This window comes from Amblyraja radiata, chromosome 11 (genome assembly GCF_010909765.2).
Source record: "Amblyraja radiata isolate CabotCenter1 chromosome 11, sAmbRad1.1.pri, whole genome shotgun sequence".
NCBI lineage: Eukaryota > Metazoa > Chordata > Chondrichthyes > Rajiformes > Rajidae > Amblyraja > Amblyraja radiata.
Window position 1 is genome coordinate 30,018,915 of NC_045966.1, and position 72,089 is coordinate 30,091,003.

General features: G+C 43.0%; 1 protein-coding gene and 1 pseudogene across 1 annotated transcript; one reads left to right on the forward strand and one right to left on the reverse strand.

The window, feature by feature from the left end:
* Positions 1-21,136: 21,136 nt before the first annotated feature.
* LOC116978381 lies at positions 21,137-23,099 on the reverse strand (annotated as a pseudogene).
* A 41,365-nt stretch (positions 23,100-64,464) lies between these two features.
* LOC116978469 (40S ribosomal protein S15-like) lies at positions 64,465-64,991 on the forward strand. Its single transcript, XM_033029625.1, is given in 2 exon segments — positions 64,465-64,608; positions 64,611-64,991. Coding segments are annotated over 2 exon segments (438 nt in total). The 5' UTR covers positions 64,465-64,490; the 3' UTR covers positions 64,931-64,991.
* Positions 64,992-72,089: the final 7,098 nt, after the last annotated feature.

The window sequence follows — 72,089 nt, forward strand, 5'->3', positions numbered from 1 at the left end:
TAATGTGGCGGGGGGATGGGTGCAAGAGCAGAGAGACAGAGGGGTGTAAAATGAGGGTAGAAGCAATAGGTAGCAAGGTGAAAAGTAAAAGTGGCAGGCAGACAAATCCAGGGCAAAAATCAAAAAGGGCTACTTTTCAACATAATCGTATAAGGGGTACGAGTGTTGTAAAAACAAGCCTGAAGGCTTTGTATCTTAATGCAATGAGCATTCGTAATAAGGTGGATGAGTTGAATGTGCAGATAGTTATTAATGAATATGATATAGTTGGGATCACGGAGACATGGCTCCAAGGTGACCAAGGCTGGGAGCTGAACATCCAGGGATATTCAATATTCAGGAGGGATAGACAGAAAGGAAAAGGAGGCGGGGTAGCGTTGCTGGTTAGAGAGGAGATTAACGCAATAGAAAGGAAGGACATTAGCTTGGAGGATGTGGAATCGATATGGGTAGAGCTGCGAAACACTAAGGGGCAGAAAACGCTAGTGGGAATTGTGTACAGGCCACCTAACAGTAGTAGTCGAGTTGGGGATGGCATCAAACAGGAAATTAGAAATGCATGCAACAAAGGTAAAACAGTTATAATGGGTGACTTCAATCTACATATAGATTGGGTGAATCAAATTGGCAGGGGTGCTGAGGAAGAGGATTTCTTGGAATGTTTGCGAGATAGTTTTCTAAACCAACATGTAGAGGAACCAACGAGAGAGCAGGCTATTCTAAACTGGGTATTGAGTCATGAGGAAGGATTAGTTAGCAGTCTTGTTGTGCGTGGCCCCTTGGGCAAGAGTGACCATAATATGGATGAGTTCTTCATTAGGATGGAGAGTGACATTGTTAATTCAGAAACAAGGGTCCTGAACTTAAAGAAAGGTGACTTTGAGGGTATGAGACGTGAATTGGCCAAGATAGACTAGCAATTGATTCTTAAAGGGTTGACGGTGGATATGCAATGGAAGGCATTTAAAGACTGCATGGATGAACTACAACAATTGTTCATCCCAGTTTGGCAAAAGAATAAATCAGGGAAGGTAGTGCATCCGTGGATAACAAGGGAAATCAGGGATAGTATCAAAACAAAAGATGAAGCGTACAAATTAGCCAGAAAAAGCAGCCTACCAGAGGACTGGGAGAAATTCCGGGTCCAGCAGAGGAGGACAAAAAGCTTAATTAGGAAAGGGAAAATAGATTATGAAAGAAAACTGTCAGGGAACATAAAAACTGACTGCAAAAGTTTTTATATATATGTGAAGAGGAAAAGATTAGTTAAAACAAATGTACGTCCCTTGCAGTCAGAAACAGGCGAATTGATCATGGGGAACAAGGACATGGCAGATTGAATAACTACTTTGGTTCTGTCTTCACTAAGGAAGACATAAATAATCTGCCGGAAATAGCAAGGGACTGGGGGTTAAATGAGATGGAGGAACTGAGTGAAATCCAGGTTATCCGGGAAGTGGTGTTAGGTAAATTGAATGGATTAAAGGCCGATAAATCCACAGGACCAGATAAGTTGCATCTCAGAGTACTTAAGGAAGTAGCCGCAGAAATAGTGGATGCATTAGTGATAATTTTTTTAAATTCTTTATATTCTAGAGTAGTTCCTGAGGACTGGAGGGTAGCTAATGTAACCGCACTTTTTAAAAAGGGAGGGAGAGAGAAAACGGGGAATTACAGACCAGCTAGTCTAACATCGGGGGTGGGGAAAATTCTGGAATCAGTTATTAAAGATGGGATAGCAGCACATTTGGAAAGTGGTGAATTCATTGTACAAATTCAGCATGGATTTATGAAAGGTAAATCATGTCTGACGAATCTTATAGAATTTTTCGAGGATGTAACTAGTAGAGTGGATAAGGGAGAACCAGTGGATGTGTTATATCTGGACTTTCAGAAGGCTTTCGACAAGGTCTCACAAAAGAGATTAGTATGCAAACTTAAAGCACACGGTATTGGGGGTTCAGTATTGATGTGGATAGAGAACTGGCTGGCAGACAGGAAGCAAAGAGTAGGAGTAAACGGGTCCTTTTCAGAATGGCAGGCAGTGACTAGTGGGGTACCGCAAGGCTCAGTGTTGGGACCCCAGCTATTTACAATATATATTAATGATCTGGATGAAGGAATTGAATGCAACATCTCCAAGTTTGCAGATGACACGAAGCTGGGGTGCAGTGTTAGCTGTGAGGAGGATGCTAGGAGGCTGCAAGGTGACTTGGATAGGTTGGGTGAGTGGGCAAATGCATGGCAGATGCAGTATAATGTGGATAAATGTGAGGTTATCTACTTTGCTGGCAAAAACAGGGAAGTAGACTATTATCGGAATGGTGGCCGATTAGGAAAAGAGGAGATGCAACGAGACCTGGGTGTCATGGAACACCAGTCATTGAAAGTAGGCATGCAGGTGCAGCAGGCAGTGAAGAAAGCAAATGTTATGCTAGCATTCATAGCAAAAGGATTTGAGTATAAGAGCAGGGAGGTTCTACTGCAGTTGTACAGGGTCTTGGTGAGACCACACCTGGATTATTGCGTACAGTTTTGGTCTCCTAATCTGAGGAAAGACATTCTTGCCATAGAGGGAGTACAGAGAAGGTTCACCAGACCAGAGAAGGTTCACCTGAGGGGAGATCTTATAGAAGGTACAGAAGGTTGTTGAGGCCAGTTCATTGGCTATATTTAAGAGGGAGTTAGATGTGGCCCTTGTGGCTAAAGGGATCAGGGGGTATGGAGAGAAGGCAGGGATGGGATACTGAGTTGGATGATCAGCCATGATCATATTGAATGATGGTGCAGGCTCGAAGGGCCGAATGGCCTACTCCTGCACCTATTTTCTATGTTTCTATGTTTCTAAAACGTAAATGAGCTGTTTGGCCTGCCCTGTGCTTGAAACTGCAATGGAAATGGAAACTAAATGAAAATGAAATGAGCTGTTTGGCCTGCCCTGTGCTTGAAACTGCATTGGAAATGGAAACTAAATTAGAATGGAATGAGCTGTTTGGCCTGCCCTGTGCTTAAAACTGCAATGGAAATGGAATTGAAATGAAAATACAATGAACTGTTTGGCCTGCCCCGTACTTGAAACTGCAATTGAAATGGACATGGAAGGAAAATGCAATGAGCTGTTTGGCCTGCCCTGTGTTTGAAACTACAATGGAAATGGAAATGAAATAAAAATGAAATTAGCTGTTTGGCCTGCCCTGTGCATGAAAATACAATGGAAATGGAAATGAAATGAAATGAAAATGAAATGAGATGTTTGGCCTGCCCTTTGCATGTAACTGCAATGGAATTGGAAATGGAAAATAAATCAAAATGAATTAGTTGCTTGGCCTGCCCTGTGCTCGAAAATGAAATGGAAATAGAAATGGAAATAGAAACGGAAATGAAATGAGTTGTTTGGCCTGTGCTTGAAATTGAAATGGAAATTAAATGAAATGGGTTGTTTGGCCTGCCTGAAACCACAAATTTTGGCCCACAAGGCCCCTGTTAGCCGAGAAATGTCCCTTTGGCCCAAAGTGTCCCTAATAGCCCCAGAGGAGTATTTTGCCCCAAAAAGCCCGTGCCAGGCCAGGAAAAGTCCCGAAAATTTTCCTTTCACTGAGATTTCACTCAGATTTTATTTTTAAAGAGCCCCTTCGGCCCATCAGACCTATACTAGCCCTGGGGGATTCCCTTTGGCCCATCAGCAAGTATTCTCCCTGCAAGTATTAAACCTCACCCCAGAATTGTTCTCCCTCCCTACATTGGCTCCCTGTGAGACCCAAGCCAGGATAAACTTTCCTCCTTCATTGCTGTGATCTGCAGAAAAAGATGAAAAATGTCTAAAATTGATTCACCACCCTCTCTCCCATCTCTATCACAGTCTCTTACCTTTTTTTGGGCATAATATCTGGCCGTTTCTGAGCTACCAGCCCACCAGCCCTGAGTGACAGATTTGCCAGCCCACCAGGCCTGAGTGACTAAGCTGCCAGCCCACCAGGCCTGAATGACTGAGCTGCCAGCCCACCGGGCCTGAGTGACTAAGCTGCCAGCCCACCAGGCCTGAGTGACTGAGCTGCCAGCCCACCAGGCCTGAGTGACTGAGCTGCCAGCCCACCATGCCCGAGTAACTGAGCTGCCAGCCCATCATGCCTGAGTGACTGAGCTGCCAGCCCACCAGGCCTGAGTGATTGAGCTGCCAGCCTACCAGGCTTGAGTGACTGAGCTGCCAGCCCAATAATCCATTCGGCCCACAATGCCAATACTAGCCCTCTGGAAACCAGTCCCTCAGGCCCACAACACCCATACTAGTGCTCCAGAACCCCCCCCCCCCTCCCCACTGGCCACCAATATTGGAATTGGTGGAGAGGTGGAATATTGCGTTGGGGGACCAGCCCTCCCGTTTGAACATGGGGCCCAACTGGTCCCACGTAGTCTAGTCAGATATATATATATCTGAACCATTTTGTTTGATTTAATGCTTTTCTTTAGAAAGAGTCATCCAGTTAAGCACACTGGGAATGAAACCTATTTAAAAAGTACATTCAATTCCTGAATTAATTAATAATTTATCAACAAATTCTGAGCAAGTTAAACTAAACGGAACTGAATCACATAGTGCCCATCGAGACATGAGGCATTCTGATTATGATTTGACCCAGACTAGATTGTGTTAGTAATTGTAGGTGTGGTAATCACAACATTTACCTGAGCACTTCCTGGTGCAGTCCATGTAAGTATGCTTGAACCTTTCTGGCATCAGGCAGGCACCAAATGATGTTATTGTAAATCCCGATTTCACCTGTAATGGAATAATGCTCCATTCTGACTTCAGCGGACAGGTTCAGAAGAACTAGGAACAAAGTGTGCTGGTTTGTCATTTTTCCTGCTAATTACAGGGTCACCCCTGATATCAGGAGACCTGACTGGGCAGCTTCAGAATTTGCTGCAAGTTGTCAAAACGTTATCTGAAGTCTGGAGACAATACTACGACTAACAATAAGTACAGATTTTCCAGCATTTACTGTACAATTCATCATTGGCGACAGGGCTAGCTGAACTCAATTATTTGAAGGATTGTCTGGTCAATTTGCAGAGGTTAGAAATCTTAGGTCTGAAGGACATATACCTGTGAATCAGTAACGACCTGTCAGATGAACTGTATTTGCCAGCTCAGCTTTCCTTAGACTGTTAATATTGAGGCATGTGCCGTTCTGCAAGAAAACGGACAGTCCTTATTTTTGAGAAAGGGTCAGTGATCTGAAATATTAACTGATTGCTTGATTGGCTGAGTTCTTCCAACATGTTTCAGATTCCAGCATCTGCAGTTTTATTTCTTTTCTGACATTAAGTCATGTTTTGTTTTCTGGATTGCTCTATCCCTGGATGTCAAAATCACGTTAACTCACAATTTTATCTCCCAATGATACTTCCAATCTGTCTTGTCTCCCAATTTGTTTTTCATAGCAAGGTCACTTAGCACTGATTTCATGATTTAAATGCCTTATCTAGTTTTACTTTCAAATTGGTAACCAGGTGGTATCACAAGTGTTAAGATCTGTCAGCACCACTGGCTTCCCAAGACTGCAGGTAATCATAACTCAACCTTTCCTAAAAATCTTGGCTATTTGTGTAGGAAGGAACTGCAGATGCTGGTTTAAACCGAAGATAGACAAAAAATGATAGGGAAACTCAGCAGGACAGGTAGCATCTCTGGAGAGAAGAAACGGATGACGTTTCTTCTGAAGAAGGGTCTCAACCCGAAACGTCACCCATTTCTTCTCCCCAAAGATAATGCCTGTCCCTCTGAGTTACTCCAGCTTTTTGTGTCTAACCTTGGCTGTTATATGCATTGCTGTTGTATGCATTCATCCACTCCCTTAATAAGCAGATAGTTTAGAGATACAGCATGGAAGCAGGCCCTTTGGCCTACTAAGTCCGCGCCAACTAGCATTCCCTGCACATTAATACTATCCTATACACTTGGGACAATTTACACCAAGCCTATTAACTTACAAACCTGTACACCTTTGGAGTGTGGGAGGAAACCGGAGCTCCTGGTGAAAACCCATGCAGGTCACGGTGAGAATATACAAACTCCGTACAGACAGGACCCGTAGTCGGGATCAAACCCATGTCTCTGGTGCTGTGAGGCAGCAACTCTACCACTGTGCCATCGTGCTGTCCCATAGTTATTGATCATTGGAAGAGTTTTCTCCTGCTGAGTGACATAAGCAACCTCCTGTTGGATGCAATGCGAGTCCCCAATGCTAGACATTTTCAGCGGCTGGCACTGCCCAGGAAGTTGGATCCTGAGGGAGGGTGAGCTTCGTTCCACTTCCCAGCCTCTCACACAAGTGCACACATCCAATACAGCAGCTGATTGAAGATAGAGTGAGCGCCACGATAGACGCGGTGGAAAATTCCATTGGTCCTGAAGGTGAGATTTTGTTGCCTAGCTCAGTCTGAGAGAGTCTTGCAGTACATGCCAAGCAAATGTATAGACTACATTATAATGCTGCTGCATGCTGCATGACCTTGCCAGTCAATAAGAATATCAACCAATTCAAAATACCTGTAGGGCTTTATAGTAAGACTCGTCAGCTCTCCGTTTCCTAAACATTCATTTCTGGGGATACTAATAATCCATCAGCAAAACATTCCATGCCAGTACAAGCATGAAAAGGAAAAACATCATTTGGTCCTTTGTTTCAATAGGCTTGGAAATTTTAAGTAATTTCTGCCTCAAGAAACTTACTATTATTGAAGTGCAGTCACTGTATGTGTTTAAAATAGAAAGAGCTGCACACCAGTTGATAATAACGGCGTACTGGCTTAACTAACTCAAGACTAAGTCAACCAGAGTCAACACTATGGATGCAATTTGTCCTCAAACATTTTTTCAACTGAGATTTGTTTTTCTTACGTTCCTCAAATGTGACATGAATTTTACACAAACACATGCACATATACTGTATTTAGGGAAAGGGTAGGTTAATTGCTTGGGGCAAAAACAAATACGGACAGATGAGTTGTGAATCTTTCATCCCAGGCTAGAATTACTCATCTATTCTACTTCAATGAAGATTTGATTTCACCACATTGTGACATAGTACACTGGGGTCACATCCTGTATGAGCTCTAGGATATATCTTCAGCTCTGACAGATGTAGCAAACTGTCTAAAATAAATTATTATTATATAGAGGATTTTTTTCCTCAACGCTAAAATGTGGATATTTGTTCCATTTGCCATAGAAATCTGTCATTTATAATATAAATCATCCTCTTGCATATATTTAGATTTGTAAAGTTGATAATTCCATACAAATAAAATAAACAAAACACAGGATAGCCTAAAAACAATAATGGGGAAACAAGTATTCTCCAATGCTAATCTAATTGTGGTGAATCTAATTCTATTATATTGAAATTATACATTATAAATACTTATTCACCAGTAGCTTGGTTTAGTTTAGTTTCTAGATACAGCATGGAAACAGGCCCTTCAGCCCACCAATTCCACGTCGACCAGCAATCACAGTACATTAACACGAGGGCCAATTTACAATTTTTACCAAAGCCAATTCACCTACAAACCTGTATGTCTTTGGAGTGTGGGAGGAATCCAAAGTGCCTGGAGAAAACCCACTCATTCATGGGGAGAATGTACAAACTTTGGTCAGGCAGCACCCGTAGTCATGATTGAACCCAGGACTCTGGCGTTGTAAGGCAGCAACTCAACTGTTATGCCACCGTGCCACCCCAATTAAAACAAAGTGGTCACAGGGAGAACGTACAAACTCCATATAGACAGCATCCGTAGTCAGGATCAAACCCATGTCTCTCGTGCTGTAAGGCAGCAACTCTACTGCTGTGTCACTGTGCTGCCACTAGTATGAAATAATTTTATGAGCCAGAATGGAGAAAGAGCAGTAGTTTCCAGAGATTCAGACAGCTGTGCTTCAGCCCCTAAACGTGCAAGGCAATTAATTGGATTTAACTATTCTAATCTAGATGTCAAATCTTCTCCTACTCCTCGCACATCAGAAACAACATAGTTCCAGGTGTCATCAATTTATCCATGCCAATTTTTCAAGCCCCCAAAAAGTTGGACAATTTCTGAAGCAGATCAGATATAAAACCAGTATATTTTTGTTTATAGCATGCAAAGTTTTTGTTGAGATATAATTCTGTTCTTCACTACACTGGAGAAACCAAATGCAAATTGGATAATCACTTTGTGGAGCATCTGAGTTTCCTGTTGTCTGCCATTTTAATTCTCCATTCCATTCTTACTCTGGCTTATCAATCTGTGGTCTCCTGTGGTGTCAAAGTGAGGATCAACTCAAGCTTGAAGAACAGACACATTTTTCATCTGGGCATGTTGCAGCCTTTTAGACTCAATATTGAAATCTACAACTTCAGCTAACCGGGTTTCTATCCATCTGTGATATTAGCTCAGCATGTTTTTTTTCTTTCATCCATTTCTGCTCTCTGGGATTGAGGACATGTCCAGTCTAAAGCCCAGGACCTGTCATCTTTCTCTTCATTTTGTAACTCCCTCATTCTTTTGTCCATGCTTTTACTCACTATCCGTTTTTTTTCTATCTTTTTTTTATTTTAGTTTGTCTTAAAAGTGTGTTTTGGAGTTTCTTTACTTTTTTTATGTGGGGGAGGCGGGTAGGGTAAGGGGGAAACCGCTTCTCAGTCGCTTTCTGGCAAGAACGCGTCTATTCTCCAAGTCATGTCCTCGCCCCCCTCCTTGCGGCCTGCCAACTGGATCGGAGCAGCCTTTCCTGCCGGGGACCCACACCAAAGCTTCAGAGCGGAGTCACAGCGCTGGATTCACCGCGGAACGGAGCGGAGCGATGCCTACCTGGAGTGCTGGGTCCGCTGTTCCAACATCGTGGAGCTGAGGTTTGAAGAGCTCCCTATGCGGGCGGCGCTGACCTCAAAATCACGGAGTCCCTGTGACCCTTTGCAGAGGGCCGCCAGCTTGAATCTCCCCGCCCAGCGTGGCCTGTGGACTCCGGGAGCCGCAGACTCTGGTAGGAAGCGGCCGATTCGGAGGTCCAAGCCGCGGAGGTTGTTCTCCCGGTCCGACGTCGGAGTTCCATCCCGGCGAGCGGGCCTAAATATCGGGCCATACATAGCGGCGACTGCGGAGGGCTCGGGAGGCCCCGACCACAGGAGAACATTAAGATCAACAGAGGAAGAGGACTGACTTTGGTGCCTTCCCTCATCGTGGAAATATTTGATTCTGCTGTGTGGGGATGTTTTATGTTGGGCTCTATCGTGTGTCCATACTTTATTTTTAATTGTATGGCTGTATGGTGAACACACATTACACTGTGCCAACTGGCACATGTGACAAATAAATATATTTTGTATCTAACTGCTCCCATTCACTACTTGACCAGGTAATCTTGTTTACAGCTGTCTTCATGGTCACCCTGGTTTTTCACTATCTTCCCTTCCAGCCTCCCTGAAGCTTTACAAACTTATTTTGGTTCCCGATGTGAATCATTATCCTTGTTTCCCGACCCTCAGCCTGACCTGCTGAGTATTTCCAGCAGTTTCTGTTTTAGAGCCAAAAGGTGATAGACTTAGATGGCATAGAAACCGGCCCTTATGCCCACCCTATCCATGCTTGCCAAGTTGATAACTTGAGATAGTCCTTCTTCTTCTTCTTGCATATGCCGTGCACAGCCTAAAGCTGTAGGACAACTTGTCCTATTTGATCTTATTTGATTGTGCACACTGGGTTGTTTGCATTAGTCGAAACAGGGCAGACCATGTGAAGGTTGCAATCTTCCACCCCGAGATAGTCCCATTTGCTTGCATTGAGCCCATATCCCTCAAAACCATTCCCATCCATGTATCCTCTCCTATCCACATTAAACGTGACATCTCCAAGTGCAGATGACACAAAGCAGTGTGAGCTGCAATGAGGATGCAATGAGGCTGCAGGGTGACTTGGATGGGTTGGATGAGTGGGCAGATGCATGGCAGAACCAGTATAATGTGGATAAATGTGAGGTTATCTACATTAGAAGCAAGAACAGGAATGCAGATTATTGTCTGAGTGGTGTCAGATTAGGAAAAGGGAAGGTGCAACAAGACCTGTGTGTGCTTGTACATCAGTCGCTGAAAGTAAGCATGCAGGTAGAGCAGGCAGTACAGCAGGCAGTGAAGAAAGCTAATGGCATGTTGGCCTTCATTGCGAGAGGATTTGGCATGGATGAGTTTGGCCAAGGGACCTGTTTCCATGCTGCATGACTCTACAACTCTATAACTCTGCTCAACAACACTCTCCAGGGCCCTGTAATTCCGACCCTAGTTTGACTTACCTAATTACAACACTTTGTACTTGTCTGAGTTAAATGCCAATTGCCAATTCTTGGCACACTTTCCCAGTTGTTCTAGATCCTATTGTAATTTTCGATAACTTACCTTACTGTCCACAATGCCACCAATGTTGACGTCATCCACAGACTTACTAACCACATCAACTACATTCTCATCCAAACAGTTAATACAGATGATGAATAACAATTAACTCAGCATCTATCTCTATGACTCACCACTGGTCACATGCCTCCAATCTAAAGGAAATCTGTCCATGACCACCACTAATTCCTACCACAAAGCCAATTATGTATCCAATCGGCTAATCATCCTGGATTTCATTGTGACCTAACCTTATGGACTAGCCTACCTTTCAGGACCTTGTCGAAAGCCTTCTTGAAGTCCATGTGGCCAACTTCTACTGCCCTGTCTTCATGAATTCTTTTGATCACCTCTTTAAAAGAAAAAAAAAATTCATGTGACATGATTCCCCATACATAAAGCCATGGTAACTAATTTTGATTTAGATTTCCTGCATCTGCCGTTTCTTTGTTTTACAGTAACAGGGTTAGTTAGTCAGATATTCATTGGTTGAAGATGGCCATCGCTTAGCACATTTGGCATGAATGTTGCTAGCCGCCTATTAACCTATGTCTGAATGTGGACAATGTGGACACAGTGTGGGGGGAATGCCGTGATGAATAATGGGGGACCTGGCATGGGGGGGACCGTCGTGAGGGACGGTGAGAGAACAATCGGGGACTCAGTGGAGGAGGGGGGGGGGGGGGGGGGTGGGGTCGTGGGGGGGGGGGGGGTGGAGACACACACACACACTCTAGTTTTAGAATCTTCTGCCCAGGGGATAGGCCTTAGTTTGTTTGTTTGTTCCAGTTAAGGAGCTGTGACACAGCAGCTAGTCAACAGTCGCTTGTCTTTTTCTTTTTTTTTCTCACTTTTAATTTAAGTTTTCGTGTACCTTGTTGTGACTGTTGGCAGACCAATTTCCCTCCGGGGATGAATAAAGTTTTAACATATCGTATCATATCGTATCGTATGATGGGCAGATGGAATCAGATGGGGGAAAGGATGGGAAAGGTTGGCCAAGTAAGAAGAAACACAGATCGATAGGTATGTGATTACCCATGCTAACCATCATGTCTAAATATAACAATCTCATTTGCTTGCATTAATTACATATACTCCCATGCCTTGCCACGTACCTGTCCAGATGATTCTTAAATATGACTATTCCCAACTTCACCACCACCTATAGCAGTTAATACCAGATACCAACTACTCTGTGTGAAAAATATACCTCACAAATTCCCTTTAAACCATTGCCTTTTAGTTTTAGACATGATATCATGGCTATCTATTCCATCCAGGCTTCTCATAATTTGATATACACCATTATCATGTCACCTCTCAACTTCATTTTGGTTCACAGGAAAAACGGACCTAGCCTATCATCTCTCATCACTCAGACCCTCTAATCCATTTAACCATTTAACTTTTCTCTATGCATTTTCCAGCTATAATTCAGAGGGTGGAAATGTTGAAACATAAGTAATACTGTTCTATTTTGACTACCACCTTGTCTTTCTGAGCCTCAGCTTGAGTCATTGAGCATTAAAGGAAATGGTGATCAGAGAACATGTCAAACCATGTTAAAAGATTACACTTGGCTGGAAACATAAGCTATGATTATTGATCTGAAATAAAAAAGGCTGAAAATACTCAGCTTCTTCAGTATTTTGCTTTTGAACTAATGATTGATGATATGATGGTGAATTACCTTCCTTGGATTCAGTATTTGCAATCTGTGCAAATGACAGCAGAATACAGTCTTGCAAGAGGCCTGAGAAAGCTATTCCATCATTTGACTGCATTCTTCTCTTTAACAAGAGCTGGATATTTGAACCAGATCTTGCAAACATTTTGTGTTAAAATTAGCACCAGGGAAAATACAGAGAGGAGAGGGCGCAAGAAGGCAGGCACCTGAAGCTTACTAGGCAAGGAAAAACAATATCTTCGCTCCTGCAACCAGCTGTTATTACTACGTGAAGTACAGGTTAATTGCTGCCTTAAAGATGGAACTGAATGAGTTTCTACGAATGGAAAACATCTCCAAATATAGAAAGTAAGTGACAGCTGGCTGAGGTTGTTAATTATTTAAATGTTACCGTGTGATTGCATTCGGGTTTCAGGGCGACATTTCTGAGCAATGGTTTGAGACTTATTCCCCTTTCCTTTAACTCTGCCTGGACACTGAGTAGTAGGGAGATGATTAAATAATTCATCGAATGTGCCCCAAGGTGAGTTTGTTTTGGTGATCTGTTCCTCTTTTCTTTCTAAATCTATATTCAACTGAACTCCTGAGGATGTAGGCAGTCTATGGTGTTAGCTTTCCATAAACTAATAGGAATTAATGGCTATTTTCCAGACTATTATCACCTCTTAAGAATACACTCTGCAGGACATTTTGCAAAGGAAGCAGAAGTGTGGCTGGAAAGATTTGACCCACTGGTTGACCAGGCATTTTCCTCCATTTTAATATTTTGGAATTACATTACCTGTACAATCTAGAGAGGCTGTACATCAGAACAGAAAATACATATTTTTCACAATGCCAGAATAAAACTTTAATCTTATTCGAAGTTAACATTATGTATCATCTGTGATGAAATGCACATTGTGTAGGTTGTATTTTACGTGAATATTAATGTTGTACATTCATATTGAATGTTGTATATCTTTACTCAATAGCAGAACAAATGCTTAAACCTTCTTCTTGGATAAAACAATTACTCAAACTTACTCAGGCAGGGCGATCCAGTGGCACAACAGTAGAGCTGCTACCTCACAGCTTCAGATACCCGAGTTTGATCCTGACCTCAGATGCCATCTGTGCAGAGTTTGCATGTTCTCCCTGTGACCACGTGGGTTTTCTCCGGGTGATCTGGTTTCCTCTCGCATTCCAAGGATGTGCAGGTTTGCAGGATAATTGGCTTCATTGCCCCTAGTGTGTAGGATGCAAAAATGGGATAACATAGAACCAGTTTTGTTGGTGATTGATGGTTTGCGTGGACTTGCTGGGCTGAAAGGTCTGTTTCCACGCTATATCTATAAACTAAAGAGAATACATTTGAGTGATGCATGGTTATGAAATTCCACATTCAATCCCTTTAGTTGGGATATGAGTTGCAGGTTGTAAACTGCTAGATTTGCTTGACCACAATCCAATCTGAGTCCTCTACAACTGGCAATCTGTGTGGTATTGACATTTCAAAACAGCTGTTTCCCTACAATCATAATATTGTGTTTAGCAAGAGTGAGAATGCACTGGAGATTTAGTGAATACAAATCATTTGAAATTAATTTTTTAGAATTAAACATTTGGGAACAATTATATTTTAAAAAGCGATTGAATGTTATTATAGTAGCTTGAGAAAGCCATAAAATGAGAACGAGGAAAAATATGTATTGTTGCAATTGGCAGCAACATGTATCTAATTAATGTAGAATGGGAGAATAATATTTGTTAACTGGACATTTTTTAGATGGAAGCCATAGTTTAAATTTCCATCTGTGTTTGGAGGCTGTAATCAGTGAACAGTATGAATCCCTTCTCCCACCTGCTCCATCTCCCTTTCTGCACTTCCCCTTGGGATTTCTTACCTTCAGCATAAAACGTCTGCAACAACTGCATTAGTGCCGAGAATAAGCATATTTAAAGAGCAGAGCCATTCTAGTGCATTAGGCCTCCGTGCATGGGGAGAATACATTAGACTACAAAAATACATAATACAGAGGACATTCCAGCACATTCTGTATCTTTTTGTGTAATAATCATAAATAATAATAATAAAGTGGTGAATCTGTGGAATTCTCTGCCACAGAAGGTAGTTGAGGACAGTTCATTGGCTATATTTAAGAGGGAGTTAGATGTGGCCCTTGTGGCTAAAGGGATCAGGGGGTATGGAGAGAAGGCAGGGATGGGATACTGAGTTGGATGATCACAGGATGTACAGAAAGGACGGGTTGCACTTGAACTCGAGGGGGACCAATATCCTGGCGGGGAGATTTGCAAAGGCTACTGGGGAGACTTTAAACTAGAACGGTTGTGGGGAGGGACTCAAATAGGGAAAGCTAGCAGTCAGTGTGTGAGGCAGGAGGCAGAGAAGGGTAGCACTCTGACCCAAAATGTAGGGGAGAAAGAAGAAAAAGACAATAAACAGAGAATAAGAGGGGGTGGGTTTCTTAAATGTGTATATTTTAATGCTAGGAGCATTGTAAGAAAAGTGGATGAACTTAGAGCCTGGATTGACACCTGGAAGTATGATGTTGTGGCGATCAGTGAAACATGGTTGCAGGAGGGCTGTGATTGGAAACTAAATATTCCAGGATTTCGTTGCTTCAGGTGTGATAGAATTGGAGGGGCAAGAGGTGGAGGTGTTGCATTGCTTGTCAGGGAAGATATTACAGCAGTGCTTTGGCAGGATAGATTAGAGGGCTCGTCTAGGGAGGCTATTTGGGTGGAACTGAGAAATGGGAAAGGGGTAGCAACACTTATAGGGGTGTATTATAGACCGCCACATGGGGAGCGAGAATTGGAAGAGCAAATATGTAAGGAGATCGTAGATATTAGTAGTAAGCACAAGGTAGTGATTGTGGGAGATTTCAATTTTCCACACATAGACTGGGAAACACATTCTGTAAATGGGCTGGATGGTTTGGAGTTTGTAAAATGTGTGCAGGATAGTTTTTTGCAGCAATACAAAGAGGTACCTACTAGAGAAGGGGCAGTGCTGGACCTCCTGTTAGGAAATGAGACGGGTCAGGTGGCAGAGGTATGCGTTGGGGAACAGTTCAGGTCCAGTGATCACAATATCATTAGTTTCAATATAATTATGGAAAGGGTCAGAACTGGACCTAGGGTTGAGATTTTTGATTGGAGAAAGGCTAACTTTGAGGAGATGCGAAAGGATTTAAAAGGAGTAAATTGGGACATTTTGTTTTATGGGAAAGATGTGGAAGAGAAATGGAGGACATTTAAAGGTGACATTTTAAGAGTACAGAATCTTTATGTCCCTGTTTGGTTGAATGAAAATAGTAAAAATTGGAAAGAGCCATGGTTTTCAAGGGAAATTGGACACTTGGTTCAGAAAAATAGAGAGATCTACAATAATTATAGGCAGCATGGAGTAAATGAGGTGCTTGAGGAGTATAAAGAATGTAAAAAGAATCTTAAGAAAGAAATTAGAAAAGCTAAAAGAAGATATGAGGTAAGGTGAAAATAAATCCCAAGGTTTTCTACAGCTATATTAATAGCAAAAGGATAACTAGGGATAAAATTGGTCCATTAGAGAGTCAGAGTGGACAGCTATCTGCAGAGCTAAAAGAGATGGGGGAGATATTGAACAATTTATTTTCTTCGGTATTCACCAAGGAGAAGGATATTGAATTATGTGAGGTAAGGGAAACAAGTAGAGTAGCTATGGAAACTATGAGTTTCAAAGAAGAGGAAGTACTGACACTTTTGAAAAATATAAATGTAGATAAGTCTCCAGGTCCGGACAGGATATTCCCTAGGACATTGAGGGAAGTTGATGTAGAAATAGCAGGGGCTATGACAGAAATATTTCAAATGTCATTAGAAACGGGAATAGTGCCGGAGGATTGGCGTATTGCGCATGTTGTTCCATTGTTTAAAAAGGGTTCTAAGAGTAAACCTAGCAATTATAGACCTGTTAGTTTGACGTCAGTGGTGGGCAAATTAATGGAAAGGATACTTAGAGATAATATATATAAGCATCTGGATAAACAGGGTCTGATTAGGAACAGTCAACATGGATTTGTGCCTGGAAGGTCATGTTTGACTAATCTTCTTGAATTTTTTGAAGAGGTTACTCGGGAAATTGATGAGGGTAAAGCAGTGGATGTTGTATATATGGACTTCAGTAAGGCCTTTGACAAGGTTCCTCATGGAAGGTTGGTTAAGAAGGTTCAATTGTTGGGTATTAATGGTGGAATAGCAAGATGGATTCAACAGTGGCTGAATGGGAGATGCCAGAGAGTAATGGTGGATGGCTGTTTGTCAGGTTGGAGGCCAGTGACTAGTGGGGTTCCACAGGGATCTGTGTTGGGTCCACTGTTGTTTGTCATGTACATCAATGATCTGGATGATGGTGTGGTAAATTGGATTAGTAAGTATGCAGATGATACAAAGATAGGTGGTGTTGTGGATAATGAAGTCGATTTTCAAAGTCTACAGAGAGATTTATGCCAGTTGGAAGAGTGGGCTGAAAGATGGCAGATGGAGTTTAATGCTGATAAGTGTGAGGTGCTACATCTTGGCAGGACAAATCAAAATAGGACGTACATGGTAAATGGTAGCGAATTGAGGAATGCAGTTGAACAGAGGGATCTAGGAATAACTGTGCATAGTTCCCTGAAGGTGGAATCTCATGTAGATAGGGTGTTAAAGAAAGCTTTTGGTGTGCTGGCCTTTATAAATCAGAGCATTGAGTATAGAAGTTGGGATGTAATGTTAAAATTGTACAAGGCATTGGTGAGGCCAATTCTGAAGTATGGTGTACAATTTTGGTCGCCTAATTATAGGAAGGATGTCAACAAAATAGAGAGAGTACAGAGGAGATTTACTAGAATGTTGCCTGGGTTTCAGCAACTAAGTTACAGAGAAAGGTTGAACAAGTTAGGTCTTTATTATTTGGAGCGCAGAAGGTTAAGGAGGGACTTGATAGAGGTCTTTAAAATGATGAGAGGGATAGACAGAGTTGACGTGGATAAGCTTTTCCCACTGAAAGTAGGGAAGCTTTAAACAAGAGGACATGACTTGAGAATTAAGGGACAGAAGTTTAGGGGTAACATGAGGGGGAATTTCTTTACTCAGAGAGTGGTAGCTGTGTGGAATGAGCTTCCAGTGAAGGTGGTGGAGGCAGGTTCGATTTTATCATTTAAAAATAAATTGGATAGTTATATGGACTGGAAAGGAATGGAGGGTTATGGTCTGAGTGCAGGTATATGGGACTAGGGGAGAATACGTGTTCGGCACGGACTAGACAGACCGAGATGGCCTGTTTCCGTGCTGTTATTGTTATATGGTTATTATATGGTTATCAGCCATGAACATATTGAATGGCGGTGCAGGCTCGATGGGCCGAATGGCCTACTCCTGCACCTATTTTCTATGTTTCGATGTTTCTAATAATCAGCATCTGCAATTCCTTGTTTCTACATAACAGGGAGGGTTGCACGATGCAAGAAGAAGGAAAAAGCACATAAGGGAAGGAAAAGGGAAGGGGCAGAATGCATGAGTGGTGGTGGGGGGGGGGAGGGGGCAAAAGTTGCATGTATGGTACTTCCAGAAAGGAAAAGAAAGAAAACAATTAGAGAAATCAATGTTCATACCGCTGGGTTGTAAGATGCTCAAACAAAATATGAGGTGCTGTTCCTCCAATTTACGTATGGCCTCACTCTGACAGTGGTGGAGGGCCAGGACAGAAAGGTCAGTATAGGATGTGCCCGTGGAAAGGCCCCATTTTAATTTGCATAAAATACTGAAAATGGCTTGAATAGTTATTTCAAAAATAACATTTTACAGACAGGGCTGATCCCCTTGGGAATTTATGCTAAACCAGAGAGTTCTCTTTTTATTACAAGAGTTGTGGTGTTGCCTCACTTCAGTTTTTCATCATAATAGCATTGAAGGAACATTGCATATAATTACAGCATGTCATACTACATGCAAAATTCATGTTTTACTGCATTCCTATTGCATCTTCTTTTATTATAATGTACATGAGAGCACAGGGGCGATGTTTTCACAGATTAGCCAACTGAATTGCAAATTATAATTTCAGAATGGTAAACAAATTCATTAACTCAGAAGCAATCATTAATTCAGTGCATTTAATGAATTCGTTTGCCTTGCAGCTGATGTCTCCTGTTATACATTTCAGCTAAGTATGGCTTTTCAGAATTGTACCAATTCATTGTAACTCTTTACTGGCTTTCCTGAATTTTATGGATTTGATTCTCAAAAGAGCAATGAGACATCCGTAAAAGACGGAGCATTGTGTCGCATTCTGCATCAGTTCGGGATGTTCCACAGTATTTCACGGATAATGAAGCAGGTATGAAGAAAGGTTGCCATAGCAATATGAGGAAAGGTGGCAATAAATGAGCCACAGTTATGTCCCAAAAAAAGGAATCAGCTCGATGGTCAGTGTTGGTTGAAGGATTAAAATTGATAGGGGCACCAAGAAAATTCATTGCTTGTTTCAGTGTAGTGGAAATTTTTTATATGTTCCTGAGAGAACAGGTGAGATATTGGTTTAAGGCAGAGGTTCCCAACATTTTTCATCCCGTTTATCCCTGGCAACTTTAATGTTATTTCCCTTATTTATGAACAACTAATGATGAACACATACAGGTTTACCAGAACCAAACACAGTCAGTCAATAAGAAAAAATATGTACAAATCCAGAATCAACAAATTTACCCCCTGTGGGTAAAATTACCGCAGGTTGGGAACCCTTGGTTTAAGATCTCGCCTGGAAAATAGATTTTTTGACAGCCCCTCGGTGTAGACTAAAAACCGTAAAATGCTGATCGCATCAAAGTACTTTATCACAGCCTTGTTGCCAGGTGACTGTTTACATTTTTGGCAAAGTTAAACTATGTAGCAGACTCAGAAAAAATCCTCAATGTATTCTCAATAGACAAGCTTTTCTGTGCAATTTATTGGAAACATGTCCTTTTATGAAATGTTTATGTAGCTGGAAATTACAGTAGAAAATCAAGGAGGAAACCTTTGACAAGCCATAGTTGAAATATTACAATCGTGACATGTGGGCCTTCTAATCGTTGGAAGAGATGCCAATGTTTTTTTCCGCCCTGAGTAGAGGGGTCTAAAATTAGAGAGTATGGATTTAAGGTGAGAGGGGGAATAATTAAAAGGAAGCTAAAGGGCTTTTTTGTTCCTTGCAGTGGATGGTGGGTATATCGAATGATTTGCCAGTGGACATGGTAGAGGCAGGCACAATTACAAAGTTTAACAATATTTAAAGAGGAAAGATTTAGATCGATATGGGACAAACACAAGCATATGTATGGAACTTGGGTAGGCAATTTGTTTATCATAGATGATTTAGGCTGAAGGGTCTTTTTTTGTGCTGTAAGTCTCTATGACTCTGGTGACTTACACTTCAAAATAATAGGGTTACATTTCAGCTGTCATAGTATTACAGGACCAAATGTTCCTGGCCATTTAGTTTAGTATAGTTTAGCGATACAGCATGGATACAGATCTTTTGGTCCACCGGGTCTGCTCCAATCAGCGATCTCCATTAACTAGCACAATCCCACTGTTAGAAATATTTACCCAACAAACGACAGTCACAGCAATTGAGATGAATGTTTAATACATGAGAGAGGTTCGCACAGGGTACAGGAGTCTGAATGAGTTTCTCTGCAGCAGCAGCGCCGCAGCAGCGCCCCACTCATTCCTTTATACAATGGAGTAAACAAGGACATATTGACGTATTAATCTCATCACGCAGGTATCGACCACAACTTAATCTCATCACGCAGGACCACAACTTAATCTCACCACGCAGGTATGCAACGTACAAACCAATAGTCAGCACATAATAGCAGTGAGCAAAGTCTACAAGCAAGCATCTGCTTGCCCATACATTATTCTTAAAGGTACAGTTCCCGATAACTATAGAAATGAATTTTTATATCATTATCCTCCTGTTTATACAATTATCCAACAATTTATTAACAATTTCCAAAAATTCCCCTGTCCCGAATGCCTCCCCGGTTCTATCACAACATTGCACTTTCTCTTGACTTTATTCAATCTGTTCATCTGCGGGGGTCCGTTCAGGCCATGAAGGTATCCCTTAGGTCAATGTCCACTTCTTCTTCCTCAATCCACTTCTGAGGAACCAACTCGTACACCATCTGCATTTTCTTTGTAAGGGCTGTTTCTATTAGTCTTTGAGACAACCCTCGAACACAGGGAATCATACAGCATCCCAATCTGGCTAACATTCCTACAATCACTATGAAGGATGTTAGTGCAGAGATGACAATATTTTTCAATTTCCTGAACCAGCTTTCTGCCTTTAGTTACATGCAATATGACACATCCCAATTGAATTGGCAACATAGACCAATGTATTAACGAAGCTCCAAATATCATCATTTTAAGGTACATATCAACAACACTTATACCCAGTTGCGAAGTCCTTAGGGACACTTCAGTGAGGATGCATTCAACAGCTTGTATTGCTTTCTCATTTATTCCAAGAATTGATTCTCAGTTATCCAATTTCATACATTAAAGTGTTCCTTCCCTTTAGACTTGGGTTAATAACCAGCATTTTATTCCGCATTTTTGTAGAATCTAAGTTACTTATGGATACCATTTTATTTTTTAATGACCCAGATAGTTTAGAGTAAACACAAGCATTTAATGTATTAATTTACCTATAAAGAACCAATGACGATAAAATGGTACTGCAAATTGCACAGATTTCCCATTTGTGACTCCTTTCCACCGGCTGCACTAAACAGAGTCTAGTGATCCAGAGCACAAACTATGTATTGAAAAAATTATTAGATGACAGCAAAATGTTCAAGGCTTGAAAATAAATTAACATTTCAAATTTAAAAAATATTATTTGCACTTCAACTAAAACCAATTGTACAACCAGAACAAGTGCAGGTTTTCCTGCAACAACGTACATTCAACTTGGCACAGTACAGACTACATTTAAGACATGAATGACAATGTACTGTGCAATGAAGCTACACATTAAATCACATGTAGTATTTGCAAGATACCGACATTGCACTTTTATTTTGCAAGGATGTAGCTGTACAGGCCAGTTTTTTTGTTTTATTCTTCCAAAAATATTCCTATGAAAAGTCTAAGTTGCAGAGTTCACACTGCCTTGGAATGATGGGGTTGTTGGATGATATCTGTTGCGCTTTGATTATGTTGTTGCTTTAGCAGCTTTAACAGATATAGGCAAGAACCCAATATCTCAAATTTCAGCATTATTAGGCACCCCTCCAGGGACAAACTTATTTGATTTTACACCTCCACAACCTCCATGTACAGCGACCACTTGGCTGTTCTGAAAGAATCCACCGCCCCCACAAATTGCACTTGGATGAGTTGGTGATGCCATTGGGGGTTGACCAGGATGAATGGGCTCAGCAATCTGTGCGGAGTGCACTCTCCTTGCCATGTTCTTTGCTCGCACAGCTTCGTTGATGCGATCCACTTCCTTTTGGAGCGTTTATGATCTCGATCTGCATTCTCCTTCGCTTCCTTCAATGCGGACTCCAAAGCCTTGACCCATTCAGCTGTGGCTCAGAGACGTTTCTCCAGTTTTGGAAGCTCACACCGAAGGTCTGCATTGTCTCGTACCAACTGCTTGTGAGCCTTGGTGAGCTGTTCAAGGTTGTTTTCAAGAAAGGAGATCTTTTGCTTCTGTGCTGCGCTCCCACCAGTATTGTCAGAATCCAATTCAGCACTCTTTTTGACTCTCGTGGCCAAGTCTTGAACAAAAAGCTTCCTAAGATTATGGAGTGTCTGGAGCTCTTTTGCCACAGTCTCTTCAAGTCCTTTGAGGTCCTGCCTAGCTTGCTCTCGCCAATCTTGCATAATGGTTAATTCATGTAATTTACGACTTTTCTCCTGATCCACACCTTTTAGCTTTTAATGCTCTACTTGTAGCCGTTCCTGCTCCAGCATCATTTTCTGATTTTGATCTTGAAGTTCAGTGATGAGTTTCTCCTTCTTTTCAATCTCATCCCGTAAACTGCTGACCTGTTTTTGGTGAGTCTCACGGTGGCTCTGCATTTGCTGCTCTACAGCTTGTTTCACTTCATTTGCAGTCTGTACTTAGTTTGTGCTCCTTTTCCATTTCATGTACTTTTTCTTGCGCTTGAAGCTTCACCAAATCTTCATTCAATGAATCAACAGACTCTTCTAGATGCCTCTTGTTGTGCTCAACATTTTGCAAGTATTCAGTGAGCGACTTGATCTTTGCCTCATGCTGGGAGATACAAAGTTGACAAGCTGCCAGTTCCCTTTCATTCGCTTCTAATTTCTGGTTACTCTCGACTTGCGTACTCTCCAACTGCTTGCAGCGTTTGACCATGGTCTTCACTTCAGATTTCATTTTACTAATGTACAGTCGTGCCACTGTTTTTGCCGTTTAATAATTCTATTTTTAGTTGTTGGACGAATGGTCCGTCATCCACCCACTGGACGGGCGCCACTATCCCACTATTTGCCTCGATTACTTGTCTCAATCTGACAAAATAGTGGCGCACGTCCTCGTCCTTTGTCTGCACACACTCTCTTATTTTATTATAGTCAACCATTTCTCGGTAATGCTCCCTTATACGCCCTTCCATAGCCACCCTTCTTTGTTGGTAAACATTATCATTATTAACAAGTTCCCATTCAAAATGCAATCCTGCCTCGTTATGGGAGTTCCAATCCCCTTCTATCAAACACCAATCAAAACCGAACATACTTCGCAAGGCTTGTTCATATTCAACACTGTTTAACCAATAAAACACGACAAGGCTTCCAAAATCCCGTTGCCACTTTGTGAAACTCTCTTTCGGGTGTGTTATCCCTTCTACTGCATTCTTAACATCGTTGAGTATCCACGTCCGATATACATATACCGGCTGGGGTGCTCCTCCTGGATTAGGCATGGCTATCATTGGCAGGATATTTCCCTCCCCTTTGCCCACTTAGTTAAAGGTGGGCGAGGTGGGCTCATTAGGGCCCCCATTCCCTCTGTTATTTGTTCCATAAATGGCCTCAATGGTTTAAAATGTGTTCCTGACCTGGTGACGCTCGGATTTTGTAAACCTGATATGAGTCCGTGAACTCGGGCCGTCGCGGTCCGAGCTTCGCTCCTTTCTCCCGGTGGCAAGGCCACTTCACCTTCCTGAAAATAGGGAGGGGGGGGGGGCACTCGCCGTCCTGGGGTTCGCCGGCAAAGGCGCCAACGCATTTTGAGGCGGCGATCGATAGAAGACCTCGTTGTCTCCTTTCTGTAGCTACGCCATCGTCTGTTCTTCTTTTTTCTTTTTCTCCTCCTGCCAGTCCTTCCGTGCTTTGGTTACTCCGAGCCAAATTCGTGCCTGTTGGTAGCCTAATTTATCTTTGTTTATACATCATTTTATATTGCGGACATTAGTTTAGAACAATCGTCCACCATTAATTTACCACTAAACCCGTAGTCCCTTTTCCACCTACGCAGGTGTTTACAATTTTTTTTGCCATCTATAAACATGCATTTTTCATCGCCTTCGTAATTTTTTGAGTTGATGTCTTTAAGTAAAAAAACAGTTACAGTAACTGAAAATTACTCAAAAAATGAAGAAATAAATGAGAAACAAAGTGAAACAATTAATCAAAAGCTATATTCCCCTTTGCCTCCTAGTCCTCTGTCCTTTAATCCTCATTGAAGTCAGTAGGGTCTTAGATGCAGCACCAGTTTAGACCTGGTCATAGAATTATAGGCTCATGCATCATGGAGTCAGACCCTTCCCACCTACTGAGTCCATACCAACCATCAAATTCTCATTTACACCAATCCTACACTCTAAATCCAATCATATCCCATCAATTCTCTCGCAATTTTTACCAGTCACCTACATATCGGGGACAATTTAAAGTTGCCCATTAAACTACCAAACAGCATGTTTTTGGGATGTGGGAGGAAACTGGAGCATCTGGAGGAATCATCACCGATCACTCGAACAAACACTCAAAGGCAAGGATCTGTTTGTCCTCCTGGTCGTCCTCTTCTTCTTGGGCCCTTGCATCATCAGAAATCTCCCCCTCATCCTATCCGCAATGGGTGACCCTGCTGGGAGCATAGTTCCAGACAGTTTAGTTCTCAGAATGTTCGGAACAGAATCTTAGATCTAGTTTCTCCACCACAACAAGATGGTGACCATCAGAAATGCATGGAGTCACATGGAGAATGTGCAAACTCTCCACAGAAAGCACAGGAGGTCAGGAGTAAATCTGGATTGCTGGAGATGTGAGGGAGAAGCTCCACAAGCTGGGCCTAAGAGGTGATTCTTATCCCAATGCTGGGAAATCCTAGCAAAATTGGGCTCAACACAGAACTCCAAGTGGAGCTTAGTAGAAGAGCAAGCTGATAAACTTGGCCATATACACATGGATTGTCAAATAGATGAGCCAAGAAAAATATACGATAAGTAGTTTATGGAACTGATACTTTGGATTAGATTAAGGTCTTCTGCATTTGCACTTTTCGTGAAATTGCAACGGGTTTGTCATCCAAACAAATTGACAGATTTTAGTTTGTTTTAGCTACTATTGTACTGTGAATATTTAATTGCTGTTGCTTAGATATTTGAACAAAATTGTTTTGCAGGAATTGTGTGATTGAAAAGTATACATCCATTGAGCATCCATTGTGATTGCAACATGATCTGGGTCACATTGCACCAGCCAAGTAATGCAACTGGGCATTTCCTGGCCAAGCAATGTCATTTGCCTCACATGACTTCTTGCCGCATGTTGACAGGGACATTTGTTCATCTTGTCCCAGAACAGCTGCCAGTGATGGTGTGCTGGGCTGAAAGTGCACTGAGGTAGCACTATACTTAGCTTATATCCTTCGGCTTCCATTTCTCCCTCCCTATGGAAATGGATTATTCCACTCATCCTTCAACAATCCTACAACCTTGGATTACCTTCATTCCTTGAGGCCAAGTTTACCCTCCCTCCAAGGTTCTCACAAGGTCCTGTCCTTCCAAAGATGATGGCTCTTGAATAGCTATGGCATGGTTAATAACTGAAGGATAATTAATACAGGTTGTTTGGTTTTAATGAAGTATTTCATATTATTTCACGATTAATCCCGCAGCCTTTGGATTTTGGATGAAAGAACTGGTTTGGGATTTTAAATGAACCTAGCATGAACAATGCATTCTATGTATTGGTTGAATTTTTGGAAAGTTGGGTCATTTTACTCCCCTACTAGAAATGAATAATAAGGTGTACATTGTATTTACTGCCAGTAGTTGCACACCATGAACTAAATGTGAATATATGTTTTCCAGACGTAAGGGAATGCAGGAAATGTATTGGGACAACAACGTGAATAGTTTAATATTCCCAAGCCAACATGAATAGCTCAGGGACAACCATAGAATTACAGCATTTTTCATATGGATAGAAATGAAATGAACTTACTTCTTAATGCTTCTTCTTAGGCAGTCTCTTGGGTGAAGCATCTGTTTCTTTCTCGCACTTATGTGAGTTCTGAGGTTGCTGATAAGGCTGATATGGGATCTCCAGACCCTGACAATGGTGAGCAGAGGGTGGTTGTGTGGATAATATGGAAGGTGGTGGATTACATTAGTGGTTTTCACTGGGCTCCAGTTTCTTCTCATGAAGAAACCTAAAGTTCTCAGTTTCCTTTTTACAAGGTCATGGGACATGAATTTCTATAAGTCAGCGAGACTGTCATATTTTCCAAGAATGTTTTGAGAGCATTCTTGAATGGTTTCCTCTGTCCAGCTGAAGATTGTGATAGAGTTTGAGTAGAGAACCCGATTTGAGACCCTGGCATGTGAACAATGTGTCCATTCATTGCAGGTGGCACCACAATTCTGGGAACATTGTCCTAGAAGAAAACAATAATGTCCCTTGTCTTGCCAATGTATTTTGTAGAGGAAACATTAATGGTATAATTTCAGAGCCACAAGGTGCCTACTGTAGATAGTCATGGCTCAGAAGAATCCAAGAGAGTAGGGATCAATGCTGCTTTGTACACCGTGAGCATTTTGCTGGGTCTTCAAAAATTCTTCTCTCCTGTTGGCTCACCGCTGTGCCAGCTCACCAAAGATGATTTATCAATGTCTTCCATCACTGAGATATGGGCCCGATATGTGGAATGTGGCCCACATTTTCCAGGATCTCATCATGTGCTTTTATTTTCAGAGGGTGCTGTTGTGCAACAGAGCCAGGTTGGTATGGGTTTTAGCACCTTTCATTACCATTTATCCTCGTATATATTTTTTTTAATTGAGTGAATCTTGATATCCTTTACAAATTATTTTCCATATTGTATTCTTCCTCACCATTCCCTTTCATTACTTCAATTCTTTGTCCCCGTATCTACAGTTTTGAACTTTTGCAACTGCAGTACTATTGATTTTATAATTCAGCAGGTTATTTTGAATGACTGGTGACCTGGAAATTGAAATTTAAAAAATACCATAGCTGCCTGAAAGCAGCAAAAAAATTGAAATTACTCAAAGCACTTAGCGTATCTGTGTAGAGATGGTCTCCTAAGACTCAGCGGCACAGTGTTGCAGCAGTAGAGTTGCTGCCTTACAGTACCAGAGACCCAGGTTTGATCCTGACTACAGGTGCTGTCTGGACAAAGTTTGTACATTCTCCCTGTGAGCACATGGCTCTTCTCTGGATGCTCCAGTTTCCTCCTGCATTCCTACAACTTGCAGGTTTGTAAATTAATTGGCTTCTGTAAATCTAGTGTACGAGTGATCACTGGTCAGCAGGGCCTGTTTCCATGCTGTATATCTAAACTAAACTAAACCATTTAATAGAATGCTAGTGATCAAATGCATCAAGATGGTTAAGGTGATGTGTACGATATGATATATTGATGAAAAGAACCAGGATCCCTTCAAGGTGGGTATGCCTCAATGAGAAGTATCAGTGAAATCGGTGATAAATTTGTGGTTATATTTCAAGGCCGAGTAATCCAAAAACCTGATTAACAATCGAGAGAGTGTTAAAATTCCACCATGAGGATGGGGACTTTAAATTTGGTTAAGAAACTGTAAGGAAAAAAAATGCATTTACTAGTAATGATGATCATTGCTGAATTAATATTTTAAAAAAGTATTCAGGGGTGAAAATCTGCTTACCCGGTGTGGCCTGTTTGTGACTCCCTATCCACCAATGCGGTTGTTCCTTACATATTCTTGGAACTGGTCTAATGAACTATTCAATTGTACCATATCTGAATCAGGATGAAGAAGAGCCCCATCCTGAAACATCGTCTATTCATTCCTCCACAGATACCGCATGATCCGCTGTGTTATTCTAGCATTTTTGTTTTGGTAAAGCTTTCAGCATCTGCAGTTCTTTTTGTCTCCTGTGTACCATACAGTATCAACTCTGTTTGAGCAGATTAAGAATAAAAGCACATCAGCTAAATATTCTTGACCTGGGCACTGAATTCATGCATGGTAAATTGCTCCCAACCCAGTAAACAGAATGTTTTTCTCACTAACATCTTGGTGCTTATACCCAAACTGGAAGACCTGCTCCATGGACCACTCAACTATCTAATATCGTCACAGAATCTTAACCTGTGTAGGCTTGATTATACTCATGTAGAATATGGTTTGGCTAGATAACACGCAAATATATTTTTTCATGTGATGACAATAACCAATACCAATACACCTTACATGCCAGGTTCCTCCATCACCATCCTCAAATACATCATGTCCCAAAAGACGAGGAGGCACAGTGGGATGGAGTAGCCCAGTACTACCATGCGATCAAGTCAAACACTGATAATCCTTCTGATAAGCACCTACTTTCCTGCTACAGCTGGTAAATGTTGAGCAACAGTTCAAGAAACTGTTTAAGAAGGAACTGCAGATGCTGGAAATTTGAAGGTAGACAAAAATGCTGGAGAAATTCAGCAGGTGATCAGCATCTATGGAATTGAAGGAAAAAGGCAACGTTTTGGGCCGAAACCATGCAGCTACCCGACAATGCAGATAAATACCCATTTATCAATTCATAAAAAAACAGGATACCCAAACCTAATTATCTTCAATCTACTTTTGGTAATCAAGTGAAGGAAGGTGCAGTTGACAGTGATATCATGTGGCACTTACTCATCAATAACCTGTTCACCGATGTCCAGTTTGGGTTTTGTTGGGTCACTCAACTCCAGAACTTAACAGAGTTTTGTCCAAACTATGGACCAAATAACTGAATTCCAGCAGCAGGAAGATAATGACTGAACTTGACACCAAGGTAATGTTTGACAGGAGGTTGACATCTAAGCGAGGATGGAAGTGTGGCTGTGCTGCATGAGTCAATAGCATCAGGACAGACCCTCAATGGTTGGGGACATAGCTCACTGATGACTGTGTTGGTTAGAGGTCAACCATTCCAGAAGATCCACTGGCTCAAGCAACTAGGCTCAACCATTTTCATCTGTTTCATCAATGACCTTTCTTCCATCTTCAGGTCAAGTGAAGATGTTCACTGATGATTGCACAATGTTTAAATCCACTCAAAACTCTACAGAAAATGAGGCAGTCCCAGCAAGATCTAAACATCGTTCCGGTTTGGGCTAATAATGGCGTGTGACATTTGTTCAACAAAAGTGCCAGGCACTGATCATCTATAACAAAAGTGTATTTAACCACAATTTACTTTGTCAAGTTTCAGTTCTCATCGTCATCTGACTTTTAACCTGAAGATCAGAAGCTGGGTACCTTGTATTAATGAAGCACTTTCTAACATCATAGAGTTTTCTCACCGTCTATAAGACAGAGGTGAGGAGTGGGCCAAACATGGGCATGTGGGACTAGTGTGGATGGGGGTATCTTGGTCAGGAGGGCCTGTTTCCAAGCTGCATGGCTCTGTGACTCTATGATAAGCAAAGTAGAAGAAATGTCAGATGCAGGAGGGATTTGAAGCAATGTTAACCAGAAAATGAAAATAAAAAATAGAACGGTAATCAAGAAACCTAATTCAAGGAAAATGTTTCTGTGACAATGTGGAAACTAAGATTCTAATGATGAAGAACTTCCTGTAGTTTCCGAAGTCTGATTTACATTTGGCAGCTAAATGTTAAACAGACACGCTGATACAATTTAGAGAGACACAAGGAACTCAGATGCTGGAATCTAGAGTAAATCATGAGTAAAATACAAAGTACTGTTGTGACTCAACAGCTCAAGCAGCATCTCTAGAGGACATGAATAGGCAACGTTTCAGGTTGAGGCCCTTCTTCAGTCTGAAGAAGGATCCCAACCTGAAATGTCACCGATCCACGTCCTTGAAATGCTGCCTGACCTGATACAATTTGCTTGAATGAAATCTGAACTTCAGGAAGTGGTGGATTTCAGTGGGGTGTCGGGATCATAGCAACCCAAATTTCATTTTTGTCATCACAGAGGAAGTCTTCTGTTGACTGAGATATATGTATGTAATGCAACACACCTTTGGCAAGCCTCCTTGGCTACCTGGCTGGTGCCTATCAAATGGTTGTCTATCAAATGGTGCCTATCAAATGGGATCAAAAATACATGCTCAATGTGACAATATCTGTTGTGGTTGTATGACCTTATTTGCACTGCCATTTGAACTTCCTAATTTGTTCTTTCAGGGCATTTTTTAAGGCAATTTTTAAAGTGTGTAACACTCGTCCCCATGCAGTGCTTGGTAAGTCTGTATTGAGGCATCAAAGAGAGTGGATGATTGTAATCTGAAGCCATTATCACATCTCTCTTGGGATCTTGCAAAAAACAACAGAAATGTAATTTGGACATACTTTCCACAAATGAAATTTTACAGTTGATAACTACTTGTGGGATTGAGTGGTGCCTCCATTGCCACACCTATGCCCCCTCTACCTGTGGGCAGTTAGTAGTGGCCCAATCTCAAGCTCTCATGCTTTCTATCTTGTCTTACTGAAGGCACAGTTGTTTTTATTGTATACTTATTCCAAGATGGGAAAAAAATCAAAGAATAGATAGTATAGTTTTAAGGTGAGATGAGCAAAGTTCAAATGAAATGAGAAACTTTTTACAGGGTGGTGTGCGCTTGGAATGTGCAGCCAGGGGTGGTGGTTGAGGCAGATATGATAGTGGCATTTAAGAGTCTTTTGGACATGAAAATTGGTAAGCAGGGAATAGGGGTATGTGCAAGCAGATAAGAGTTACATAGAAACATAGAAACATAGAAATTAGGTGCAGGAATAGGCCATTCGGCCCTTCGAGCCTGCACCGCCATTCAATATGATCATGGCTGATCATCCAACTCAGTATCCCGTACCTGCCTTCTCTCCATACCCTCTGATCCCCTTAGCCACAAGGGCCACATCTAACTCCCTCTTAAATATAGCCAATGAACTGGCCTCGACTACCCTCTGTGGCAGGGAGTTCCAGAGATTCACCACTCTCTGTGTGAAAAAAGTTCTTCTCATCTCGGTTTTAAAGGATTTCCCCCTTATCCTTAAGCTGTGACCCCTTGTCCTGGACTTCCCCAACATTGGGAGCAATCTTCCTGCATCTAGCCTGTCCAACCCCTTAAGAATTTTGTAAGTTTCTATAAGATCCCCTCTCAATCTCCTAAATTCTAGAGAGTATAAACCAAGTCTATCCAGTCTTTCTTCATAAGACAGTCCTGACATCCCAGGAATCAGTCTGGTGAACCTTCTCTGCACTCCCTCTATGGCAATAATGTCCTTCCTCAGATTTGGAGACCAAAACTGTACGCAATACTCCAGGTGTGGTCTCACCAAGACCCTGTACAACTGCAGTAGAACCTCCCTGCTCCTATACTCAAATCCTTTTGCTATGAAAGCTAACATTACCATTCGCTTTCTTCACTGCCTGCTGCACCTGCATGCCCACTTTCAATGACTGGTGTACCATGACACCCAGGTCTCGCTGCATCTCCCCTTTTCCTAGTCGGCCACCATTTAGATAATAGTCTGCTTTCCTGTTTTTGCCACCAAAATGGATAGCCTCACATTTATCCACATTATACTGCATCTGCCAAACATTTGCCCACTCACCCAGCCTATCCAAGTCACCTTGCAGTCTCCTAGCATCCTCCTCACAGCTAACACTGCCCCCCAGCTGAGTGTCATCCGCAAACTTGGAGATATTGCCTTAAATTCCCTCATCCAGATCATTAATATATATTGTAAATAGCTGGGGTCCCAGCACTGAGCCTTGCGGTACCCCACTAGTCACTGCCTGCCATTGTGAAAAGGACCCGTTTACTCCTACTCTTTGCTTCCTGTTTGCCAGCCAGTTCTCTATCCACATCAATACTGAACCCCCAATGCCGTGTGCTTTAAGTTTGTAAACTAATCTCTTATGTGGGACCTTGTCGAAAGCCTTCTGGAAGTCCAGATACACCACACCCACTGGTTCTCTCCTATCCACGCTACTAGTTACATCCTCGAAAAATTCTATAAGATTCGTCAGACATGATTTACCTTTTGTAAATCCATGCTGACTTTGTCCAATGATTTCACCACTTTCCAAATGTGCTGCTATCCCAGCTTTAATAACTGACTCTAGCAGTTTCCCCACTACCGATGTTAGACTAACTGGTCTGTAATTCCCCGTTTTCTCTCTCCCTCCCTTCTTAAAAAGTGGGGTTACGTTTGCTACCCGCCAATCCTCAGGAACTACTCCAGAATCTAAAGAGTTTTGAAAGATTATTACTAATGCATCCACTATTTCTGGAGCTACTTCCTTAAGTACTCTGGGATGCAGCCTATCTGGCCCTGGGGATTTATCGGCCTTTAATCCATTTAATTTACCCAACACCACTTCCCGGCTAACCTGGATTTCACTCAATTCCTCCAACTCCTTTGACCCGCGGTCCCCTGCTATTTCCGGCAGATTATTTATGTCTTCCTTAGTGAAGACGGAACCAAAGTAGTTATTCAATTGGTCCGCCATATCCTTGTTCCCCATGATCAACTCACCTGTTTCTGACTGCAAGGGACCTACATTTGTTTTAACTTGGAATCATGTGTGCACAGACATTGTGGGCCATAGGGCCTGTTCTTGTGATATACTTCTCTATGTCCTATATCTGTGCATAAAGAGCCAGAGTTCAAAACTCACCTTAAAATGAGTGACTAACAAGTTGAAATTGGCGCTTGGTCTTCCCAAGAATGTTGCATGCATACATCTTGATTTATACTGATGAAATGCAAAAAGTGAAAGGTGGAAGGTAACTTCCCATGCATTATCATTCACCTATGACCTACTCCCAAAACTAGTTGTTCACAGCAGTTCACATCCAGGCCAAGTAAATTCTTCAATAAGTCTAGCATGTTCCTTCTTCTCATCTGTATTATTATCACTGCATGTTCAAGGGACCTATTCTTCAAGTGATAATGTGACATTCAATTCAATTCATCCTTTTAAAGTTACATTTTCTATTCACTTTTGTAGCTTTAACTTCAATTTTTACTTTATCTCTGTCTCCTGTATTTTCATTATTCCTTTGGCTTTATATTATCTGCCACTCCTCATCAACCTTGACTGTTTTATTTGGTAAATGGATCTCTTGTCCCTTGGGTCTTATAGAATGCTATTGATGATCATCCAAAGAACTAAGACTGTCAGGAACAGTCGATGTAACTTTAAAAGAATCAGAGCTCTAGTCTAATGAATCAGTTCAAAAATACAACTAAAGTAGGACCATTCCGTCTAATTAAGTGGACTTTTGGCTAGCTAAAAAACTTTTAAGAACATTAACATGGAATTCCAGCAATTTACTTAGCTACAATCTAGAAACAAGTACCAGCAGATGCTAGTTTACAAACAAAAAAAGACACAAAGTGCTGACGTAACACAGCGGGTCAGGCAGCATCTCTGGAGATTGTGGATAGGTTGGGACCTTCATTAGACCCTGAAAAAAGATCTATATTGGATATTGAAAAGCAAAGGCTTTATACCAACACTGTAACATCTAGAATTTTCTGGGGATACAGATTTGGTTATTCTTTAATGATGTTGAAATAAATATAAAGAAATCATGCAAATTATATTGTGAGGTGACCATTGTTGTGAAAGAAATAGTTCTGCTAGGTGGATTTAGATAGGTGGATTTAGATAGGTGGATAAAAGGTTTAGTATGTCCTCTTTTTAATGTCCAATGTGAAACTAATTATTCCTGCTTGGATAAGAACCTGACACATTGGATGCCTATTGGTATCTCCCCAAAAGGCTTCTGTCAAAAGTAGCTTGTGTTGGTAAATGGATTACACTATTTTGTATCTACAATCTGCCCTTAGTTAATTTCTCTCGATGTGCATTAAATGGAGTTTGAATGGTTGTAATCTAAAGGAATAGCTGCTTTATGTTCTTCGTCTGAAGAAGAATTAGGGAAAATAAAGCAGTTTTATTAGTTCAAAAATTAAAACAAAAACTACAGATCCTGGAAATCAGAAATTAAACCAGATAATATTGGGAGCCTTATCATATATCACATCCCTTATCATGTATCTATACACTGTAAATGCATTGATTGTAATCATGTATTGTCTTTCTGCTGACTGGTTAGCACACAACAAAAGCTTTTCACTGCACCTCGGTACATGTGACAATAAACTATACTGAACACTTAATAAATCAGACGGCACCTGTGGAGTTTTTGGGTTATCATCATGAAACATTAACTTTGTTTCTCTGACCAGAGATGTTGCCTGACTTGCCTGAGTCTTGGACATGTTCGAGCTGAATTTCCTCTTCCACCTGGACAGAAAGTTCCAACACTTCACACACCTCTAAGCAACTTCTCTCTATGTTATGATAAGAAGTATGAAAGGATGTGAACATAAAGGAATAGATGCATCTTCTTGTTCTGATTCTGAACCAGAATTACAGAAAATAAAACAGCTTTACTCATATGAAAATTATTATTTCCTTGCCTGAGTCCCACACGAACAGGCCCTTACCCTGGGATTTTTTAGCAGAGGATATGGATTCTCCTGCCAGCAGAGAGAGAGCCACTTGAATTGAATTGAATTGAATTGAATACCTTTATTGTCATTCAGACCTTACGGTCTGAACGAAATTTCGTGCCTGCAGTCATACATACAATCATACAATAATAAACAACAATAAACACAAATTAACACCACCACAGTGTATCCTCCAAGCACCTCCTCACTGTGGTGGAGGCAAAAATCTTAGGGTTACTGTCTCTTCCCTCCTCTTCTCCCTCTGCGCTGAGGCGATTCCCCACCGGGCGATGGCACAACAGTCCCGCGGCTCACCGAACCCCGCAAACGGGCCGGTTCAAACACCGCGGCCCGGGGGTGGTCAAAGCTGCCGCCCTCCAGTCCAGCACACGCAGCCGCTGGCCCGCGGCTGAACCCCGGACTCAGGTCACCGCCTCAGAACGCCGTCCCAGCCACCGGAGCACCATTCCAGCCCCGAGCCGGATCGCCCTCACGTGAGTACCGTTCTCCCTCGGGCTGGGCCACTCCGACGGGAGTGCCATTGCACCCTCGGGCTGGGCCACTCCAACGGGAGTGCCGCTCCTCCCTCGGGCTGGGCCACTCCGACGGGAGTGCCGTTCCACCCTCGGGCTGGGCCACTCCGACGGGAGTGCCGTTCCACCCTCCGGCTGGGCCACTCCGACGGGAGTGCCGTTCCACCCTCGGGCTGGGCCACTCCGACGGGAGTGCCGTTCTCCCTCGGGTTGGGCCACTCCGAAGGGAGTGCCGTTCTCCCTCGGGCTGGGCCACTCCGACGGGAGTGCCGCTCCTCCCTCGGGCTGGGCCACTCCGACGGGCCACAGCCCCTCACGGGAAAGTCTCTCAGCCCCTCGCCAGGCCGCTCTCACGAGAGCGCAGTTCCAGCCCCGGGCTGCGCCACCCTCACGGGAGCTCAGGGCGAGTCCTGTCAGCTGCCTCCAGAGTCCCGAGGTTGCCAGCTCCGCCATTAGGCCTCAGTGTAGACGGAGGCAGAGAAGGGGGATACGACAAAAAGGTCGTATTCCCCCGAAGGGAGAGACAGCAAGCCCCGTTTCACCCCCCACCCCCCCCCCACATAAACACGACCTAAAAACCAAAAACGTAACTAGACAAAACGAAAAAAATACAACACAAAAAAGTAAAAGACAAACGGACTGCAGGCGAGCCGCAGCCGTTCCCGGAGCCGCCACTTCCGGATCTGGAGTCTCTGGAGTTGTATTTCTGTTTTGTGCATATCAGTTAGCAAATTTCTAAGGGTAAACCATCTGATACAAACCAAATACAAGAAAGCGAATGGTATGTTAGCATTCATAGCAGAAGGATTTGAGTATAGGAGCAGGGAGGTTCTACTGATCTGTTGTACAGGGTCTTGGTGAGACCACACCTGGAGTATTGCGTACAGTTTTGGTCTCCTAATCTGAGGAAAGACATTCCTGCCATAGAGGGAGTACAGAGAAGGTTCACCAGACTGATTCCTGGGATGTCAGGACTTTCATATGAAGAAAGACTGGATAGACTCGGCTTGTACTCGCTAGAATTTAGAAGATTGAGGGGGGATCTTATAGAAACTTACAAAATTCTTAAGGGGTTGGACAGGCTAGATGCAGGAAGATTGTTCCCGATGTTGGGGTAGTCCAGAACAAGGGGTCACAGTTTAAGGATAAGGGGGAAATCTTTTAGGACTGAGATGAGAAAATCATTTTTCACACAGAGAGTGGTGAATCTCTGGAATTCTCTGCCACAGAAGGTAGTTGAGGCCAGTTAATTGGCTATATTTAAGAGGGAGTTTGATGTGGCCCTTGTGGCTAAAGGTATCAGGGGGTATGGACAGAAGGCAGGTACAGGATACTGAGTTGGATGATCAGCCATGATCATATTGAATGGCGGTGCAGGCTCGATGGGCCGAATGGCCTACTCCTGCACCTATTTTCTATGTTTCTATGTTTCTATGTTTCTAAATGATTCAGCTAAGATCATAAGATCATAAGATGATAATAGAATTAGGCCATCCGGCCCATCAAGTCTATTCTGCCATTCAATCATGGCTGATCTATTGCTCCCTCCTAACCCCATTCTCCTGCCTTCTCCCCATAACCTCTGACACCTGTACTAATCAAGAATCTATCTATCTCTGCCTTAAAAATATTCACTGACTTTGCCTCTGCAGCCTTCTGTGGCAAAGTATTCTACAGATTCACCACCCTCTGACAAAATACATTTCTCCTCATCTCCTTCCTAAAATAACGTCCTTTAGTTCTGAGGCTATGACTTCTAGTCCTAGACTAGTGGAAATAGTGGAAACATCCTCTCCACATCCACTCTATCCAAGCCTTTCACTATTCTGTACTTATCAATTAGGTTCTCCTCATTCTTCTAAACGCGAATATAGGCCCAGTGCCGACAAATGCTCAACATATGTTAACCTACTCATTCCTGGTTAAAGCAATCCTTTGTGAGAAGTACATTGTGCATTGTACCCTTTGGCAATGCCTGCACCTTCTGAGAATTATAGGCAGTGGATACGTTAATAGACAAGCAGCCAGACATCCATCAACCTGGAGACATCGGTTTGATCTCACCATGACAGCTCAGGAATTTAAAGTTGAGTAATTAAATAAATGTATTATTGGAAGCCATTGGATTGCCGCAAAACCCATCTGGTTCAAGAATGTCTTTCAGAGAAGCAAACTGTTCATCATTACCTGATCTGTCTGATGTATAGTTCCAGTATGGTGAGCTCCTAACCTCTCCAGCCCATGGGCAACTAGGGATGATATTGCTGATATTGCCAACATGGTCGATATACCATGAAACAATAAATAAAATAAAACAATCATTTTATTTTATGAAATAGAAGAATGCCCAAAATGCCACGGATACATCGTTCTTGTTTTATCCCAAAACATCTTCCCTACCATGAATAGCTTTAAAAAAAACTTTCAACATTTACTAAATGCTAGTATCGCTAATTATTTAGTTATTATTTCATGTTTGACTGTGATCCTGGATTGTACTGCAGTGTGGGGTTGTTATCTACTTCTGTACTGCACCATAAACAAGTGTATTTTGGCATTTTTAATGAACCCCCATTCCAATGGAAACTGCTGCATACAATTTGAAATTAAACAGATATTTGGAATGTTCAAAAGTGAAAATTAGTTAATTATTTCTTATATCATGACCAAAATTCATAGGATCATGCATTTCTTTCTTTAATTTACTCTTCGTGCCTTGTCTTCAATCTAAACTAAACCCAGAAAATGCTGGAAATACTCAGCCGGGTTAGGCTGCATCACTGGGAAGAGAAACAGAATCAACGTTTTAGGTTGAAGATCCTTTGTCACTTTTTCTATCTAAACATTCGATATTTTGACAGAAAATAATAAAAACATAGGTCAATATGGTTGATGCTTGCTCTGAATATTGATATTTAGGATCTGAATTTCATACAAGCAAAATGTTTTTTTGGAATCAATTTCCACTTAGTCACCAAGTGATGTATAAGAACATGGGAATCCTGGAAATAGGAGTATTAATTGGACTTCTGGCCCTTTGAGTCCGCTTCACCATTCGTTAGGTTGATGACTGATTTACCTCAGCACCATTTTCCAACACTATCCAATACCTCTTGATTCTGTTAATGTTCAGAAATCTATTCATATCTATTTGAAAAGGCATGAAGGGAGACAGTAAACAACAGCTCGAAGCACAATATGCAACGTGGCGTCTACCACGTAGAGTAAAACTCATCTCCCATTTAAATCAGCTTAATGGCTAGAACTTGATGTTACACAAATGGTTTCTGGCACCTGTCTGTGCTAGTTGGTTTAGACTGATTGTGCCCCCATCCTTTGTCAACTGAGGCTAGTATGGAAAAATAATTAGCACGATACTGGAAGGCACTAGAGCTTTGAAGGAAAGGATAATTTTTTGAGCTGCTGGTTTTGTTTTAATCTTAACCACCATTTCTCCCCCTCCATCACTAACCCCACCTACTCCCCACAAGCCCTTGCTCAAAAATTCAAGAGGATGGCTGCTACTTACAGTATATATTCGAAATGTATACACCCTTAAGAACTGTGTGTATCAGTATATCTTTTGATGCAGTTTTACAATAATGCAGTTAATTATGCATAATTTACCATCAATAAATGTAGTACAGTTAGTTGCTCAATCGTCAATTGCCCAACTAAACAACAATGTGGAAGAACTGTGGCGCTACATTGAAAATGAGTTTGCGATGCAGTTAATTGAGGAAGTGGCAGAGCAAAAAAGAAGAAAGCGGTTCTCTAGGCAGGGCAGGGCTGATGCCACATGGTGTTCATAATGGATATGTTGATGAGTTGGAAAAGTATGAGATGTGACAGCAATTTACTTGTGAAATGGGTGGAGGATATAGAACTGAGCAGCATGGCCTTAGGTGAAAAGCAAAAGATAAGACCACAGACACAGATTACAGAGTATAGGCTGTACTGAAGACTTATGAAACACTAATGGATTTGCTAGCACGTCAAATCATGGATGGGGGCCCATAGGATATTTTAAAGAAATTTGAGGGACATTTTGATCCTGTGCCTTCAGCGATTTTCGTGAGTTATGCACGAGTTATACAATCAGTGACTGGACAAAATGGGCTAAGCTTGCAGAAACAGATTCCAATTTAACAAATGTAAAATGTGATGCTAAAAAAATCAATTGATGTGGGGACTCATTGCCATGAGAATTCAGACTAAACCTTTTGACATTTGAGGAGGTATTTAGAATGTCCTCCATCCTGGGAATGATGCTCAAATTGGCGAGGACGTTTCAAATGAGACTTGATTCTAGTTAGCTGCATGAAAGAGATGGATATTTGGAGGATCTTCTTCTGCTGCAACATCATGTTATGTGGCCACAAAAGTCTTTGGCAGGAAGCTGCTGGTCAGAAGGGTGGAATGCAGATGTGAATGGGTGCTCCACAGACTGAGATGCTGTAAGCATTGGACGGCAATTATAAGATCACCATTAAAACAAATGGTTATTGTGAGGGTGCTGGTTGACATAGGGTGCAGAAAGCTTGTTGATGGTTGCAACACGTATGAATGGATAGAGTCACGGAGTCATATTGCATGGGAAAAGGCCCTTCATGGACAACTTGCCAATACTGACGAACAAATGGGAAATAAAATAGTAAGATTAAATGAGAACTTACCAGTTTGAAGTTTGATCTGTATTTTATGAGGAGTTACGATGAGGGATTACGTGAAGAAGCCCGCCACGACGCATGCATGTCATTCTTCAAAGCAGCGGTGTGAAATCACAGATAACTGTAATGACTAAACATAGTAAGATTAGAGAAGAGATACCAGTTAAGTATATGATCAAGGGTGGGAGCGGAGGGCACGTAATCCCTCATCGTAACTCCTCATAAAATACAGATCAAACTTCAAACTGGTAAGTTCTCGTTTAATCTTACTATTTTACTTCGGAGTCACGTGAGTGACTACGTGAAGATTTTAAAGCTCTGTGATTTCATGCCGTGGAAACGAGTCCATGCATCACGTCTGCCTTGATGACTGTAGGAGGAATTGTGTTAACATAATTTGGACATGAATTCGACATTGAAATCATAAAATTTATTAACACAAATTTATAACCCCTTTTTATGGGTTTAAATTAATTTACAGAACTTAAAATTGTTTCTGCAAACGTTCCAGGTTTCATTACTGGTTTATTGTAAAATAATTGGAATGTTATTTCCCCAGACCATCCTGCTGCCTTGAGGATTTGGTCCATTGGTACATCCAATTGTATCGCTGCCGATGTAGCTGCAGCCCTGGTGGAATGAGATTTAAACATATTAGTATCCACCCCAGCCTGTGTTAGCACCTGTTTCAGCCATCTTGAGATGGTCTGGACCATCACTCTTTTGTGTGGTTGCTTGTGACTGACCAAAAAGTGCCTTCTCATTGCCTCTTAGGATTTTAGTTTTCTCCATGTATAATGACAGATGTCTTACTATACACAGACGGTCATCTGTTGGGTATGACCTAAATTGTATATTGAGGTCTGCTGATCCCTGTCTGTTCTGCTTACTAACTCATAGATATGAAACGTAATATTTTCTGTTGAGGAAGTCATGTTGTCCAGTCTTAGTTTATGCAGTGACTGTACCCTCTGTGCCGTGACCAATGCCATTAGCATGACTGTTTTTAATGTCAGTCTGTGTAGGGACAGAGCTGTTGCTGGAGACCAATTCCTGAGCATCTTCAGGACAATACTTACATCCCATATTTGGGAGTACCTGGTTCTTGGGGGATTAGTATTAAAAATTCCCCTCATAAGTTTTGTTACCAGTGGGTGAGTCCCAACAGAGTAACGCTCTGTCCCCTGCCATAGGTAAGTCGATAGGGCACTTCTGGCGCAGTTGATGGCACTGTAACTGAGCCCCTCATCATAGTGGAGGCCTGCCAGATATTCCAGAACAGACGGGACGTTCATGTCTCTGTAGGTGATGTTGTTTTTATGGCAGTGCATCGCCCACTTCCTGATATAGACCAGATACTGTTTTTTGGTTGACTGTCTTTGGGCCGCTGAGATCATGTTCACTGTTCGGTCCGTCAGTCCCAGGTGTAGTAGAGGTGTTTTTAAAACTCTACAAATTAATAAGTTCAAATGTTTATGGCATGGGTGGCTATCCCTTGTTACGGGATGTAGCAATAAATCTGGTCTATGTGGGATGGTGATGCATGGTTCTAATACCATGTTTAATACCACTGGGAACCATGGTTGAGTAGGCCAATCGGGTACTACCAAAATACCAGACGCAGAGTCTTGTTGTATTTTCCTTAACACCCGACTGATGAGGCAGAAAGGAGGGAATGCGTAAATAAACAATTTCCCCCCAATGCAGCGAAAATGCATCTGTCGCCGCTGCCCCAGGGTCTGGTTCCCATGAAACATAATTTGATAACTGGTGGTTAAGTCTGGATGCGAATAGATCGATATCTGGTGTTCCATATTTTGCTGTAATATCAGCAAATACTTTTTTATTCAACATCCATTCGGTGTTTTCATTAAATTTGCGTGACCTGGTGTCTGCCACTAAATTTAGTCTTCCTGGTAAGTAAGTGGCTGATATCCAAATATCTCTCTGGATACACCATTGCCAAATTGTATTAGCCAGATTGTCACATGATGTTGATTTGTTTCCACCCATGTGGTTAATGTATGTTACCACGGTGGTATTGTCTATCTGTAGTCTAACAAGCTGGTGATATGACCCAGTACATTATGACTTTAGGCCATGGAATGCACCCAACATTTCCAGGTAGTTTATGCACAGTGTGAGTAATAATGATGCCTCCTGAGCAGTCCATCTACCTCCACAGCTGGTGATGGTATTGGTGGCTCCCCACCCAAGTGTACTGGCATCAGTTTGTAGTACCATGGAAGGGTTACTGACAATGATTGGATTGGAACAAAGCCAGATGTTATCTATCCACCATATTAGTTCCATTTTAGCTTGATTGGTAGTTTCATAGGTCTGTCAAAGTGACCTGCATTAATTTAGAGTGCTTGTATTTTTGCCCTCTGTAAGTTTTGGTAATGTAGAGGTCCAAATTGTGTGGCTGGAAAGGCAGCCACCATTTTGCCAATTACTTTTACTACCAATCTGATGGATGGTTTGCTGATGTCAATGAGGTTATTGCAAGCCTCTATTAAATCTCTAGCCTTTCCCTTAAGCAGAGTCACCGACATGTGAACTGAGTCAATGGTGAACCCCAAATAGTCCATAGTAGTGGAAGGCGTTAGTTTAGATTTAACTGGATGGATAATAAATCCCAGTTTTTCAAATAACTGTTTTGTGGCTGTTACAGTTTGTTTGGCCAATTCCAAAGTTTTGCCCACAATGAGTATGTCATCTAAATATGCCATGACCATGTGTTTACGTTTACGTAGAAAAGCTAGGGCTGGTTTCAAAATTTTGGGAACAGCCTGGGGCTGATGATAATCCATTTGGCAGTGCTTTATACTGCCAGTGTTGTCCCATCCAGTTGAATTTTAAGTAACATCTGTGGTCACCTCGTATAGGCACTGAATAGTAAGCATTAAATCGATGCTGGCCATGAAGTAACCTTTGGAAATTAATTGTTTAGCAGTAACAAAGGTTTCCATTTTGTCAGATCTATGATGATGCGACAACCACCATCTTTTTTGTTTTCGGTAAATATATTGGACACGAATTCTAATGGTTCATGTTGAGTTTTCTCAATTACACCTTTTACGTAAAGCCGCTCCAGTTCAGCTTGCGCTTTTGATTTTTCTTTATCAGAAAGCACGAACATTCGGTTCGGTATATGTTGAACTGGAGGGCTGTACTTGTGTATAAACTCTATTGTATATCCCTGGATACTGCTTAAGATGTAAGTATCGGTTGTTAACATGCTCCATGCATTCAGAAAAGAGTGTAATCTCCCCCCAACCTCCATGCTCCCTGTATTTTGTAGGGAACCACACCCACCTACCTCCATAGTTACCAGTGGCAGGTTTACTTCTTTTTGTAGGTTCTTCGCTGCTGTTGTTGCGCTGGTGTCTGGATTTTCGGTTTGGTTGGCGTTGGAGGTCCCCGCATCTTCCAAGAAGGCTGGCCTGGGCCATGGCCTAAAAAAGACTCATGTTTTGAGTACCGGGCCTTCGAGCTTTCACCAGTTCTGCTGGTGGGTGCGTAGGGGTGCTGTCTTTGGCTGTAGTGGGTTTTTGTTGGAGTCCCTTTTATTAGTCCAGTAGGTTCTCTCGTTCCTGCACCCCTTGCACACTTGTCTTTCCTTCTGCGGACCTCTCTTCCAGGTCAGCCCAGAACTGACCCGCAGTGCTCCCCTCTGATGAGGTAGAAGCACTGTGCAGCCCTTCAAGAGGTACTGCTGTGGGTTTATCATAGGGCCCACAGTGACCCGACTCCATCTCCCGGAGTCTGTCACGTTGGAGCAAATGCTCCACACACCGCTCCATCCGGCTCCAGCGCTCTCGGTCGTTGGCCGCCCGCCGTTGTTCAAAGTCGGACTCCTCTGAGTCCACGACCTTGTTTGTTTTTGTGTCTAGCCTTTCCGCCCGGCCGCGTGGATCTGGCCGGTGCGGAGGCGACATCGGGCACAGCTGATCCCACTATCGGTGATCCGAGTGCCGCTGACTGCTGCTGGCTGCCCGCTGCTCCGCGGTCCTCTCTCACCAGCTTTGTCGTTACTGCCTTGCCGCGGAGTGGATCTGGCCGGTGCGGAGGCGACATCAGGCACAGCTGATCCCATTATAGGTGATTCAAGTGCCACTGGCCGCTGCTAGCCCACCAGCTTTGTCGCAGCCCGTTGGTTTCTCCACCTGTAATCAGCATGGGAAAACACAAAAAGACCGCAGCTCTTACCTGCAGGTCCAGGTTTAAATTGTCGCTACGGGGGTACGTCGTTCCACCCCGTCTCCTGTCATTTTCGACTTGTCAAAAACCGACGGCCCCATTTGAATAGTCTCCCGCCCGGCCGTGGTGTTCTGGCCGGTGCGGGACCAAAAGTCGGCACAGCTGATCCCTTACGGGGCTTGTGCCTTTAGCTGCTGCTGGCTCCCGCAACTTCGCGGTCCACCCCAGCCAGCTTCACTCGCAGCACTTGTGGACACTATTCTGTCCAGCTCCCCCCCCCCCCCGTGTAAAAACAGCGCGGGGACAAAAACTACCGCAGAGTAAATCACTTACCTGCAGGTCGCGGTTTCAAACTTACCGCTGCGGGGGAACGCTCCACCCCGCCTGTCGTTTCGCAAGCGTGAAAGCGATATGACACGCATGCGTTGTGGCAGGCTTCTTCACGTAGTCACTCACGTGACTCCGAAGTAAAATCTGATATCTGATGTATTTCAATGCTGGAGGCTTTTGTGGGAAAGCAGACAAGCTCAGAGCGTGGATTGACTTGGGGACCGCAATATTATAGGCAAAGCAGAAACATGATTGAGAGAAAGGCAGGACCAACAGATCAATGTTCCAGGGGATAGATGTTAGGACTCCCAATAGTCAGCATGAATTAGAGGTGCAGATGTCTAGGGAGATTGTGGATAGCTGTAAAGATAATAGAATATTAGGGAAAGATATCAAATTACTTATTGTTGATTGGAACTCCATAGTGTAAAATGCTTGGACAGCATGGAATTTGTTAAACGTGTTCAAGAAAGCTTCCTTAATCAATTTCTCCGGGACCCTACAAGAGAGAGTGCAACACTCGACCTCCTCTGAGGGAACAAGGTAGACAGTGACTGAAGTGTCTGCGGTGCTTTGGGACCAGTGATCACAATCGTATTACTTTTAAAGTAGTTCTGGAGAAGGATAGGACTGACCCACAAGTTAAGGTCCTAAATTCGGTAAGACCGATTTTGGAGATATTAGGCGGGAACTTGCAGAGGTCGATTGGGAGAGACTGTTTCCAATTGAGGGGACAGCTGAAAAGTCCAAGGCTTCAAAAGTAAGATAGCAAGAGTACAAGAGTAGAATGTTCCTGCAAGGGTTAAGGGCAAGACTTGCAAGTTCAGGGAACCCTGGCTGATAACAGATGTTGAGGCATATGTTAGATCTAGACAGAAGGGATAAAGCAAATCTTCCTTGAGTGCAGAGGAATGGTTGAAAAGGCAATCGGGAGGCCAAAATTAGCTCTTGAAATGGTTGTCAAGCAAGGTAAAGGAAATTCTCAAGAGATTCTTTAGATACAATATATTAAGAATTAAAGGGTGGCTCCTGAAAGAATAGGTTCCCTTAAAAATCATCATGACCATCTTTGTGTACAGCCACAGGAGATGGTAGATATTAACTGAATACTTCCAATTCATTTTCATTGAGATGATCATAGAAGCTAAGGAATTGAGACATATTAGTTATAATGCCTCAGATCAAATACGAATTTCCAAAGAGGACGTATAGCAGTTTTAAAGCATATTAAGGTGGATAAATCTTCAGATTTTGATCAAATGCATCCTCAAACCTTGAAGGAAGATAGGGAGAAAATTGCTAAAAGTCCATCTGCCAATACTCTGCCACATGCCATATGATCTATATCCTGTTGCTTTAGATAACTTTCTTCACAATCAACCCAAAAATTAATACAGTCATACCAATAAAAAGCAACAAAACACACAAAATACATTTTAACATGAACATCCAACACAGTGCCTCCTCCACATTCATCACTATGGTGGAAGGCGAAAAAAAGTTTAATCTCTTCCCTTCTTTGTTCTCCCACAGTTGGGGGCCTCGAGCCTTCCGTTGACGGGACGATCTTGGCTCCCGTAGCCGGTGGTCGGGCCCTCCACGTCGGAGCGATCAAGCTCCCGCATCGGGGGGGAATCTCAGCTGCCCCGCGCCGGGCGATCTGGACCCAGGTCGGGGCTGGTCAAAACCTTCTGCGTCGTTTGGAACTCCCGACATCGGTCTCTGCCCGAGACTGCGAGCTCGTCGATGGTGAAGACAAAGGATCGGACTAATGGGAAGTCCATGTCCCCACAATGGGGCTCGAAGTCGATGTCGAGCAAGGCCGCTGTGATGTCAGGCCACAGAGCGACCGGAGCTACGATCTGGAAAACAATCGCATCTCCGGCAAGATAAGAGATTGAAAAACGTGTAACCAACTTTAACTTAATTCAAGATTTAACGAGAAATAACCCTATTCCTTTCCATGAAGGCACAGTGGTGCAGTCAGTAGAGCTGTTGTCTGATAGTACAAGAGACCTGGGTTTGATCCAGATCTCAGATCCTGTCTATGTGGAGTTTGCATGTTCTCCCTGTGACCATGTGGGTTTCCTTCAGGCACTCCAGTTTCCTCCCTCATCCCAAAGGCAATAGATTATTTGGCGTCTGTAAATTAGCCCAAATTGGTTGGCATAGACGCGGTGGGCCGAAGGCCCCATTTTAATGCTACATCTCACAATCTTCCAATAAATCAATGACTACTATGAAATTTACAGAATTAAGGTGTCTGTTCACTATTTGTTTCCCCCCACCACATGAATAGTTTTTTTTCTGAGATTAGGTCAATAAGATGAGCTCATGTCTGATGGTGAGATGAGCATCTTGTGCGGGAGGTTCAACTTGTGCAGGAGGTTCAACTGATTATACAGAGACAGAAAGAGATTTATTGTGGAGTGATGAACAGCGGGGAGGTCTCCTCCAAAGACTAACAAGGTGATTTTTGTAAAAATGAATCTGTTTCTTTTAATAAAGAAGGCACATCCAGCCCAGTGGCTGACCATAGGATAAGACATTTTTCTTTGACCTTTATATTTATTAAAACAACATAGTTTAGGCATCTTCTTCTTGTTCTACCGACAACAACCAATTTTATACCACTGCTGATGCCAGAATTTTGAAAATAGGATCTCGCTCTGTTTGGTATCCCAGTGGAATATAAAATGCTTACGATTCCTTTGGCCTTTGCAGACATAGATAATATTATAAAACCTATTTGCTTAAACCCCCAATGGATGCCTTACATAACCTATTGGCATTTCCATTTGCAGATCATAAAATAAATTTCTATTCAACCATCTAGAAAAACTACATTGAGCATTTCTTTTTAACAACACTTTTACATTGCATCAATTTTATTTTTACATTTATTACCCATTTTATTTAACATGTGCCATCAAATAAGTTATGGTCAGGATATTTAAGTTGTTTCCATTTAATGATTTGTATACTGGAATGACGATACTTGACGCTGTCTCAAAGCCATGCCTCACTTTGATTGAATCAACAAACCACAGGATTAGAAGGCAAATTGCTGGTGAAGTTTGAACAACAACCAGACCACTACTGCCACTACAGAGGTCCTGTAGTGAGGAAGGATGGTGGTGAGCTCAGAAGGATGAATGATTTGGTTGGAGTGTTGTCAGTTGGGTAATCAGGTTAATGGCTAAAGTTAATGGTTGCCATTGCTAGGGCCCAGATACTACAAGCTGTTTGCTTTTGTATGTAGCAAAATTCTGCTTTATAATATAGGTTGTCTTGTTCCCACCGTTCTGAAGTGATAGAAGGTCCTTTGGCTCATGGGAACAATTCTACAGCAGTGAATTTTTAAGGCATTTTCTTTCTTTCAAGTTTCTGTATGAACATTTATATCTCTTTTAAGGGAAGTACAAATAAGCAATTATTACCATTTTTAAGATAATTTTATTTTGTTTTGCTGGTGCAACTTCAAGTGAATTATGTTTCCTTTATATTTTATTCACATATGCTATCCAACTTATGTATGTTAATTGAATGCAGCCTGGTATTTGTTGCCAATCCCCAATCATTCTTGAGAAGATGTTTAGGACTCATCTTGGTGCATTCCTGCAGTCTACATGGTGAAGGGCTCCCACAGTGCAGTTTAGGTTGGCAGTTCCTGGGACTTTATCTCTTGATCACAGAATGACAATGTATACTCTAGTCAATATGGAGGTGCTTTCATGGGAGGATTGATCAGTAAGTTTGCAGATGACGCAAAGAGTAGTGGTTTTCTGAAGGAAGGTTGCCTTGGGCTGCTGCAGGTTAAAGAACCAACGGAAGAACATAGGCAGATGGAATTTAATCCCGGCAAATGTTTTGGGAAGTCAGCTAGAGATAGGAAATATACAGGAAATAGTAAGGTCTGTGGCATGTCAATGAACAGAGGTATCAAAGGTTCAACTTCAGAGTCCTGAAAGTGATAAAGCAGGTAGATAGGGCAATGAAGAAAGCATATGGGGTGCCGGACCTCATAGTTTTGGGCATAGCTTCTAAACGTTAGGATGTTATGTTGTAACACACTGGTTGCCCCACAGTGTAGTTGCATTGGTGAGAGGTTCATCAGGATGTCACTTGAATTGAAGTTTTCCTGGAGTGAATGAAGCAATGCAGTGACCTGATAGAGGAATATAAAATAATAAAAGTCAAAGATATTTTAAATAGTCAGAATCTTTTATCCCATTATATGTGTATCAAAAGCAAGTGAGCCTAGGTTTAAGGTGTGAGGAAAGAGTTTTTAAGGGGATTTGAGGGGAAAGTATTTTTTGCAAAGATTGAATGATATCTGGAATTCGCTGCCAGTGGAGATGTTGAAGTCGGACATAATCATTAATTTTAAGGGACAATTAAATAGGTAAGGCATGGAAGGAAATGGCCCTAATGTTGGAAAGTATGACTACTTTAGATGGGAAAAGGGTTATGGTGGGCTGAAAGGCCCGTTTCTCTGCTGTAGAACACAATGACGTTATGAATCAGTAATTCATGCGCTTCTTTCTCTTGAACATTTTTGTGGTAAAGGTCGAGGTGCAGTATGTGCTGTCAAATAAGCTGCGCAGTGCTTCTATACACATTTTATGCATGATAACAAATATTTAAGATGAATGATATCCGTCAATTATTTGGTATGATTTATCCTGGAGATCACACAAGTTTGTTATTGTTGTTGGAATTTTACTCACCCAGGTAAATGGTGCCTAACAGGATGCATTCCTGATGTACTTTGGAGATAGAACAAACATAGAGCCAGGATGTAAGTGTTCCACAGAACAAAACAAACTCATGACAATTCTTGTCGCCATTGCATTTATAGGGTCAGTCCAATTAAGTTTCTGTTCAGTGACAACTACAAAATGTAGATAATGGAGTATTTGATATCGAATGCCAATTCCCTCTTGTTTTGAGGAGGAACATTATTTGTAATTTATCAGCTCAAGAGCCTATGTTGAAACAATGCAATTATAAGCGAACATCCTCAGACTTTACTTTATGATGTTAATTGATGAAGCAACTGAAAGTCGTTGGGGCCAGGATACTATGGTGGAGGAACTCCTGCAGTGAAATCTTAAGGCTGACCTGGTTGGGTTCTAATAAATACAAACATGCAACTTTGTGTCAAGCATGATAGCAATCAGTGAGGAATTTTCTTTCTGAATCACATAGGCGTTAACTTTAGCAGAACTGATTGATGGCAGATTCTGCCAAGCGTTGCCTTGATGTCCGAGAAAATCACTCTCCCTTTATCTTTTAAATTTATCTCCTTTGCTTGGATCGAGGCTGTAATGGAGTGTAGAGCTGAGTGGTTCTGGTAGTTTCCATAAAGGTGGCTATCAGTAAGAGGGAGCTCTTTGATAGCAATGTGGATGACTCCTTCCTTCTCTGTGCTGATTGAGAGAAATCTGGTCATCTGGTAATTGGCCAGAGTAGATGTTTTTGTATTGATTTAGACAAAAAACTACTTATACATTTCATTGTACAATTTCAGCAGTCAATTTAAAATGTCAGTGATGTGCTCCATTGGAACAGCTTGGCTAGAGGCACAGCTAGACCTGGAGTTCGGTAGCAGAATTGCAGCAGGGATATTTTATTGTTTCTTCTCTGCTCAGCCATTCCAAGATCTTGATTTGGATTGATATTTCTTGCTGTGCAGTCAACTTCATTTGCAAAGGGAGATTTCTCTATCCTATCAGATTCACTGTAATCAGATTATTAGCTTTAGCCTTCCTTCCCAGATTTCTTTAAGTTATTTAAAAAAGTAACTGTTGATACGCCCACAATTTAATTCAACACATGAAAACCTAAGAAATAGAAACAGGATTAAGGGGCTGTCCCACTGCGGCGACCTAATTCGCGAGTTTAGAAGAGTTTAGGAGAGTTTGAAAAAGTGTCATGTTGAAGACCTCCTTCGACTATGTAGAAGATCTCCTTCGACCTCCTTCGACTATGTTGAAGACTATCTACGACTACCTTTGATTACCTTCGACTACCCTCGATTACCTATGAATAACATGCCGACCTACTTCGACTAAACCTACGAGTAAAAAAAGTATCGATTTTTTTCCATGGCGACCATTTTTTACTCACGGGCATTTTTCAACATGTTGAAAAATACGCCGCGACCTAGCTGAGGCCTTGAGTATGTGGGGACTACCCTAGAGCATGAAGGAGAGTTACATGTCGACCATGCTGCGAGTATGAGTCAAGGGCAAACTCGCCAGAAATCGCAGATTAGGTCACTGCAGTGGGACAGCCCCTTTAGGCCATTCGGTTCATTGAGCCTGCTCCACCTTTCATGGTTGACTTTTGACACCATTTTGCTGCTTTATTTCCATTTTCCTCAATTTTTATTAAAAACAGTTCTCAGCCCAGAGGAAGGGTCTCCACCTAAAATGTCAGCTGTCTATTTCTCTCTGCGAATGCTGCCTGGCCGACTGAGTTCCTCCAGCAGCTTTGTTTTTCCTCCAGACCTCAGCATGCTTTGAATTAAATCAATGACCAAGCATTAACAGGGAAACTTTAAACACTTGCCACCTTCTGAAGAGATTTCTCCTCATCTTCAGTCCTTCATTGCCTATCCTTTAATTTTAGACAATGAGCCCTCGTTCTAGAGTTTTGAGCATCCTCCCAACATAGTAATTTTAATAATGAAGTCTTCCCTCATTCTTCTAAATGTGAGAGAATTAGGGGCCTAATCTACTCAAGCTATCCTTGTAGGACAGGCCTGCCATTCTGGGAACCTGTCTGATGAATCCTGTCTGACGAATCTACCCCCTAGGTAAGTTACAGTGGTTTTTAAGTATGGAGATCAACATTGTACATAATTCTTTAAGGATTGTCCAAGCTTAATTATAATAAGATATCAATACTTGTGCACTCAAATATTCTTGCAATTAAGGCCACTATAACAATAGACAATAGACAATAGTTGCAGGAGTAGGCCATTTGGCCCTTCGAGCCAGCACCACCATTCAATGTGATCATGGCTAATCATCCCCAATCAGTTCCTGCCTTATCCCCATATCCCCTGACTCCACTGTTTTTAAGAGCCCTATCTAGCTCTCTCTTGAAACCTTCCTAGATGCCTGGAGCTCTTTTGCATTAGCTTTCAGTGACGAGCATGCAGAATCCCTTTGAAAATGAGCATTTACGAACCTCACACTTTCAGTATTTTTATCTCCTAATATGAAAATGGATAACTTCACATTTTCACCTTTTCCCTTGGTGTTGTTGCCCATCCATATCTCCTTGAAATCTCTTTGCACTCCTATTAACATTTGCTTTCCCCTTTTCTGTGTCTTCCGCAAAACTGGAAGTGTTGTATTGTCTCCATTCAGCCAACTACTTGATATAAATTATGAACAGCTGGAACTCAAGCACTAATCCCTGCAGTATTTCATTAGTTTCTTGTTTTCCATCTGTTAACTAACACTCAGTCCAAGAAAACATTTCATTTCATGTTCAATGTGCTCTAATCATACTCATCAACCATCTGTGTGGAACCTTATCAAAACCCTTCTGGAAATCCAAATACACCACACTCACACATCCCCCCTCATCTTTTCTACTATACCAATCCCCAAAGAACTTCAATTTCATTTAGTTTCGAGATACAGCATGTAAACAGGCCACCGAGTCCGCTTGGACCAGCGATCCCCGCACATTAACACTATCCTACACACACTAGGGACAATTTACACATACACCAAGCCAATTAATCTACATACCTGTACGTCTTCGGAGTGTGGGAGGAAACCAAAGATCTCAAAGACAGCGGTGGAGGGTCGGAGCGGTGAGGGCTTGAATCGGGCACGGGGCTTGTTCTCGCGGAGACCCAGGACCGTTGGAGACAGCGGTGGAGGGTCGGAGCGGTGAGGGCTTGAATCGGGCACGGGGCTTGTTCTCGCGGAGACCCAGGACCGTTGGAGACAGCGGTGGAGGGTCGGAGCGGTGAGGGCTTGAATCGGGCACGGGGCTTGTTCTCGCGGAGACCCAGGACCGTTGGAGACAGCGGTGGAGGGTCGGAGCGGTGAGGGCTTGAATCGGGCACGGGGCTTGTTCTCGCGGAGACCCAGGACCGTTGGAGACAGCGGTGGAGGGTCGGAGCGGTGAGGGCTTGAATCGGGCACGGGGCTTGTTCTCCCAGAGACCCAGGACCGTTGGAGACAGCGGTGGAGGGTCGGAGCTTACCAAATCCCGTGACGTTCCACACTCCATAGGGAGGGTTTCTGGGGAAGCCGCTGATTGGTGGGAGCAGACTAGAGGAAGCAGCTGATTGGGTGCAACCTCAGGTTAGCATTTCTGCTTTTTGGTTAAAGGTGCAGTGATTTAGTAAGGGTATAGTGAGCTAAGGGAGGCTAGGGAAGCGGAAAATCAAAATGTGACAGGAGGATCCAGAATGTGTGAAGATAAAGCTCTAGATGTAAAAGGGGCAAAAACGGAAGGAAGGGTAGTAAAAATCATCTGAAAGTGCTTTATCTAAATGCGCTGTACACGGTATTAGTGAGACCACATTTGGAATACTGTGTACAGTTCTGGGGTCCATACTTAAGAAAGGATGTACTAGCCCTGGAGGCAGTGCAGCGAAGGTTTACAAGATTAATTCCTGCAATGAGGGGATTGACATATGAGGAAAGGTTAAGTAAGCTGGGACTCTACTCTTTGGAGTTTAGAAGAATGAGAGGCGATCTCATTGAAACGTATAAGATCGTGAGGGGCCTTGATCGGGTGGATGCACCGAGGATGTTCCCAATGATCGGGGAGGCTAGAACTAGGGGACATAGTTGCAGAGTGAGGGGGGGCTCTTTTAAAACTGAGATGAGGAAGAACTTCTTCACCCAGAGGGTGGTTAGTTTGTGGAGTTCACTGCCCCAGGGAGCAGTGGAAGCAGAAACGTTAAATTTATTTAAGTCAAAAATAGATGGTTTTTTAGCTGCCAAGGGGATAAGGGGCTACGGGGAGAGGGCAGGGATATGGGCCTAGGTATGGTTAGTATAGTAGACCTGAGTGATCTCCTGGACAAGTGTCGATCGCCTGGATTGGGGTCGGAGAGGAATTTCCCGGATTTTTTTCCCGAATTGGACCTGGGTTTTTATCCGGTTTTTTGCCTCCCCCAGGAGATCACGCGGTTCTTGGGGTGGAGAGGGGTGATAGCGGTATAGAGGGGAGGGTAGTGTCTTGTGTTCTGTGTCTTGTGTCTACTGTTTGTGGGTAAGTGTGTCTGTTTAGTGTTCAGCCATGAGTGAATGGCGGTGCGGGCTCGACGGACCTGATGGTCTACTCTCGCACCTACTTTCTATGATTCTATGATTCTATCTATCTCAGAGAAACCCCACGCAGTCACGGGGAGAACGTACAAACTCCGTACAGACAACACCCATAGTCGGGATCGAACCTGGGTCTCCGGTGCTGCAAGCGCTGTAATGCAGCAACTCTACTGCTGCACCACTGTGGCTGCCCTTTAATTCTTGAATCAAACATGATTTCCCTGTCAAAGAACTGTGTTGGCTCTACACAATGAGATTACTATTTTCTGGGTATTGACACATCATTTATTGTAGATATCTGCATGTTCCCTGTTACATATGTCGGTCTAATAGGTCAGTTGTCCCTGGTTTTCTCCCTCCTTTCCGAATTAATGGAATTATATTGACTGCACTTCAAACTACAGGAACAACTTCAGAATTTAAAGTGTTTTTTAGGCAATACCAATCTCCATTGGCACCTCTTTCAAATCTCTGGAAAATTATTTAAAAAAATACTTGCGATTTCTCAGTTTATACACAGCGGTATTTCTTTATTCATACATTTCTTCGATTCTACAAAAGCCTTGGTTCTCTGTTATTTTTGGGAGAAGTTTCTGTAAAGATAGACAAAAACAGTTTTTGTTTAATTTATGTGCCCCCCTCTCCACCCATAAATTCTCCAAATTCTTTCAGAAAGAGACTCACAATTACTCTTGTTAGCCTTATCTTTTACACACCAATAAAAGCTCTTATGGACTGTTTTATATTTCTCACTCATTTACTAATTTTCTATTCTCCTATTCTTTAATAATTTCTGGGCCGTCTTGTGCTACCAATCTCAAATTTACTACTTTTTTGGCCAACATTTTAAGCCTTTTCCAGTGGTTAAATACAACCTTTATACTTTTCAAGTTATCTACTTTTCCTGTCAGTTTTTGTACTTGAGAAGAAAGTGTGTTTGTTACAAATCAGATAGTATTTATTTAACGGCTAACCATAGTCGTCCATTGTCACCCCCTTGAATGTAGTTCCCCCATTCTACAACAATGGTCCCGATACCCCTGTCAGCGAAGAGCTGTCCGGTGAAAGGCCAGACTCCTGCACTCTCCCACCATCCCTGCATCTGGGCCTGGGGAAGAAAAAACAAGAGGCACCCCCAGGGCCGGGCCCGTGGTGCGCAGGCACCCCCGGAATCCGAAAGAGGGTCACAACCTGAAACAGCAACGACCCCCACAGCACCCAGAGTACACGCTCCACTGGCAACACCCAGAGAGTCTCCACCCTCCACCACCAGGGGAGCAACCTCACCAAGACCCACTGAAAGAGCTGGTGTTTTTGTAATCTCCCCTACTACCTCAGCCAGTGAGGCAGCACACCCCACAGCACCTGGCTCTAATAAGGAGCACAGACTGGAACATTGGTACTCCCAAGCCTCCCCCTTCGGGCTGACTTTGCTCATCCCCCATCCCAGGGGACACATTTCCAGTGGAGCCAACCCCAACAACTGGCGTGCCAACACCCTCTGAAGGCCTCTGAAATGAGGGGACCTCCTCCGACCCAGATGACACACTCCCAGGGGAGCTAACCACAATCACCGGTGAGATAACTCTCTCAGAAGGCCCCTGAGACGAGGGGACATCCACCCGCCCAGAGGACACTATTCCAGGGGAGTCAACCCCAGTAACTGGTCTGGTAACACCCACGGAAGGTCCCCGAAACAGAGGCCCAACCTCCGGCCCAGAAGGCACCAGATCGTGGCCACCATCCTCATCAGGGGTGGAAGGTCTCGAAGTAGGCGTTCCCCTTACTTTGGGCCGATGACCTTCCTTTCCCTTGCCGGACGCACGCCTTCTTTTAGTCCCGCTGGCATGCGGCGTCCACTTGTGTTCGACTTGCTTCGAGGAGCTTATTCTTCTTCTGAACCACCCAACCCTCCTCCCCTTCGTCCTTCCCCTGCTCCTCGCCATCAACCACCACCACAGGTTCAGGACGTGGGGGGGGGGGGGGCATCACTGCCCTGGATCGCCAAGGCAGAGCTGGCAGCCCCAGATGGGTTGGCAGTGCCACCCCGGGTCACCGAGGTGGAGCTGGCAGCCCCAGCCGAGTCATCAGTGCCACCCCGGGTCACCGAGGCATAACAGGCTTCCCCGGACGGGCCAGCAATGCAATCCTGGGCCGCTGCATTAGAATTTCTAGCAGCGGCCCGGCGATTGGGAAAATCCCTGCGGAGATGTCCAAACTCTGTGCACACATGACACCGTGCCTCTCCCTAACTCCAATACACGCAGTTGGGGACACCCTTATGCTCCACAACGAAGCTCCCCTCAGCGTCCAACCACTCTTCCAACTTCATAAAAACCCGCCTCTTGAAACTCAAGACCCCTTTTTCATATGGGTCATTCCCACGGCCTCCCCAATCTTTCCCACGTGTAGAAGAATTTTTGCATCCTGGAGAAACGTGGGACAATTCAGCAGGAGAACCAGTTACACAGTGGACTCCCACGGTTCCACCGGTATAAAGACCCCCTCTACTGTGAACCCCCTTTCCAATGCTAGGGCCACATCCTCCCGGGACATTAATATCAACCCAACCTTCCCTCCTGCAATCTCAGAAGAGGCAATAACATCCCTCTTAAAAAGGTCATGCAAGCCCTCGCAATTGCACCCCTGTTTCACAGGAACCCGGTTTGGATCGTGATCTCGTATATATCGCCATCCAATTCAACATAAGACTCATCCTCAAATGGCCCCGAAACCGCGGCCGAAGCCACAGCTGCAAAACTACGAGCCCGAGGCCGAGCCCCCACCATCTTGACGGTGGCACAAACCAGCTCCAGGAACACCAGCAACTCAGCTCAAAAGCGAATCTCAAAGACAGTCACAGTCTGGATAAGCAGCAGAAGCAGTTTCCTCCAGCCGAAGTAAGGAAAGTCCCCTCGCTCAACTCCACAACCGTGAGCAGCTTTTGGGAGGCTTTTTTTGAAGCCCTTCCGAAGTTTCCGGTAACTGCCGGAAGCGAAAAGTACCTTCTTCACAAAAACAGTATTGGGGCAGAGAATAGGTGCTAGAAACGTCTAAGACACCAAAGTCTTTCCTGCTGCTAGATCTCCAGGCACTCATGGCAATCCGCCAGCCACAGCCGCTTCCACGGCAGTCCAGAAGAACTCAGCAATTCCACACTAAATGGAGAAATCCTTGAACAAAGGAAAGTTTCAGCAGTCCGACATTGTCAAACTATGAAATCTCACTGCCTCTGTCCCTCTTCCATCAACAAAAACCTTGAAAGGTTGCTTCAAAACACTCATCCTCTCTCTCTCTCTCTCTCTCTATCTCTCTCTCTCTCTCTCCCTCCCTCTCCCCCTCTCTCTATCTCTCCCTCCATCTCTCTCTCCCTCCCCCCCCCCCCCTCCCTCCCCCTCTCCCTCTCCCCCCCCCTCCCCCCCTCCCCCCCTCACTCCCCCCCTCCCACCCCCCCCCTCCCCCACTCTCCCCCTCTCCCACCCTCTCACCCTCTCTCTCTCCCTCTCTCTCTCCCTCTCTCCCTCTCCCTCTCTCCCTCTCTCTCTCTCCCCCCCCCTCTCCCTCTCTCTCTCTCCCCCCCTCTCTCTCTCTCTCTCTTCCCCCCCCTCTCTCTCTCTCTCTCTTCATCCCCCCCTCTCTCTCTCTCTCTTCTACCCCCCCTCTCTCTCTCTCCCCCCCTCTCTCTCTCTCTCTTCCTCCCCTCTCTCTCTCTCTCTCTCCCCCCCCTCTCTCTCTCTCTCTCTCCCCCCCTCCCCTTTCTCTCTCTCTCCCCCCTCTCTCTCTCTCCCTCCTCTCTCCCCCCTCTCCTCCCCCTCTCTCGTCTCTCTCCCCCCCCCCCCTCTCTCTCTCTCTCCTCCCCCCCGTCCACTGGTCTCTCTCTCCTCTCTCTCTCACTCTCTCGTCCGCACCCCCTCTCTCTCTCCTCTCGGCTCGATCCTCGTCTCCTCGTCCCCACCTCGCTTCGTCTCTCCCCCCCTCTCTCTCATCCGCTCAATCTCTCCCTCCTCCCGTCCCTCTCTCTGCACTCCTCCTCTCTTCGATCGGTCCCCCCGTCTCTCGTCATCTCCCTCTCGTCCCGCCCCTCCTCGTCTTCTCTCCCCCCCGTCTCTCTCTCTCTCCTCCCCCCCTCTCTCTCTCTTCCCCCACCTCCTTCTCTCTCCCCCCCCTCCTCTCTCTCCCCTCTCTCTCTCCCCCTCTCTCTCTCCCCCTCTCTCTCTCTCCCCCTCTCCCTCCCGTTTTCTAATATCCTTCAAACATAGGAAATCTTGCATCTTCACTGAACCTGCTTCATATGAAACTACACATCTGCGTGGTTGACACTAACTCTCCTCAGATGAGCTCTGGCAAGCCACTTAGTTTATCTAATCGACAAAAGGGAAAATATCCCCCAGCAAAATCCCAAAGGAGGGTGATGTTTAACAGATAGGATCAGATCGAGCAATTGAGGTTATCTTTAAAGCTGTGCAGGGAATACAAGTGATGCTTGCGGCTTCAGTTCCATAAATCTTTCAATGTGGAAGTGTAAGAAGCACTAATAATAAATGTTTATAAATATTTGCTTACATCATATTTTGAATATTGTGTTCAGCTTGCTATCTTGAGACAAATGAAAAGGTTACAAAGGTATGCAGAAGATATTCATTAACATTGTATTGAGAATCAGAGATCAACCTTTTACAAGGGCGAGAATGTTCTCTTTCTTTTCTTTTACTGGCTTCAACCAACTGACGAAAATTCATTTCAAACTGCACCGCAGGATCCTTGAAAACAATCAATTCTCTCTCTCAGATCTCATCCAAAAGATAGCTATATAGGAATTGGACTTCATTATTTTGGTGTATTGAAAGATAATTGTGTACACCCTACAAACAGTGTTTCCCTCACACAAAATAAAGCAATGTAGCATTTCCCTCACACAAAATAAGGTATTTGAAGAAGCAACAAGGTGGTTAACACCCAGAAGAAGAGGTGAAATGGGACCTGCACGATTCCTGACAGGAGTACAGTCAATTTTCCACATCTGTCAACTCTGATGCACAGCAGTGACAGAAGGTCATAGAAGGAAACTTACAAAATTCTTAAGGGGTTGGACAGGCTAGATGCAGGAAGATTATTCCCGATGTTGGGGAAGTCCAGAACTAGGGGTCACAATTTAAGGATAAGAGTTTCTTTTAGGACCGAGATGAGAAAATCATTTTTTACACAGAGAATGGCGAATCTGTGGAATTCTCTGCCACAGAAGGTAGTTGAGGCCAGTTCATTGGCTATATTTAAGAGTGAGTTAGATGTGGCCCTTGTGGCTAAAGGGATCAGGGGGTATGGAGAGAAGGCAGGGATGGGATACTGAGTTGGATGATCAGCCATGATCATATCGAATGGCGATGCAGGCTCGAAGGGCCGAATGGCCTACTCCTGCACCTATTTTCTATGTTTCTATGTTTCTATGTTTCTATGTAAGGTCACCAATGGCAGCTGGACAGAAGCAATGCTTAATTAGGGCTGGCATCAATAAAAGAGAGGCCGCAGAGAAGGGAGAAGTCACATTTTCAGGAAAGAAAAAAAAGTTGGCACAATGTGCTGGAGTAACTCAGCAAGCCAGGCAGCATCTCTGGAGAAAATGGATCGGTGACATTCTGGGTTGGACCCGTCTTCAGACTGATTGCTGTAGCGAGAGTGGGGGCAAAAACTGGAAGCGATGAATAATCAAGGCCGGCAACAGATGACCTCAGGCAAGGACGTTCCCTGGCAGGTTGCCTGATGACTAGAGACAGATGTGAGCCCATGTGAGCCCAGTTGCAAACTGTGAACCTGGTTAACCGACTACCAGTGGTTAAAGGGGGGGGTGTGGGCAAAGATGGGGAGGGGGAGAGGGAGAGTGATATTTGTAGGCATTATTAAATATAGAGAATTCAACATTCTTACCGCTGGGTTGCAAGCTGCCCAAGCAATATATGAGGTACTGTTCCTCCAATTTGCATTTGGCTTCACTCTGCCCATGGAGGAGGCCCAGGACAGAAAGGTCAGGGGAAGGGAAGTGGAGTTAAAGTGGTTAGCAACCAAGAGATCCAGTAGGCCTTGGCGGACCGAGCACAAGTGTTCAGCGAAACAGTAACGTGTCAACGCTTTGTCTCATCGATGTAGAAGAAAAGTCTCGGTGCTTGAAATATATACGAGGAGGAAAGGCTGGTATGTTGAGAAAGAGGATAGTTGCTTGGGCTTGACAGGAAATGGCAGGAAGAATGAGAATCCAAGAGCAAAAAGTAATATCAGCAGTCGTTATGACATAAGATTTATCAAGGTGAGCGGCAGATGAGTAAGAACGCAGCAATTTAATGCAAACACATCTACCCACAGAAACATACTCTTGCATTCCACAAACTCATGCATACTGACACAGATATAGCCACACGCTACTGTAGGAATAAGTTCCTTAGAAACTAAGTGCTTCAGGAAGCACATGATGTTTGTTGCGGCATACATTGTGGACGAGTAAACTGCATTAGGGTGATGAAGCTCACCAGTCAGGTAATTCCTGTACTCCTTCAATTGTGAGAAAAGCAACCAAGTTCCGCAATCTGCTTCTTGCTTCATTAAAACTGCTTCATGTTTACTGAGCATGCAGCTTTGAGGTACAATTCATGTCAATGGAGACAGAAATGAGTGTCATGCAAATAATGACGTCAATAGGCACACACCTGATGCCACAAGTATATCAGGCATGCTATTGTAAATTGTGGCAAGAAGTGCCCAATCCAATTTTGTGACTGGCATGGATTTGCTTTGAAATAGATTGCATAGCACTGAGTAAACAATGCCACGTGATCCAATTTCTAAGGCCATGCCTTTTGTATTGCAGCACATCAACGGTCCAACAATGAACTGCTCACCTGTATTGTGGCTGGAACTTGAGGTCTTCTAACTCAACATACATATTGCAAATAAGATTAAATGACATGTAATGCACATTGGTGATATTTAACATACCAGCCAGTGTAAGGGAAGCTTGCAGTGAAACACTGGTTAGTTAGTTTGGGCTCAAGGCTATTGAGTGGAGTTTGAATCTCCAGGATTCCGATTTAGAGATAATGTAAACAATTGATTCATGACTGACAAAGTTATAGCTGTATCAAGTTAAGCTGTATCAGCCCTCAACCAAAGCGTATTTTAGTCTGAAGATGGGTCCTAACCCGAAACATTGCATGCCCATTTTCTCCCTCACCTGTTAAGTTGCTCCAGCTTTATATGTCAATCCTTAGCCTTAAACAGAAGCTTCCTTTTTCTTCTTGCGTATGGCGTGCATAGCCTGTAGGACAACTTGTTCTATTTGATTGTGCACGCCGGGTTGATTGCATTCGTCGAAACAGGTTTTCAATCTTCCACCCAAGAAGCTTCCTTCATTCCCTGATACTCTGAAGTGATTTTCAGCAGTATCCTCCAAAGTACCAATGCCTGAAATCATCAACAGTCAATGAAAGGGGTCCTTCCAAATGATCTTTCATATACGGTCAGAATAGCACTCCAAAAGCACACAAGGGGGGATTACTACTGCTGGCCAAAGCCTAGCTTCAGATCATGCCTACCCACAAATTTTGTACTGTTCTACCTGGTGGCATCTCGTAGCTGAATTGGAATTCATTTCACGTTTCTAGACATGAGATCGCTGGAGAGATGTTCATTCACATTAATTCTGACATTGATCTCTACCTATTGTCCCACAGACTGAAACTATTTGGCTTTCTGGCATGTTCCCCTAGAATAATGGTCAAATTGATCAATAAGTACTTAAACCTTGTGCATTAATGCCGTGGCTTAATAAATCAAAAGGATCTTAATTGCTGTAGTGTTTAAATGATATATAGTCACATAATCTGTAATAAGCAAGTCAATGTCCACTACCCCATGTTTAATAATCATGCAGACAATCTGTGCATATCCAACTTTAACCATTTACTGCTCAGAGAAACAACACAATAGCTGAATTACTGGCAATTTTTTTCTGGCTCACATGCTTCTGCACAGTTGGTTTAAGGGCCTGTCCCATTGTATGAGGTAATTCAAGAGCTATCCCAAATTAAAAAAAAAAATCAAACTCGTGGTAAGCACGTAGAATGTACGTAGCGGGTACATCGGAGCTCGGGACGTCTCTTAGCGGCTCGTAACGCTAACGGCAGGTACTCGGGAAACGCAGTAAGCTCGTGAAGACTCGTGAAGATTTTTCAACATGTTGAAAAATGTCCACGAGAGCCCCGAGTACCTATGAGCGGCTATTACCGTAATTATCCACGTTCGAATCAGGGGAAACTCGGGAGAACTCTTGAATGATATTGAACTCTTGAACTATACAGATCATGTACAGTGGGACAGGCCCTTTAGTAGAGAAGATATCACATAAGATAAAAGACACAAATTTTAATGATCTGCTTCATATCTCTCAAAAAGAACCAAAAGAAGGCAACCAAAACTATTTATTTCACATATCAGAAGTAGATTTTATCAAAATATATATATATAGAATAGAACAGAGCAAAGCTCTTTTCATTCTCAGTGTTATTCAGACTATAAATTCAATCTTGCTGCTTCTATGCATAATGGTGTTAGCAGCTCACAAGGCACATATTTGTAAATAGCACCAATGCCACCCATGTATACCCTTCTGTTGTTTGAGGGACCTCCCGGCCAGACACAGCCCCTCAATGACCAGTAGATGAAGGGCCCTTGACTCTGGTCTTTTCCTATTGAGCCTTTGCAATGGCAGCACTGAACTTCAGTGTTCCCCTCCACACGTACTCCTGCAGTCTGGAATGTGCCAGTTGGCAGGATTCCCTATGGACATCACATTGTGCTGGAAGACTACGAGGATCAGGCAGAACAAAGAGCATCTTTCCATGAATTAATGATCTTCCAGTAACATTTGAAGTCCCTGAGAAAAAGCGAGTCCTCTGTTAATCAGCTACTTGGTGTGAATTCTAACAAGGATCCTTGCATCCTTCTCCAGACCCTTTTAGCAAATCCAAAGTCTGCAAAGAGGTGGGCAACTGTCTCCTCCCATCAGAGTCGTCCTGAAGGCAGCATGAAGTCCAGGTAGCAGATGCCTCAACTTTCTTGATGTGCAGACTTGAACTCACTGATCTCACATAAACACCGAGGAGGGCTTCATGGAGTATGGAAACATGGTCGTCGGGCAGGACTAGAAGTAAGACTGAAGCATAAGGGACTTCGGCCCCTTCTCCCTACCATCCTACTGGCCAACTGTCACTAGAAAACAAAGTGGAAGACTTAAGGTCAAGGCTGCTTTTCCAAAGGGAGCTGAGGGAATGCTCTGTGTTCTGTTTCACAAAGACATGACTCACCTCCAGCTCCCCAGACTCAGCGGTCCAGCCTGAAGGGTTCTCCATCCACCGTATGGACCAAACGCAGGCATCTGGGAAAGGGAGAGGAGGGATTGTCTGTCTCATGGTCAACTCTTCGTGGTGCTCAGATATGGCAGTCCTATCCAACTCCTGCTCTCCACACTTGGAACACCTGGCGGTGAAATGCCGCCCCTTCTACCTACCGAGGGAATTCACCGCCATCATCCTGACCGCGGTCTACATCCCACCCCAGGCAGACGTCCGTCTGGCACTGGAAGGGCTGCACATCATGGTCAACAAGCACCAGACGGTTTACCCCGAGGCATTTACCACCGTAGCTGGGGACTTCAACAAAGCCAACCTGAAGAAATCGCTCCCTAACTTCCACCAACATGTCTCCTGCAGCGCCAGAGGTTTAAACACCCTTGACCACTGCTGCACAACCATCAAAGACGCTATCGCTCTATCCCTCACCTTCACTTCGGAAAATCCGACCATTCAGCAGTGTTGCTTCTTCCTGCATACAGGCAGCAACTGAAGAAAGCACCCCTAGATGTGAGGACTGTACAGAGCTGGTCAGGGTGGGGGGCAGAGGAACAACTCCAGGACTGCTTGGAGTCTGTAGACTGGGCAATGTTCAGGGACTTGGCAACGGACCTGAATGAATACGCCACAGTCATTCTTGGTTCTTGGTTTCTTGGTCCTCTAAAATATTCCAAATGGAATTTAAACTGGAGGTGGTGAAGGGAGGGCTTAAGCCAGAAAGGGTTATTGGGAAGAAAGAGCTACTTTGAATTTAGTTGCATCTGGTTGGGTAACTATAGTTGGGTGGAGATTATTCCATGCTTTAATTGTGTGGGGGAAGAACGAATTGCTGTATACATCTGTCTTTGTAGCTGGGATCACAAATTGGATCGAATGCCCTCGTCTGCTCCTAATTGGTTTGGGTTTGGTGTAGGTCTTGTAGTCTATGTTGAGCTGACCATTTAACATTTTGTAAAAACAGGTCAAATGGTGAGCTTCACGTCTGTCTTGGAGAGATTACAGACTTCATAAAGAAATGTGTGAAGGACTGTATCCCTACAAAAACCTTCCGAGTGTTTCCTAACCAGAAGCCTTGGATGAACCATGAGATCCACATTCTTCTGAAGTCCAGATCCCGGGCATTCAGGTCTGACGATGCAGAGGTTTATAAGAAGTCCAGATACAACCTTGGTAAGGCCATCAATATGTCCAAAAGGGACTTCTGCTCTAAGCTGGAGGATGAGATGGATGTTCGGCAATTGTGGCAGGGCTTGAATGCCATCAACTCCTACAAGGCGAAATCAGGAGGCGGCTCAAACGACAGCGAAGCATCACACCCTGATGAGCTCAATGCGTTCTATGCATTGATAGGGAGAACATTGATGTACCTTCCCGAGCCCCTATTCGCCCTGACAGTGTTACAGTCATAGTTACGGAGGCCGACATCAGAAGATCCTTCAGGGGGGTGAACCCTCGGAAAGCGCCTGGACCTGATGGTACACCCGGTCGAGTTCTCATGACCTGTGCAGACCAACTGGCGGGAGTTTTTGCAGACATTTTCAACCTCTCACTTCTGAGGTCTGAGGTTCCCACCAGCTTCACGAGGGCATCAATAATACCAGTGCCCAAGAAGGTGACGTGCCTCAATGACTATCGACCAGTGGCACTAACATCCGTGGTGATGAAGTGCTTTGAGAGGTTCGTTATAGTGTACATCAACTCCTACCTCGACAAGAACCTCGACCAACTACAGTTCGCATACCACCACAACAGGTCAACGGTAGATGCAATTTCACTGTCTCTCCACTCTGCACTGGACCACTTGGACAATAAAAACACCTACGTCAGGCTGTTGTTTATAGACTACAGCTCGGCGAATACCATCATCCCTTCCAAGCTTTTCCGGCGAGGCGGCGACCATGGCTGACCCTGTAGAACAGAAGAAGAAAAGGACATTCAGGAAATTCACCTACAGAGGTGTGGACCTGGATCAGCTCCTTGATATGTCCTATGAACAGTTGATGCAGTTGTATTGTGCTCGCAGCGGAGGCGTGTGAACAGGGGTCTGCGCCGCAAACAGCAGTCCCTCCTCAAGCGGCTGCGCAAGGCCAAGAAGGAAGCTCCGCCAATGGAGATACCCGAGGTGGTGAAGACACATCTTCATGACATGGTGATCATTCCGGAGATGGTCGGCAGCATGGTCGGTGTGTACAACGGCAAAACCTTCAACCAGGTTGAAATCAAGCCTGAAATGATCGGCCACTATCTTGGAGAGTTCTCTATCACCTACAAACCTGTCAAGCACGGTAGACCTGGTATTGGTGCCACTCACTCCTCCAGATTCATCCCTCTGAAGTAGTGTCTATCATGGAAATGTTGTGTAAATAAAACTCATTCCAGTAAAAAAAAAAAAAAAAAAATGTTGGTTACCAAGCTCACGGGACTTGGTCTCTGCGCATCCCTCTGCAATTGGATCCTCGACTTCCTCATCCACAGACTACAGTCTGTTCATATTGGAGGAACCACTTCATCCTCAGTAACAATTAGTACGGGAGCACCTCAAGGCTGTGTGCTCAGCCCCCTGCTTTACTCACTTTATACCCATGACTGCATAGCCGGTCATAGTGCGAACTTCATCATCAAGTTCGCCGATGACACCACTGTGGTTGGACGAATCACAGATGGAGACGATGTTATTTTCAATAAAGTGCTGGAGTTATTGTTGGATGAAATGTTTAACAGTAATTATTATCACTCTTTGTGGTGAAGATATTCAGTTATTTCAAATTGTTTCCATTGAGCTAGATTAAAGTCAGATACTACAGATCCAGCACGAGCAAGTATTATGAATTAAGAAAGACACATTTACCCTCACTGTCAGGACACGGCAAAGCACTTCACAGCTAATCAATTATTTGTGAGGTACCGTGATTATTATCATTATTTAATGACAATTGTTAAGACGAGGATTTGGCAGATGGAATTGAATATTTCTTTGAATGGAACCATGAGATTTCTCATGTGCCCCTTATAAGTTAGCTCATTCTAAATACATTGGTCCAGAAGTTCCAATGCAGAAAGATGAATGGATGGAATAAAGTGCAGCTGAGTTTCAGGTGAGTGCGGGTTTGACTCATTGCTTTTATTGTACGATTTTCATAAATGAATTTCATCCAACGACCCATGTGCATAGAAAGCATTTTTCAATAGAATGTTTGCATAGTGCTCTTAAACTTGAGTGTTTTAGAAATTCTGCAGACCTGTTCAAATTAAGCAATGCTAATTGTTGTCATGTCTGCAGCACCTATGAAAAGGAAAGGCATCACTAAATCTGACCACAGTTGGAATTATTATGCAAGTTTACGGAACATTTGTATTTACATTGACAGCTCCAGTCTATGACCAAACTACCTGTTTCACAACAGCTACCTTGAGATCTTTGTAGAAGAGATGATCACTGGGACAGTCATCCTGATGACAAAGAGGCAATAAAACCACAGATGTAGACTGGTGCCAAGGATACTGAATACTGAAATGAAATGGCAGTGCTAGGAAGTAGTCAGAGAAGACAATGTCGGCATTGATGCCTCAAGATTGGTGTAGAGAGGAACACTGCCATGATCAGTAATGAAAAGCATGCAAAATTGAAACAGTTAACTAAAATGATCCAGATATAATGTAATTCACTGCAACTTGCATGTGGCAGGCATGGTTTAGAAGTCAACAATTACAACTCATTTCAATTTGGCATTGGGATTGTTGTGAAGCTACTTTCCTGACCTATTGCACAACTTATTCTGAAGGAACTCTGCTGTGGGGACTACTTTAACTACATGGTGAATAGGTGAGCAAACAAGGAAAGAAACATGGATTTCCAGTTGAACATGTTACGAATTGAGTCCACCAATTTCGTTGTTAATAGTGTTTGTCACCGCTGTCCCTTCATTTCTAAGGTTTATGGAGCATGGCTTCCTGTAATGGGGAGGGATTGTTGGCATTCATGTTACAAAATGGCCTTGCAATGTTGGATTACAGTGAAAGGACAAGGCTATTTAGAGAAGCAGGCTGTTTAGGGAACTTTGATAAATAGATAAAACATCTTTGGGTGCTTTTGATGCCATTAAGAATTTCTTCCAGAGCCTGCTTAAACCTTGCAGATGGGGCATAACACCTAAACAAAGTTACGTCCCATGTCCCATGTGAAAGGCAACACGCAGAGATTCCTCAATAACACGGGTGTCAATTAATCTATCCTCCTCCACTTGACTATTAATACCAGATTAGTGCTTCTACAGCTTTCCCACGTCTGAGATTAAACTAACTGGCCCGATGTTGCTAGGCTTATCATTGCTCTCTTTTTTGAACAAAGTAACATTTACCACTCTTCTGTGATCTAAACCCATTCTGGAATCCGAAAAGCAGGGGATGATTATGATCAGTGACCCTTACATTTTCCTTCTGGACTTACCTCAAAATCCTTGCTCCTGGTGTTTTACCCACGTTAAGGTATATTCAAGGGTGTACCTCCTATCGAAAAGACAGACAGGTGGGCAAAGGGGTTGGGGTAGCTCTGTTGGTGAGGAATGAAATTCAGACCCATGCAAGGAGTGACATTGAAACTGGAGATGTGGAGTCAGTATGGATATAATTAAGGAATTGTAAAGGTAAAAAGACCCTAATGGGACATCTACTGGTCCCCAAACAGTAGTCTGAATATAGGGTGCGAGTTCAATCAGGAGTTTAAATTGACATGTAGTTAAGTTAATGCTACCGTTGTTATGGGAGATTTCAACATGCAGGTGGACTTGGAAAATCAGGTTGGTACTGGACCCCAAGAAAGGGAGTTGGTGGAGTGCCTCCGTGATGGATTCTTAGAACAACTGGTATTGGAGCCTACCGGGGAGAAGGCAATTCTGGATTTAGTGTTATGTAATGAACTGGATTTGATAAAGGAACTTGAGGTTAAGGAGCCATTAGGAAGTAGTGCCCATAATATTGTCAAGTTTCATCTACAATTGGAGAGGGAGAAGGGTAGATCGGAGGTGTCATTGTTACAGTTGAATAAAGGGGATTATTGAGCCATGAGGGAGGAGCTGGCCAAAGTCGACTGGAAAGATACCCTAGCAGGGATGACAGTGGAACAACAGTGGTGGGTATTTTTGGGAATAATACAGAAGGTGCAGGATCAGTTCATTCCAAAGAGGAGGAAAAATTCCAAGGGGAGTAAGGGGCGACCGTGGCTGACAAGGGACGTCAGGAACAGTATAAAAATAAAAGAGAAAAAGTACAACATAGCAAAGATGAGCGGGAAGCAAGAGGATTGGGTAATGTTTAAAGAGCAACAGAAAATAACTAAAAAGGCAATACCGGGAGAAAAGATGAGGTCCGAAGGTAAGCTAGCCAATAAAGGAGGATAGTAAAAGCTTCTTTAGGTATGTGAAGAGGAAGAAAATAGTTAAGACCAAAGTTGGACCCTTGAAGACTGAAAAAGTTGAATGTATTATGGTGAACAAGGAATTGGCAGATGAAGTGAACAGGTACTTTGGATCCGACTTCACGAAGGAGGACACAAACAATCTTCCTGATATACCAGTGGCCAGAGGATCTGGGGTGAGGGAGGAACTGAAGGGAATCCACATTAGGCAGGAAATGGTGTTGGGTAGACTGATGGGAGTGAAGGCTGATAAATCCCCAAGCCTGATGGTCTGCATCCTAGGGTACTTAAGGAAGTGACTCGAGAAATCGTGGATGCATTGGTGATAATTTTCCAATGTTCTATAGATTCAGGATCAGTTCCTGTGGGTTGGAGGGTAGCTGATGTTATCCCACTTTCTAAGAAAGGAGGGAGAGAGAAAACAGGGAATTATAGACCAGTTGGCCTGACATCGGTGGTGGGGAAGATGCTGGAGTTAATTATAAAAGATGAAATAGCGGCACATTTGGATAGTAGTAACAGGATTGGTCTGAGTCAGCATGGATTTACGAAGGGGAAATGCTTGACTAATCTTCTGGAAATTTTCGAGGATGTAACTAGGAAAATGGACAAAGGAGAACCAGTGGATGTAGTGTACCTGGACTTTCAGAAAGCATTTGATAAGGCCCCACATAGGAGATTAGTGGGCAAAATTAGGGCACATGGTATTGGGGGTAGAGTGCTGACATGGATAGAAAATCGGTTGGCAGACAGGAAACAAAGAGTAGGGATTAATGGGTCCCTTTCAGAATGGCAGGCAGTGACTAGTGGGGTACCGCAAGGGTCAGTGCTGGGACCGCAGCTATTTACAATATACATCAATGATTTAGATGAAGGGATTCAAAGTAACATTAGCAAATTTGCAGATGACACAAAGCTGGGTGGCAGTGTGAACTGTGAGGAGGATGCTATGAGAATGCAGGGTGACTTGGACAGGTTGGGTGATTGGGACAGATGCATGGCAGATGCAGTTTAATGTGGATAAAAGTGAGGTTATCCAATTTGGTAGCAAAAACAGGAAGGCAGATTGCTATCTAAATGGTGTCAAGTTGGGAAAAGGGGAAGTACAACGGGATCGGGGGGTCCTTGTTCATCAGTCAACGAACGTAAGCATGCAAGTACAGCAGGAAGTGAAGAAAGGGAATTATAACAAGAGGAGTCAAGTATAGGAGCAAAGAGGTCTTTCTGGAGTTGTACAGGGGGCCCTAGTGAGATCACACCTGGAGTATTGTGTGCAGTTTTGGTCCCCTAATTTGAGGAAGGACATTCTTGCTATTGAGGAAGTGCAACAAGGTTAATTCCTGGTATTACTGTCATATGCTGAGAGAATGGAGTGGCTGGGCTTGTACATTCTGGAGTTTAGAAGGATGAGAGAAGATCTTATTGAAACATATAAGATTATTAAGGGGTTGGGCACGCTAGAGGCAGGAAACATGTTGGGGGAGTCCAGAAACGGGGGCCACAGTTTAAGAATAAGGGGTAAGCCATTTAGAACGGAGACGAGGAAACACTTTTACTCACAGAGGGTTGTGAGTCTGTGGAATTATCTGCCTCAGACGGTGGTGGAGGCAGGTTCTCTGGATACGTTCAAGAGAGAGCTGGATAGGGCTCTTAAAGATAGCGTAGTAAGAGGATATGGGGAGAAGGCAGGAATGGGGTGCTGATTGGTGATTATCAGCCATGATCACATTGAATGGTGGTGTTGGCTCGAAGGGCCGAATGGCCTACTCCTGCGCCTATTGGCTATTGTCTATTGTCTATTGTTAAATTCAGCCAAACTGTTTAATACCCACCTTATCATCAATTTTGAACATATCCGTTGTCTCAACTAATCCTTAATACTCTTTTAGCTGTTTCTCATTTGCCTTAACAGTCTCTTCCGTATCCATGTGTAATTTCCCATCTTTATCCTAAATGGCCCTTGCTCCTACATATTACACTCTTTTGCGAGTTTTGTGCCCATGGAACACTTGGGATCCCACTTATATTGGCAATAATCTTTCCTCACATTCTCTCTTTGCCTCTCTTATTTTAATTTTCACTTAATTTTTCATTATTTTATTAGCAACCTAGATGTCAATGCTATTTATAATCTAATATTTGCTCTATTGTTATCTGTATCTTTTTTGACAACCAGTGGTCTGGATTTGTTTTTTCTTCTTTTACTGGTCATGGAATCTGACATAACTGGTCCTGAATCTTCTCTTTCTTAAATGCAGTCCATTGTATTCTTACAGCTTGGATTGCCAACAATTTGTTTCCAATTGGCCTGAGCCCGAGATGTGCTTTCTTCCAAGTATTTTTTAAATTTTTAAAAAAGATATTCATCTCTTTTTCTGTAAGTAACCTAAATCTTGTGATATTATGATCGTCATCTCCTAAATATTTCCCTATCAAAGTTTGGATCTGTTGATATACCTCATTCCCCAGTGTTCCCTTCCCTATTGTGCCAAATCCATTAAATCCAGATTCCCCGATGTATAATATTGACCATGAGGCTATCTTGCTAATGGCCTGTTGCTATCCATATGTTCAAGGAAAAACAAGTATTGCAGGATATGAAAAACCATGCTTTCCTATGTGGAAAGTAGACAGCACTCCCTTGGTGTTCAAACATTCCCAAAAGCTCTCTGAAGTTAGAAATTAGGGAAATATGGATGCATGTGACCCCTGCTGCCTTATGTGCAATTCCCTTCTCCTAGTGCAGTAAGTATTTGTAACTTTCCTTGGTTCCTGTTAAGCTGCAAAATATAACCTAGTGAAAAATCATACAAAATGCTGGAAGTGATCAGAGACAATGACATTTTTTTTTTTTTTTGTTTTTGTTTATTTTATTAGAAGTTAATAGAATACAAAACAATACAGTGGCACCTAATTTTAGGTGCCAACTATGTCATACCGTAATCCATTCTATGTACAACCTCTAGTTTTATGTTATGAGTAGGCAAGACAAGAAAAAGAAAACAATAGAAAGGGGAAAGAGTGGAAAAATAGATGGTAGAGAGTAGAAAAATGTGAAGTGTGGATATAAAAAATAAAAATAAAAAAATAAAATAAAAAAGAAAAGGTGGAAAGTAGAAATAGAAGAAAAGGCCCCTTAAAAGAGAATTTTTCAAATCTATATTCGGAGATGTAGATCTATCCACGTCATGAACTGAAATCAGCAATCCTTATGGTACCGCTGCATCACATGATTCCAAAAAGTCGATGAAAGGAGACCAACTCCTTAAGAATTGGTCATATTTATCTATTAGTCGGAGTCTCATTTCTTCAAGGCGTGCTATGTCCATCATATTCCTAATCCACATTTTAACAGTTGGTATGGTTGTATTTTTCCAAAATTTAAGTATCAATTTCTTTCCAATTATTAACCCATAATTAAAAAAAACATTTTGGTCTTTATTTAAATTGGTATCTTCTCCTATTATTCCAAATATAATCCATTCCATTTTGGGTTCTATTCTTGACTTGAAGAGCTTTGTAAATATATCAAATATATCACTCCAAAATGTATTCAACTTTGTACATCCTACAAATGAATGTGTTAAATTAGCATTTTGAAACAAACATTTATCGCATCTGGGAGAGACGTTTGGATAAAATTTATTCAACCTCGTTTTTGAATAATATAGTCTATGTAATAATTTGAATTGAATTAAATTATGTCTTGTATTAATAGAACAGTTATGTGTATTCATCAAATACTTTTCCCATCTATCCTTCGAGATCTTTCTCATTAGCTCATGTTCCCAATCTTCCCTTAGTGCTTCTGTTGAGGGTGATTCTCTATCTAATATATTATTATAAAAGTATGAAATTAATTTTTGTGAATCAGCCTTAATATTCATTGCTTCTTCTAAAGGGTCTAAAAATATAGTTTGAAATCTATGTATATATTTCTTCATAAAGTCACATGCCTGTATATATTTAAAATATTGATTATCCTTCAATTTAAATTTTAATTTTAATTGTTGAAATGATAACAGTTTACCCAATTCATACATATCCCCTACTTTCCTAATCCCCAGTCTATCCCATTGTTGAT